We start from the raw sequence: 57,510 nt of genomic DNA on the forward strand, positions 1-57,510 counted from the left end.
AGTGTAAGGAAAAGTTAACTGCTTGTTCTTCAATTAATTGCATTTCGAAACTCTTAACTCTTTGGTTTCAAAAATACATTATCCATGTACAGCAGGTGTCGTCTAAGTTAGATTTGTCAATTTTTATTATACAATAACACCATTTTAGAGAGGTCACACGATGCAGGATTAGTGAAAATGATCTTTCTGGGTCTCATAAACATAACGAAATGCAGCCCTGCTTTTATTCCACTTTAATGGGGTTATTAAAAAGGTACTTTAAACTCTAAATTCTCTTACAAGTTGCATGTGGAGTCACAAATCATGAATCCTTTTGACGAATGGGTTACCTATACATCTACGTCCTGTTATTGTCTATGCCTTCATCGTCCTAGTGGCCAACGTCTTCTGCATACGTCAACTTTCGATTGCTATATTTCCGTTTACCCATTTTTTCCACGACTGGAAAAGTAAATGCTACAAAAGCAGCGAGGATCAGAGAAACGCCTGCCATCCAGAAGGCACCATCATAGACGTCAGTTTTATCACGAATCCACCCTAGGAGATGAGAATTAGAAAAGAAGATTAAACATATGTGGCAATCTTGTGTTATGCTTTTAATGTGCAGTTCACAAGGCATATATAGATACAGTGCTAAAAGAAGATTATTTGAACATAAATAACCAACCTTAATGTTCAAGTTCAACGTATTGTGCGTATAGTGTACATGTTTGATGATGTAGCTTCATAAAAGAGTTAATAGTAATTCAGTGTATACTCGTGCACATTATCACTATCAAAAAATCGAAGCAAACAGTTACTATATAACAACACCATGGGTAATATGATGTCTACTGGTGCCCGAATAACGCCAGACAATAATAATGATCTGAAAGCCAGTCAGGACACTGATGCTTTCAAGGCTAAACTCCCTACACATTATTACTAGGTTTTGTGTTCATACCCCCCCCCCCACACACACACACACACACACACACACACCACTCCTACCCCATCCCACCCCACTAGCTGGTATAACATAGATAGAAATATTTTATTATAACACATAATATTCTCCGGCAAGTATTCTTTCCACAGTCAAAGCAAATCAACGGTAGAATTCCTTTTGCCACTGTAAAAGTACCCTAGGGAAAATAGAAAACGAATATTTCCCTTTGTATGCAAATTGAAGTCACTATATGTCAAACCATGTGATACCATAAGCCAATCACTTAAGGCTGTATGCAATCAATATGTGTTATAAGTTATGTATATCCAATGTCTCATAACACGTTTGAAGTAAAAAAAAATCTTTTCTACCTGCTAAATTCCAATTTTTTGTCCTCATTGGTTTTCCTAATTTCTTGAAAGTTATCATTAAATTGTTTTATTTGATAAATAACAGTGTGAAGAACAAATTTATAAAGTCTTACCAGACAATGGTGCTGTAAGAAGTGCAATTAATCCTTGCACCTGAACACATAATGTTGTTCCATATCCAACCTTTTCTGCACCAAATAAAGATGACACAACTATAGCGATAAAAACAGTGAAGCCCCCAAAAGACATCCCAAAAATGATAATGAAGATGGCTTGACCTGCGAAGACAGATTATTGAAAGTACAAAAGATTTAAACGGGACAATAATCACTATTTAAAAAGCTCAACATTTTCTTAAGTTTTATGTTAAACAGATCTTTGACATACTAGATAAAATACAGAAATGTGGGCATTATTGACATTTGGTAAGTTAAATTACTTTAAATTCTCTGACAAGGGGAATATCATTGAATTCGTAATAAGTTGCATGTATACGAATTGTTATAGCATCATTGCAATTGCAGCGACCGCCTGAAACAAAAAGCACACAATACGGCTGTTGGTGAACAATACGGCTTCACATTTGCAAGGCTCTCGACCAATCAGATTGCGAGATTGCGACAAGTGACTTTTAACATTATGTTCGTAACGAGTGACATGTATAAGAATTTATGTAGTATTAGACAGAGTAGTTTTGGACAGAGAAATGAGTAAATCAGCTAGTTTTTAAGTACCTGTAAAGGTCCTGGTGTATGTACTTATAATAGTTATTGTTCCACAAACAGCCATTGAAGTTCCGTATGGAATGTGGGCTCTCAACCCACGTATATTGCCTATAGCCCCCATGATGGGTATAGCTATAACCTGAGCTAAACCCATGACAGCTGGTATCATAGCACTATATGTACTCGAAATACCACAATCTACAGCACGGCTCACCTAGAAAAAAGGATTAATGGTAAACTTTAATGTCTTCATTTAAAGTTCATAAGTAGCCTTAGATAAGGTATTTGGGACAGATAAGTGTACATTTTTGCAGGCCATGAACATGATGAACAATATTGTTTAGAGCACGTGTGATCAAACACTTCTGATGAGGCATGGTACTCTATATCCTAATTATTGGACGCAACCACCGTTACTAACAAGTTCTGAAAATTCACAATTCCTAATAAAATTTCAATACATCTTTAACTGTTGAAAATCTTTCTTTTTTCATCAACTATCAGTTCATTTGGTAGGTAGATTTGAGTAATTGATGAGAAACTTAAAGCATATATATACATTTTATATATATAAAACTTGGTTAGTCGCAATCTTCTAAGACAGTGCTCTATACCGAAGTGGCAGAGTGCAATAGTTTTGATAGTTCTGGAACTATCAATATGGCAGCTACTTTAGAACGTTTTTGTTATTTGTTCTGTATTCAGTTCTCCCTCTATGTTCTGTAGAAATATCATGTTAAAAAGTAAATGAATCGTTGTTAAAGGCATTTCATGAGTGCTCATTAATTTCCCACTTTGCAATGGTGTCAAAATGAGATAGACTTAGTCATCAAGTTGGCATGTGACTACTTATTCCCAGTAATAAAGGTTATTTGTGTATGAGAATTACCAAAAGATGTAGAAGGGTACATTCCATGTTGTTTATGTTGAGGATTTGAATGTCAGATTTTATTTGAGTAATAAAAAACTTGGAATGATGGCTAACAATGCAATAAAATTTGATTTAAGATACTATTTTCTGGTGGGTTGGTGGTTGGGGTTGGGTGGTACATTAGAATGTGTCGCTGCTGTTACTTTCAACCTTTATTCATGACTGACCAAGAGGAAGTTCGTTGCGTAATCGAATGTAAGAGTGCCTTCACGCTGAATAACTAAACTAAATATGTATATATTCATATTGTTCCTTTGAAATATTAGAAAAGATATTCTTCAGATACTGAATTTATCATCTTTATTTTATGCTACATTGTCCTTTATCCTGTTTTATTTTAGAATTTCGATGAAATAACGTAATCAAATGTAACAGCGGAGAACACATCTATTCATGTTGTTCCGTTGAATTGACATGTAACTCCAACCAAATACCTATACTAGTAGAAACGTAGACAATAAATACGACATAATGGCGTGAGTGAGAGACTAGACAGTAGTTTTGAATAAAAATAATTGGGTCTATTCACTCGAATACATAACTTTGTATAGTAACGATTCAATTGATGCTATGCTATTGATCAAAAATATGTTTATATCAGATGTAAACTGAATGCCTTCAATAAAGGCAAAACTTTAGATTGCTGTTCCTTCACGCCTTGTCGAAAGAAAAATTCTGCGCTACCAGACATGATATTGCATATCCATTAGTTACTACATCAATAAATAACTTATTGTTCATATCCTCTTCTGTAAAAGTTGAGTTTGGTGTATTTTTAACCCGCTGTAACTTTCACTAGAGTCCACCATTTTACGAAAAGTCATATTTGACCATGTCTTTCCACCGGGGTTAATCTTTAGCAGAGGGTGTGTAAATGTGGTGAGTATGAGACGAAGTGACACCCTTGACTTAATTCACCCCCGGTGACCTCTCCCCTGGGGGCTGTGAACAGTCAAAAGTGTCACTTTGTCTCGTACTACCCCTTGACAGAGATGGTAGTTAGGTGGGTCACAGGTATGGTAAAGGTTGGGTAAAGGTGGGTAAATTTGACTTTTCGTATAGCAAACCTCAACTGAATATCTTCTTTCGTGCCAGTAAAATCAATTTAAAGTTGAGTTCAACATTTATAGGTGTCAGTCACTTGTGTTGTCATGACTATTAAATATCAAATTTGATAAATGAATTGAAAAAAAGACTGGTTTAAATGTATGATCCACAACTTTAAGTAATTTTTCTCTTTGTGTTTTAGAACAACAGTTTTTTTTTTTTTTTTTACACATTTCATAAACACATCCACACTTTCACTCAAACATCCTATACATAGTTCATGATAATTTTATTCACACCACAGTAGGGATACAAAAAAATTACAGAGTCAAGAAATTTACAGCATGAAAAGTTTCCGATGTACAAAAAAAGTATTGTTGACAAATAAACAAAGGTCAGTGCAATGGACGGTAAATTGTTCAGTTAAAGTCGTCATAATTAGAGAATTACGGGGGTATATTATGTAAAAATATCTCAAATCATGGGAATATTCATTTATATTTTACAAGTTCAAAAATATTACACAGAGGTTAGGGTAAAAATTCAATAAGTAGTTTCCTTTTCATACAATGTATAAAACTATTCTGTCCATGCGGGATGATGTATTTATCTCAGTACAGGTTGGTTTGGGGTTCAGCTCACAACAGTTTCTGACTCAGAGGATTCCACTTGCTCTGGAAGATGAAAAAAACAGAAATGTTATATTTTGAGGTGTTATCAACAACATCTTCACATATGTAGCCATGATATTTTCCATTTTGTGTTGGGTGAAAAAGTGCTTTACAATAAACTGTGGTCTGTATGCTTTACCATAAATATGCAAGACAAGCTCCAATTACAATCAAAACGGCCATCTTTATGTGTAATTGTACCCCTGCTAGACAAACTGAACTTTGGAAGTAACAGCGCCTTCTATAGTTCATTTTCCAGACAACTGCATTTTAGGAAAGACAGCCTACCCTTTTATGTTTCAATTTTCATGTAGGAGGTCAATTGCATTATATATCGATGGCATTCTCTGGCCAACTTTTTTTCAGTAGTGCAAATGTTACGAATGTGAGAAAACTACAGAGAAAGGGCTGTCATATATTCCTCTGACAAATGATATGAGGGATTATTGTCAACAGATCTTCTCAAGAAATGAGAAGGGAGGCTGTATTGGAATAATCACGTTTGTAAAAACTTACGGTATGGGGGATCCTTTCTGGGTCTAATGATACCCTCTCTTGAAGGTGGTCTAGTTGACAATACTTTTACACCTGGTGCTAAGTATGGGATTTTACCATTGCGACAACGCTCATCATAATCATACGCTGTCAGGATAGGTAGGAATGGTCAAGGCTAACACACTAGTAAAGTTAACAGAATAAAAAGTATATCTTCATATCACTATTTGTTGTTCACTGTTTATCCATAGTTTACTTGCCCTGTTTCTTTCTCTGCCTCTCTTCTCTAAGTCCCCCCCCCCACACACACACACACACACACACTCTCTCTCTCTCTCTCTCTCTCTCTCTCTCTCTCTCTCTCTCTCTCTCTCTCTCTCTCACACACACACACACACACACACACACACACTGTCTTTCAGCTTGTATTTCTGTCTTACTGTTTGTGTCAGTCTGTATGTCTGTATGTCTGTCTATTTGTCTTTGTCTGCCTCTAAATCTCTGAAAGGATATTTGCAGTGATAGGCAGGTAGAGCATCTCTGTTTCCGTAATGATTTCTAGATGATGTGCAATGGATCCCTGTCCATTACCACCTTCCACACCCACAGCAATGCCGTACAACTCAAGTTCCAGAACAGCTTTCATACCAGCTGCAACCTATGAACAAACAATGTAAATTAATAAATTAACAAATATTGAATTTTACTTCATGCCCATATAACTATGTAACCGTAAGTTTTCAGCAGCTATTATTTGGATCAGTACAAATTGTCACATACAGGAGAATTAACAGACAACTTTCACCTTGTGATCTTGAAAATAAGGAGTGGGGAAATTTGTTTTCTCTATGTGTATTAAGGAAAAGAGAGTACTGCATGAATGATTTTGAATGACAAAATACAGTATTTTTGTTAAGGGCAATAAAGCAAGACAAAATCCATGTGAGATCTCCCAAGTATTGTAACAAGATTCCCAACAAAATATCATGTTAAAATCTATGCAATTTTGGTAGTTTTATGAGATTTTCCACTGCCAAAAACTGGAGTTTCTAAATTTTGACCAAGACATCGACAAGAACATGAGGATTATTAACCATTTTTTTTTTAATTGAGACTTGAAAGATTGCCTAAGTCTAAAACACACACAAACTGGCAAACAACAGAAACGTTTATTCAATTTATCCACTATTTCAGGAAAAAATTAGAGACATTGTGATAAGAAAAAACAGAACAAATCTGTGTTAGTTGCAAGGAGAGTCTTATTTTAGGCACTAATTATGCATGTAATAACAACATCCTCATAGTTCAAAACTTACTGGTCCAGGTGTGTATATTACTCGCAGTCCAGTTGATGGTGGTGGTTGCTTGATTTTATACCGACAGCTATCAATACCAACATTCTTTAAATGTACACGGAAGGAATAGGTGCTGCCTTCTTTTAAGTTACCAAAGTCAACCTCACATGGTACAATTTCAAATCCACGCATGTTTGGTACTTTGGGAACACCGCCAGCTACTGATGAAGTATAGACTTTACGACGTACTGGATCCTCAAGCACCATGTACTGAAAATTTATCATTCATATAAAAAGAACTCAATTAATGAAGGAAACAAAATAGTACTTATTCATACTTAGTATACAAATCATTAGTAATTGTTTTTCATTTAAATTTGATTTTGTCTGTAGTAATTGTTAATGTTTTGTTGGTTAGAATATATTCCATCTAGCATAATTATTTGTTTATTTATTTATTTATTTATTTATTTATTTATTTATTTATTTATTTATTCAGTTATTTATTTATTTATTCATTTATTTGGGGGAGGGGGGTCAAAGAGTCAAATTCTACTTTTCTGCATTTGATTGAAATAAGAATAACTAATGAAAGCAAATGTAATGTTCAGCATAATATGCCATTGGGTGAAAACAATAACAGATCAAGGTTTGTTTATTGCTTGCTTTTTTTTCTCAATTTCATTAATATGTATAATGTAATGTATGCTGAGAGTTAAGAATAACAGTGATGATGATAGTCTAATGTGACATATATGTATCAACTCTTTCCATCCCTGACAATATCATTTTCATTTCACTTACCTTTTCATTAGACAAAGCACCAGGTTTTGATCCTAAGATGGCTGCAGGAAGGCGCACTTTGTCAGTTCTTGGCTCTCCAATCACGTTTGTCATCAAACTACGAGTCAAGACCAAATCACTCTGAGCTGAAGGAACTTCATTACCAGCTGGTACTTCACTTCCTGTAACAAATTATGCAAATGTACTGATTAATATGCAAGGATTTATATAAAAACTATGACACAAAACACCTAACTGTGAGTAAATAGTCCTTTTCATATGGCTGGAAACTTTGCTACTACTTTGGACCTTAAGCTCACTCCCTTTACCACTCTTTGAGAAACTTGTGTGGGACCTACAGAGGTATTGCATATCATCTCTATCTATGTATTCCCTAGATTCTACTGAAAAAGAGTGCTGTGTATCAGGGAGATGTACATGTATGACATACAATTTCAAATGGTTTTAAAACTAGAGAGTGCTATACATCGGTAAGTTCTGTCACTCAAATGCATCACTACTACAGTGTGCCACTAGATGGCGCAATGTATTTGTAAGCTCCATCACAAATTTAAGTCATTTCTACAATTTTCCACTTGAGGGCGCTATATATAAGGGAATCTTTCAAACATCCATCATACCTGATTGAGATCTATCTGTTGAAGGTTCTTCAACCTGTTCTGGTATTGTAGATGGGGGATAGTTTGGTATGGAGGTATAGCTAGATGGTGTCTCACTGGGTAAATGAACTCCAGAGTGAGCCCCTTCCATAGCAGTAGGTGTCGGATGAGTTGGTCTTACTGTTCCAGGATTTGATGCTCTAGCTGGGGTTGGATTGGTTGGTCTGATTGGAGTAGGACTTCCTTGGCCTTTGGCCTTGGCTGGTGTCGGGTTGGTTGGACGAAGGTCAGGGGTCATACCAGTGGTTGGTACTCCTAAAATAACACATGTCAAAGTTCAGGAAGTTATACATGTATTAGTGATTTCAAACATTTCATAAACAATTATCAGAAAATAAACTGAACTTCATGAAATTAAAGATCTCATTTCAATCTCCATTCTAGATGTATACTGGGTCTTTCACTTTTGTGCAGTAAGTTTTTTCTCTTTTCATTTTTTAAAGGAAAAGTATAGTCTGACTTATTTCTGCCTGTAGAAGTGTAGTGTACTGAAATGCTGAAATAAGTTTGACTAAACTTTTCATTTATAATTACCCCTTCCCTAAGTATTTACTTCTAATGTGTAATGCGCTCACTATCAATTAAACTAATACTCAAAATATATTCAGTTGTTGAAACAAGCACACAAAATGACACATGTATGTTGGTCACTTATATGTATCACAGATACATAGTGAAATATGCATACAATACCTTGTGGTAGTGGAGATGGGGAGCACTGCTGTACAGATACTGTATTCTTTTGTGGACTGACAGTCTCTGATGTATCACTTTGCTGGGAGGACTCTGCAATTCAAACAAAGAGACACACCATAATGTTCACTATTATTATCTATCTATGACCAAATGAAAGCTGCAACAAATTTTATCTGTCTCCTTGAGAAAGGCAAACAGTGTGAAATCTGGCAGGTATTCAAAACATTTCTGTACTGCAGGAAACCTTTACTAAAATTGTCTTGACAAATGACAATTTTAACAGATTCAACCTTACTGAAGATAACCACATTGACGACACCATATCATTCCAATTCTCAATACCCGTAATAGCATTTTTAATACCTCATGCTAGAGGGTCACCATAGAACAAGAAGGTCGACTTACATTGTATTCTCAAGGATGCCTATAATACTGCATGTGAAGCATGTGGAGTGGAAGTTATGGTGTCGACCAGGAAATGGAATGTTCATTATGTCTATGATGTACCTAGGCAGTAATATTCTATTTGTAGGTACTGAGAATTGTTGGAAAGATAAAAGATTGCATTGTTTGGAGAACTAGGACTGCTTCAAGTGGTTAGCAAACGTTTGACTGGAACAAGGGCTGAAATAATACAGTAACTGCATAGTAGAGGTAACATAGTACGCAGTGATTTCCACTGCAAAGTTGTACAATTAATTCAAATAGTTCTCCATACATTCATTGTTCATTATGTAATTTTTGACATATTGTTCCAAAAATTTCATTTCTCCATAGCCAGACAAATTACTGTCTGTACTGAAAATCTTAGCCATCATTTCATTACCTTAATCTTGGGACCATCACAATAAACGCTCTTTGAAAGTGACTTGCAAACTGAGTACATGTAACTGAATTATGTCATTTGTTAACTTTTTAAATAAAATGATGTTATCGTCTATTCTCATTCTTACCCTGTGGTTGCCCACTTTCAGGACTAATATGTGTTGATGCTGGTGTGCTAGACTGAGACTCTGGTTCTCCCTTTCTGGTTTGTACTGCTAGGGCCTTGGTCAAATTATCCATATCTGGTGCCTGGTTTGTCAACAGGAATCGTTTGCCCCACTCACTTTCAAAGTAAGGAGGTACTTCATGGTTTTTCAAGGCGTTTTTGTTTCTGTTCTCTTGCTCTACTTCTTGTCTGTTGTGAAAGAGGAACAGAAAATGAGCAAGACAGAAAATGAGCAAGAGTGCAAATATGAAACCTTCATCTAGGGAGATACTCTACATGATGTACATGTAAAAATATTGTACATAAATACAATGTATCATGAGTCAAACTTGAATGTAAAGTTACTACTGTGGCAATCAAGGTCTAGGTTAAGAATACAGACACAAACTAAAACTATTGTTGTTTGATGCGGTAGATTACACAAATGGGTGATAGTGGTGCTGCTGTTGTGCAGATATAATCACCCTTTGCAATCAAGATAGTGGAAACCACAGACCCTACATGTAGGGTCTATGTGGAAACACGGGAAGTCCTCGAAAATGTTCACTGCAAAATCATGGATGTCATCACAACACCACCCTACTGTGAGTACAATTAAACCAATGTCCATTCAATAGCTTACATCAACATGTCACAACAATAGTTTTAGTTTGTGTCTATCTTACTGAACTGACAGAGTAGTAAGTTTCCGGTTGAAGACCAAAAATTCACAAAAATTTTCTCATACAGAAACTTTCAAAGTAGGTAGTAATAATTTCCTACCTATCTCTCTCCCAGTCAGCTTCTGTTCGTTTAGGTCTTGGAGGAGGTGGTGTTGGGATGCGAGGAGGAGCTGTAGCGTCTTCATACAGATCTTTTACATTGTCATCCTTCATCACTTCCCTCGTCTTAAATGCCTGCTCATCCTCCACATTTATTGCTGTTCCATCACCTGTTCCATCCCCTTCAGCTTGTTCCCTTAATTTTGCATCAACAGCAGCCTGTAATGACATGATAAGTCAATGACTGGTTTGTCATACTTGGAAGTGGGAAGACAATCAGAGACTAGCACTGCCTACAAAATTTATCAGGTGGTAGAACTCCACTAGGGTAGAACAGTCACATTGTAAAATAAACCTTTGAATGATTATTATATTATTATCATCCTCTATATCATTACAGCATACTTATCACTTTGATTGTCACCAATCATACAATAATATTTCATATTTACATTTTACATTATTATAAATTTCAAATACTCGTTCAAAAGTGTAGGAATAATTACTTTTTAATAAGATTTTAAAAGAACATAAACACTTGCAATTAATTTTACAAGCAAATATCCTAGACTGTTGAACATGAATTTTCCAGAAATTTCAAGTTTCGTTCCCATGAACACAGGTATCATTCGACATGCAAATAAAGTTTTTGTATGATGAGCAAACCTTCCTAATCTGTCTGTTTTAACCAAGAAATAAGATAAAACACTGGTACAAACTACAAAAATGGAGTAGACTATGCACAACTTTGATAAACAGGATTGAGGGATGTTTTAACTAACCTGTAGCTCTAAGTCTGCAGCGTGTATTTTCTCTTCTTCACTTCTTGGATCTTGGACAGCCAGTATATCAGCTTCTTCATCTCTCTTCTTTGCATTTGTTGCGTACGCTTTGAGCCCAGCCAACATTCGCGTTCTTAACTCTTCACTGATTGGTTTATATTTAATCAACTGTCTCAATTCTAAAGTTTTCGGGCACTGAAAGAATGGTCCCCTTACTAATGAACTCGGAACAGAGCCAACTGCAAGTCCTTTCCCCACTTTTGTACCAAACTGCGGCCCGGGCTGTTTGAATTCATACGGTGGCATTGATCTGAAGTCTCTGGATCGTAGATTCTTCGGGATAATATTCTGCTCCCCAAACAGGTTCAGCCATTTCTGAGTGTTTCCTCCGATGTGTGGCTTAAGGATCGTAATACCTGTAACACCCGGATAGTCTGGAAGGGAATCTTTCAAAATGGCAGTTGCTGGATCACCCTCTGCCAACGTTAAATACTCCACAATGTCCGAGTGTCTTAATAACTCTGTGCCAGTCGCATCCTCGTTGATGATGAAAAACCGTGGCGCGTACTGTTGATACGTCACAATCTCAGTTCTTTCTAGCTTCTTCTCTTCCTCTCTCTCATCCTCAGCATACAAGTCCTCTATACTGAAGACCTTATCAACATCAGTCTTTCCATTTGCTCTCACGTTGAACGTATTTCCTTCTGGATCGACAGTCTGAATCAGCGTTGGATGGTTGTGTCGTAACAGATAGATACTCGGCTTCATATCAATCATATTATTATCTGGGCTGGGTAAGTATACAACAGTGCCATCTTTCTCTATGTTCATTTCACCGCCATCCAAGTGTAACACTTTATAGGTTCCATCAGGTTTGGTATCGATGTAAGTGCCATTGCCAAATACAGTACGAGCTACAGTAGTTTCTCTGTTAAAGATCACAGTAGCATATCCCACACATTCAATCTTAACGTACTGTACTCTCTTTGTTCTTGCTGGTCGTTGTTCACCTGATGATACAACAAATAATGATATAGTATTTTAGACTTCAAACTCCTCACTAGCCTGTCTGTATTGAAGGAAAGTCCAGTCAGACTTATTTCTGTCTCCAGTACACTTGTACTGATTACTGCTATCAAATTAAAGGAAAGCCCCAGTCAGAGAGATCAAGTGTGCCCTCTAATGATAGCCAAATTTTGTTGTTGTCAGTCAAAATGATAAAAATTGACATTTCTTGTGAGTCACCACATAGTAAGAGATAGGGGAACACCAAATTTTGGTGCGTCACTAGAAATTGTGTGCTTCAGTCAAATTGGCTTAGAGGGCACACTGAGTCAGACCTATTTCTGTCTTTTGTACACTTGTATGGATTGTTGCTATCAACTTATAAGTTATATACATTTTGGGTTATAATACAGCAAAGAAGCTCTACGACACTTGACATTTGTTTGACTACTTGGGGGGTCTTAATACAAGGATGACATCACAAATATTCTAATTTCTTTTCTTGACACTCTTTGCGTTATTTCAAAATGTTTTGTTGCCGGTGGCACATTCACACTTCCGTTTTACAGTTGTAATCAATGCTGCTTCCAATAGCGACATGCATCACGCGATATAGCAAAAGTATTTATAAGTTCCTGTCATATAAAATACATACCTCATAATATGTACAGATATATTTGTTGTATTCAGTGTTTGCAAACAAAATAATCTTGAGCAATAATGCAACGATGGTCAGATGGTCAACTCAGTCTTCCAAAAGTACTTTTGCTGGATCGCGTTCCATGGCATGAGCTATCATGAATGCAATCGATAACTACCGCAAAACGGAAGTGTGACCTATCTAGAGTGAGTGCGCCACCAGTGGCAACACATTTCAAAAATGGCATGATTGATAAACCTACCTGTTTCATCATCATCTGGACAAGTCTCATCTTCATCAATGTAGAAAGTTGTGATTCTAGTGCCTTCATTGTGGTCAACTATTCTTGTACCATCTGGTCTAGTCACTGTCAGGACCCGGTCTTCACGTGTAAGAACCTCCTGTAAACAGGGTGTTCAATTTTTAGTCAGTCATCAATATATCAGATATTAAATGGCTGAATATATGACGAGGACAAGATGGTTTAGTGGTCATTATATGTCAATTGACTTTATACATAAATATATTTTTGCATTTTTGCACTATTTCATGTCAAATCAAGCATACTATGCAAGGAGGACAAACTGGTTTAGTGGTCATTATAATTTATGTACATTGACTTTGATAAGCACTATTTAATGACTCGAAGGAGGTACACTATGTTATACTATACTATGCTATGTTATACTATACTAGACATTGTACTTTACTATACTATATTATACTATACTATACTATACTATACTATACTATACTATACATGTACAAGCCAGGTTGTACACATTCAAACAGAAAATCTGGCAAAGTTATCGTACACACTTTTTGACAGCTGTAACATTTTACTGTAAACCTGCATATTTTCACGACTAGAAAATTTTGCGATTTTACAGTCTTCATGTAGTTCACAAAGATTAATTTTCACTAATAATCATACTGGTACATTGCATTATGCAGAAATATATATTTTCGCCACTACTTATTTTCGCGTTTTTGTTTTGTAGAGAAATTAGCGAAAATAAATCTTACGCGAACATTTCCAGGTTTACAGTATTTTGTTGTTGTTCAAATCTGTGTACTTACATTCTGTGAAATTACAATCTCATCCCCAGGTCTAAACGGATCAAAAAGATCACTTCAACGTACCTCTTTTGTCATTGGATCTGTAGCAGTGAATGTCATACAAGGCTTCACATTGAATTTACTGCCATCTGCCTTGGTGCCAATTCTTTCTCCAGTGGGAGTGGTGGTCACCCATTCACCAGCCTTCTCATCCAGCATGGGTGTTGGAGAACCTGGTTCTTTTTCTGGGATGGACGGTTGACCCAGCTTACTGGGAGCACCTTTCAGCATACCTATAAACAAAACAGACATGTAATAATTATAATTATCAAAATCAACAGTACTACGGTATTCATCAAGAAGAGAGAGAGGCCATGGTTAGAAAAATAAGATCAAGTAAAAAGATTGAAATATACATATGATAATCAATATCATCAATATAATTCGGCCACTCATAAGACAAGTTGATTGCACTTCAATCCAAAATACACAAGGTTTATATTCAGTTCAGAGTATACATTCAGTATTTTTGTTCAACTTGGCCTGTGCATGGTAAAATGGGTAATAAATGTATTACTAATGAGATGTGGATATAAAACTTACTCTTCTTGCTATGGGTGTCACTTCCCTGTATACTCATGGCACTTCCCAGACGGTTGGGTGAACCATCTCTACTGATAGGCATACCAGTAACAGGACGTATAGGACCTGTACCTGCATTGTAACTCACTGTACCATCGGCAAACAACACCTATGAAATTAAACAAAAACATTAACATCACACATTCACTAAGAATGAATTCAGAATCTATAGAACTCAATACCAGTGACCCTTTTTTAAAATTTGTTTGACTGGGTAGTTGCCAGTGAAAAAAAAAAGAAACGAGAAAAGTATGTGTGGTTATATCATACTTTTAAATGTTTGGTCGACCTTAGAATTGAATTGGGCAATAAATGAAGTGCTGAAGTAAGATAAACACAGAGAATATTTGACACATTAAAAATTCAACTTTCTGCAATAAATAATAATTTTAATAATTTTCGCCAAGTTACACACTTGGGGCACCAAATGAAGAATTGATTCTGAGTAAGAAGAATACTATGAATCATTTGGCTTATTAAGTATTTCAAATTTCATCATCACTTTTGCCAAGATATGCAATTGTTGTGTCACCATCTGATCAGTGACATTAGATTTTCGTATCATTCAGCCATACATCAGTTGATTATTTACACTTCTGCTAACCCCTGCACTGTTTGACTTATACCTAGGAATAAATGACTATCTATGTGATTGTTTACCTGTGTAGATCCATCTAGCATGACTTTGACGACTGTCCCATCACTGTTGATAACACGGGATGCTTCTTGCATTGCTGGGTATTTACGTGTTGATTCACACTCATGTTTACCACTGGTCTTATATGGGTAATGTTGACGTACCAGGACTCCTATGCTATCTTCACCACCCTCACATTTGATGCCTACAGAAATCACAGTAGATTAAATTGTTACCAAGGTATTCACTTAACCCCTGGTTGACATAAATACATGTAGTGCTGGTGTCAAAAAAAAAGAATTTAAAGAAGTTCTTTTCACCATTTTATGTGCTTTATATTGCATTTATGGATCAGGTTGTTAGTTAGAAAATGATTTCTGTGACTTCTGGTAAAAATTGTCAGTAGTTGAACCATTCCTGTATTTTAGCTTATTTTCCATCAAGATTATGGACCCATGGACAGGACAATGGGTATAAAGAAATGGACAGACAGACAGACAGACAGACAGACAGACAGACACACACACACACACACACACAGACAGACAGACAGACAGACAGACACACACAGAGACACACAGACACAGACACACACACACACACACACACAATGAAATACATTGTCAAAGACAAAGATATGTGTACAACATTTATAAAAGGAACTGACCAACAGTGTGTTCTTGGAAGTATCTGACTACAAGTCCATCAGGACAGGCAATATTTAGATGTTGAAAAGGTGGTTTTTCTGGCTCGGCTGGAGTTTGTTCTTCTGCTGGTTTTTCTTCCTCCTGAAAATGAGAGATAACATTGGAATCAAATTCACAACGTGTCTTGTGTTCAGGAATTTGTTTAAAAATTCCTTGTTTCAACCAGTATTTTTCCATCATTGGGCAGATTTATGAGTCTCATTCCTAGATATTACTGCCTATTTTTCAAATTTACTGGCTACTTTTAAAATCAGCTACACCCATGCAGTGACAGACCGATACAATTCTACTTGACCAAGCATCCTCTATCATTAAAACATCCCTTTTCAAAACCGGAATTTAAAAACTGACCTGTTTTTCTTGCTCAGCTTGTTGCTTTTCAAGTTCAAGTTGTTGCTGCTGTTGTTGTTTCTTTCCCTTCTTACCAGAGGAGGCCCTACCTTTACCACCAGGTGAAGGTGGGGGCTGTGGAGTTGGTGAGGGTGGAGGTGGCAACATTATCTCTGGCTCTTTCTCCTCTATATATATACAAAACATTTCAAATATAAATAATATTTTCAACAATTACTTACACAACAATGATACTAACAACAATCAAACATACAAAATATTTTACAAATTATTCCTCACAGTTATTCATTACAATCAACACTAAATATTATTATGGTCTAGTTGAGTCTGTTTCTTCAATTTTATACAACTTTTCATACTGTGTTGTGTTCGTAGTAGAATTGGGATGCATCAAAACCAAATTCTAATTTGATATGGGTTGTTTTGTGACGATACATCCACAATTGTCTTCAATTTCAAATGTAAGTACAGATAAATTTAAAGATATTTTTTACTCAATATTTGAATTTTCCTGATCTTATTAAAGAGATTGTTTTTTATTTGTTCTCTAAAATACTTGCCAAGTGTTTCTAGTTCTCAGGTTAAAAAAGTACCTAGAAATAAAACTAAAGTCTTACATCTGACTCGCAAAGTTTTGTGACATGTGCAGTGCGCCACCTAGTGTCAAGATTATAACTTTACCATGACATAAAGTCAGATCACATACCTGACTTTGTTTTGCCTTGGTTGCCATAGTTACTCATAGAGAGTGTCATTCCATCACTTAGCACAGCAGTAAATGATCCAAATGTAGAGATTGGTTTATTTTTCTTCTTTTCTTCTTTCACTTCTTTGTTTCCTTCGTCGCCATTGACAACGATTGGTATGTCTTCTTTGAGACTACTTCCAACTGCAGCAAAGAAAAAAAGTGTAAAATTTAGACAAAATTAGATTTTTAAAAACTGTACTTTGATCATAAATAAGGCTGAAGTCTTTACCATTTGGGCTCAAATCTCCCATCAAAGTTTCGTAGTTCAAAAACTACTTTCATCACCAAAACAGACAAAATGAGCTCTCCACCATTTGACAACAAATCTCCCATCAAATTTTCAAATCTCCCACCAAAGTGTCATATCTTCCACCAAATTTTGAAAACCCGATCAAATTTTTTTAAATCTCCCACCAAATTTTGAAAACTCTTGTCAAATTTTCAAATCTCCCACCAAATTTTGCAAACTCCCATCAAATTTTCAAAAACTCCCATCAAACTACGAAATTTCTGGCAAAATTTTGAAAACTACCATCAAATTTTCAGATCTTCCACCAAATTTTCAACTCTCCCATCAAATTTTCAAAAACTCCCATCAAACTACCAAATTTCCTATCAAATTTTCAAATCTCCCACCAAATTTCTATTGTTTCCAACTTTTTTTTTGGAAATTTTTTGAAGGCTAAAATCAAACACAAGAAATGTTTCTAAAAGTATCAGTCATATATCCTGAGAGGAGGCACAGAATTGGTGGCAGAGGTGGTAAAAGGGCAAAAAATTGTACAAAAGCGGCAAAAGGCAAAGATGAAAAAAGAGGCAATAGAACAGCAAACTTGGTTGCTCACATCCACCAACTTAAAAAACCCATTACAAAGTATAATGGGTATCAATTAGTTTAGTACACACTTTAAGGTTACCTTCACACTTTATTTTACATGAATTTTTTAAATATTTACGCAACATGATACAATTAACACCAATATACCATTTTAAAATCACAAAAGTATGAAAACCTGTTAGCAATGATGTAACAACATGAAAACAGTTTTATATACATGTAATGTTATTTCCCAATGTTGACAATTTTTGGAGGAAATTAAGATGAAGTTACAAACAACCAAATTTGAGTGCAACTTGACAGATACGTAAAATCTACAATTTTTTAAAAGAGCGAATTTTTCGGTAATACAAGCCAGAGGGTGTAATGAATTTGATGGCATGTCATGAGTACAATGTAACTTGTTAAAGTTGTCAATGAATGGCGTGGGGTTTTTTTAGGAATGAAAGCCAAGTGCTTTGAAGTCTTCAGCAAGGACGAATTAATGCTGTGCCAAGAAATTTTGGAATGAAGTGTACTGTTATGTTTTTGTTGGTATCAATTTGCTGAGCAGTGCTATGTGGTGTGCTGAAACAGTGAATTGAAGAAAAACATGTAAAAATGTGACCAAATTTTGTGAGAACAAATATCAAAGTATACACTACTATGATTGGTTGACTGTGTTAGATATGCAATATTCAAGATGTGTCTGATGTGTATGTATATACCATGCCATCAGTTTCATTTTTCACATAGTACCTTTTCAAGTGGTGAAATATTAAACATCGATATGTCGTCGCGTCAGTGCAGTAAGGTCATATCTGCTATGCAATTGTATAGGCAGATACAACCTTACTGAACTGACATGATGATGTGTTCATAAACCGTTATTTATCACTGCGGTGATTTGTAAATCTTAGATAACTGCAATTCATATTTTCCTATTGAACATTTACATGTTAAAGAGTACTGGAATCATCATCTGATATACATGCATTGCCAAATACAGTTTGTGATTGATGCTACAAATGTTTCTATCTTTTGGATACCAAAAAATGATCAATATTTGGATATTTACTCCACATCATCAGTTTTATTGATAGTCTACAGATTACTTTGATGAAAAATGAATGTATGGCTTTCTGGGTATAGTGCACACAACTTTATCCGTTTACTTTATTCATTAAAGGCAGAGTAGCTGTCACTATTGACTATTGTGGCAGGTGACGTAATCAACTAAACACTTCCTGTACAATTCCCTTTACTTCAGAATCAGAGATAAAGTTCGATGTATTGCAAATGTTACTCTCTACCACAAATGAATTCTTACACTACCTATTATTCAAATTCAGCACCATTTGTGTTTATAACTTTACATTTTGGGTAATATGGTACTTTAAATTAGTATTGAGGTTTCCGTAAAACATATGAGGGGAAATTTATGGATATTTGCTGGCCTCAATTGTTCAAGACTTTGCAGCACTTTTTCAAAGGAGAGTTAACTTAATACACAAGGGTGCTCTGATCAAAGAAATGAGGGCATTGCAGTACATGTACTAGTATATGAAACAGTTAACTGTCAAAATGTGGGTAAATGAACTTTCTGAATTCCTAATTGTCACCACATACACCTACTACAAGTTGTCAATAATTACAACTACTGTGCCTTTAAAGTATCTTGAATATTACACATGGTAATACAATTAACTGTGAGAATGTGTGTTACAGTGAGTTTAGTGTAGATTAGTGACGACCACCCAACTATGGCACACAAATCATCTCGTAAAACATACTGCTCAATGAATCACAATCTGCCTTTTTCTCAGGGCTTTCCACCCTTTGGGCAGGTGGTGCTATGTTGTTGTCATCTGTGTTGGTAACATTTACAGCCTCTATGGAAGTGTTAACTGCATGAACTGAGCCTGGAGGGAAACAAATGTGAATTGCAGAAAACTCTAAGTGGGGTTGTGGATTGAGGGAGAGGGTGGAACAACAGGAGGGGGCAAATTTAAAAACTTGGAGTTTGTTATCAAGGGGGAGGGGGTTAACATTTAAGCTTATCATCAGAGAGTAAAAGTACTGAGGGTGAAAGAATTCGAGGTGACTTTCTTGTCTAGATAATAAGTTGGTTGTGAATGTAAGGGGAGGGGGAGGGGAGTGGGCAGGACTGAGGGTGATCTTAACAATATGTAATAACATCTTCATCTTACATTACGAGGGTTGGAGAGAGTGGAAGTAGTGCACAGTTAACGTTACTTGCTCACATTTATCACAGAAAGAAAAATAGAAATACAGACAGTAGATTCCAGATAATGAATATCTTTGATGTAGAAAGATAAACATGGATGATGAGATTCTGTGTAACAGTGTGAGATAGCTGTGTTGAGGAACATTCTATGAAAGGTATGTCACACAACAATACATATAAATCAAACTTTGATGAAAATGAACAGGGATGAATGAAACACATTGCACAACAAACAAGAACAAATGCACCATCACTTAAAAGTTATGCAGTTGAATCTATTAATGTCAACTTTTCCACCATTATCAAGAAAAGTTTCTTTTTATTTATGGAAACTACAAAATTTACTTTCAGGTTCTTGTTTGTTTCAACTTATACAGTTACGAGTTTCATCGAGAAAAGAACAAATGAAAAACAGAGTGAAGATTTATTAAGACACCAATATATGGTGTTCCACAGTAACAATATCATGAAAGTTGATGAAGCGTGACATGACACAACACAACATAGTATGACATGATACAACATAACACAACAGCACATGACAATACAAGAAAAGCACGACATGATATGATACATCATACGATACAACACAACACAGTATAACAATGCATGTCACAACACAAGAAAGCATGACATGATACAACATCATACGATACAACACAGCACAACACAGTACACAACAGTACATGACACAACACAAGAATGCATAACATGGCCGGTATGATACAACACAACACAACACAGAAAAGTATGACATGACACAATGCAACGCAGCGCAACACAATGCAACGCAACACATAAAAGTAACACACTGAATTATATTACAAAAGGGATATTTGATTTATGAATAAATAAATGAACCCACACCACACAGTATGACTTCGTACAAGTACAATTAACAAATTCTTCCTACCTTCTTTAACTTTGTCTTCTTTCTCTGATTTCTCATCATCAGCTTTCTCTCTAGCGCTATCAAGTTCTTCATCAGGTATGTCTTCCCATTCTGCTATGGCATCTTCTTTGGGTTCCAGGATGTGTATCACAAATGTATGTCCATCTTTCAACACACATGTCTTCACAGAAACTGGACCTGTGTACAAAAAAAAAGTGAACAATTACCTAACCGACGGCAAATTGATTTGTTCATACTATCTAATTTACATTTCAGTTTTCAGAATTTAAAGAACAATGTGACTAAAAAAGATGGTTAAGTGGTTTGTATTTTCTTCACTCAACTGTGTTTGTTACTTTCCTAATTTACATGTACTAGTAAGGAATCCCACCTCAGGCTGTCTTAGCTCCAATGTCACAATTGAGGGTTTCGTGTTTCATTTACAAATTGCATGTTTAGTTAGTTGTGCTGGTTAACATGCAAACCAAGGTCATTATGGTTTCAGGAGGACTCTCGTACACACCCTATAAGTCTCTAACCACTAGGCTCTTTATGGCAGCACTTAACAGACCCCCGCCCACCGCCCACCCCCACCCCCCTTTTACAGATGCACCAGTGGAAAACTGTGCTCTGCCTAGCAAGAATGATAAGTTAGGACAATTTCAGGATAAAAGTTTACATTACAGTTTCAGTTTGAGTTATTTTATAAAAGCTGAGTATGGACATTACAGTATCCTATCAACACTCTTATGTCCTGATATTTGAACTCTAACCTTTGACCTACCTTGAATGAACTCTGTTCTCTCTGTTCTAATCTGACCTCCATCTGAGGGGAAGAGGGTGGATATGACACCAGAAGCATGGATCAAATCATTACCAACATCATAACCAGTAAACTGTCAAAACAAAGGAGGAAAGCAACATGATATAGCAAGTGAGTATTTTGAAAGCTACTGTGTTCACTAGTAAAGTGATATAATTCATCGAAGGGCAAAATTTATTGGTATACATTTCTGGAAGTTGATGTTCTTGCTTTATAATATGTTCCCATTTTTAACGGTACTATGTTCATATCCAGTAATGGTTGGTCCCAACAAAAATCACACAAAATGTACACAAGTGTCCATCCAAAGTAGACTATAAAAATCCAAGCTATATTAGGGAGTCTTACCATATTCTTATAAATAACAAGACTCCCTAGCTTGTGTATCTGTTGTACTTTCATTCTTGTTCAAAACTTACTGTTGTACTGATTAGCTTCTTTACTTACAGATCATGTCATACTTTGAGGAAAACCCTACTGGGAAAGATTTTGTCTGTTTCTTGTGAAACACTATAACTTACGGGAAAGACTTTTTCTGGTTCTTGGGGCTCAGTAATCTCAGGTACACTTTCTAAGGACTTAGACTCCTGCGCCTTTTCTTTATCTTTGTCTTTCTCTTTCTCATCCTTGCCGCCGCGACTACTAGTCCGGGATGATGACCTCTCCTTCTCCTTCCCTTTGCCATCTTTGCCGTCTTTCTCATCTTTTTTCTTAGGGGAAGAAGATCGAGAGCGAGATTTCTTAGTTTCCTTTGCCAATCTCTTCTGTTCCTCCTCTTCCCTGATTTTATCCTGTTCCTCTTTCCATGCTTTCATGGAGTTTGGTCTCATGAAGTTACCACTGTTTGGATCCAGATTCTCATAAGAACGAGATGGGCTAGCACTTTTTTTACCTGTGGAAATGTTTTGTATACTAGACACATTAATAAGGTTTTAACAGATAAAGAACTGTAAATAGTGTTTGAAACTTGTCTTTTTTAGCGTGGAGACTATACCATGATTTATAAATCTATGGGATCACAGATATTCTATAAGTCATATTTCCCCCATGTTAGAATGGAAAATCTAACCAAGATTGTTGAGTTATGCAAATTAGTTCATTAATATGCATGACTTTAAACATAAAACTTGTACATCCTAAATAATAAAGCAAAACTTCAATTTTAAGTTTCCTTGCAATTGAAAGATTCCATGCTATAAAATTTCAAACAATCATGATTGAAAAGACAAGTTTCCAACACTACTTTGCATAAAGAATGTCAGAAGTAAAAACTGAGATGATAGATAAGAATGAGATCACCAACAAGCTTGGTAGTTAGTCAGCAACAGATCAAAAAATAACACTGCAACCATTGAAGGATTAGTGAAAAAACAAGCATACCACCACCAGGCCTGCAACATACAGTACAACGTACAACCATACATCCACACAGTTCTCTTTATGCCATATTACCTGTATTTGTTAATCTAATACTCTCTATCCACATAGTAGTTTAAAACTCAAAATACCTTTTCTGAGTGCATATGCAAATAAAGCTTAACCAACTAATTAATATGCAAACTTTTCACACTTCATAGACCTCTTCAATATCAAGTGTTAAAATCAAATAGTGCTTTTGATGAGCTAAAAAAAGAGAAAATGTTCACAAACAAACTGAGATCTAGCCCCCCCCCCCCCCCCCCCCCAATAATCAACAGAACCTTTTCCCTGTCTGGTTGATGCATAATATATGTTAATGAAGATATACAATCTAATTACTATGCATAACTTGCAATTTCATGACCTATAACTTTATCAATTTGACAAAGACTTTTGAATTTAACAAATATACATTAAAGAGAAAAGGAATTAACCTTTCATAATTGTAAACAAACGAATGCATACAAATTCATTAGCATGTCACATATTCACTATACATGTAATTACATTCCCTACACAAAAAAACTTTAAACATATAGCATTTTCAACTGCATTATGAACCAAAAAATTATGCAAATAAGCTAATAAATATGCACAACTTTACACACACAAAAAATGTTCATCTAAAGTTTGACTGAAAGTTTTTCACTTTTCAAATTCCCTAATAAATACAAATTGGCAGTGATAATGGAAATAAAAACACTAACACAGACACCGAGAATGTAAATCACAACCAAGCATATCGAAACAACATGTGTATCATGCTACAGAATGTCTCTCACACACACACACACACACACAAGGTACACACTATGCAAAAACATAAAACGCTAAACTTGCAATGCACTACACACCAAATCACAACAAATGCAACAATGCAATGTGTTCACTTGTCACCATGAAGTCAATTTTTTTTTACCCTTATAGTGAAAGGATTCTTGAAATGAGAAAAAAAAAATTTAGAATCTACAATGAGATGTAGATGGGAAAAATAAAGATGAAAATTACAATTTCTGAAAATATAAATGTATCTTTACCGAGATGGAGATGGAAATTTTGAAGATGAGAAAAAGTTGAAGGAGGTTTCCATGATGCATTTTTCTTTTTCTTTTTTAAGGAGTTATTGCATCAATGGTTTTGGGTGTCTGCTGACAGAATCTTGCTGTTTGTGTTAATTAATAGTCATAACTAGCACAGTGATACGCTACTTAGTTTACAAACAACAACAAATATATAACAAAATAAATAATTGCTTACAAGCGGGATGGGATGACAACAAAGAACTTTGAAATGAGACTATTTGTCTTATTTTCAAAGTATGGGGTACATTTAATGAGGAGGGAAGGAGAAAGATAGACAGACAGTTGGGTTTATACAAAAGTGAGTGAAGTATTCAAGGAACAAAATGGGTGATGTCGGAAATGATCTTCAATTTCCAGAATCTTGTTTTGATTTTTTGGTTTTTGCTTGTGTGACTCTTACTAATTCATAATAACATGGTTTCCTCTTCTTATCCATTCACAATTTTCAAGATTCAACGTTTATATGCTCTGATTTTGTTCTTTTGCTATTTTTTTTTTTCATTATTTATTACCAATTTTAATCATTTCTATTTGCTTAAGTTTTTTTTCGGCCATTTATCTGGCAAACTTTTTGTATTTTCACTAAATACATGTATTTATACTGTAAAACCACGCATTTTCAAATGTTGGTGAAGAACACTGTGTTTGGTTGATAGCTGATGTAATAAAATATCTTTTCTCATAACTGTGCCTAAACTATTTCACCATGGATATTGTACATTTTGGAATTCACTAACAATTTTATACTCTTAAATTTGAAGAAGTCCCTTGAAAGGAAGACAAGAAAGAAAGGTACAAAAATGGGAAACATGGGTTTATTAAAAAAATGGGATGTCTGTCTGTCTGTCTGTCATTTTCTCTGTATGGTTCTGTCTGTCTGTCTGTCTGTCTGTCTTTTTCTCTGTATGGTTCTGTCTGTCTGTCTCTGTCTTCTGTCTCTGTCTGCCTGCCTGTATGTCTGTCATTTGGTCTGCCTTTCTGTCTGATTGTGTGTGTGTGTGTGTGTGTGTGTGTGTGTGTGTGTGTGTGTGTATGTATGTATGAGTGTGAGTGTGTGTGTGTGAGTGTGAGTGTGAGTGTGAGTGTGTGTATGTATGTATGAGTGTGTGTGTGTGTGTGTGTGTGTGTGAGTGAGTGTGTGTGTGTGTGTGTGTGTGTGTGTGTGTGTGTGTGTGCGTGCATACCTGAGTGTACATGTTCATAGTGTTTTTATGTATAGTTTGGTATTGAGAATGGTCGAGTTCTGAGAAACATGCAAAGCAAAAGACATGCTAATTTAACAAACAAGATAAAAAACCACACAATTGATTAATATCAGTATCAGGGTTATCTATGCAAGAATAATAATATTTATATCAAATTAGTGTCAATTTCAGTTGTTTTTTTGAAAGAAACTTAATAATTTAATACCAGAGTAGAATAAAGATGTAATATAAATTAATTAAGTATAATAAGTTGATTGATTCCTGAAATTAATATTAAACAGTTACATAATTAGCATGCTTAAAAACAATATTGAAGAAATGTTATTTGTATCTAATAGAAGAGAAAGTTAAATTTGTTAATTTTTTTTGTGAATAAAAGTTCAGAAATTTGTAACTATAGGATTAGTCATAGAAACAAGTTTTAGTTTTGCAATTGTGATCATTAAAATTTGCCACTGCTGGTGTTTGAATTATTACACCAAGCTAGGGAGCTACGGGCCATGCACCTGTGCATGCAGATACATTGATTGGTCAAACAGCAACATTCCTAATGCAGCACCCCTTAGACAAGTGAACATTGGTACCTTTGGGTGATTTTGCCCTAGCTTTTTTACCATCTTTCTTAGGGGAATGTGAGCGTGATCGGCTCTTGGAACTTGATGGCCGAGAGTCCACTTCAGTTGGGGGAGGAGGGGTAGCTGCAGCTGCTGCTGCCTCTGCCTCTCTCAGCGCCGTCTGGTACTTATCTTCTTCATCTTTTACCCAGTTCTGGATGGATTCAGCTATATGTTCCAAGTAGTTTCTAGAAATTAGAAATACATGGTTGAGTTATTTCAATTTGATCAGACTCAGTGTTTACCTACAGGGCTCAAAGGTATAGTCGTAGTCCAGGGCACATAGATTACTAAGGTTGTATCTGAACTACCAAAGTTTGAAAGCAATAGTCTGTTAGGCCAATGAATCACTGTAGCTTGAACAGTTCACTTGGCTAAAGCTGACTAGTACCAAACGAAGAAGTTAAATTCAAGCTCTGTGAGACACATTTGCTCTGGGCAATACGTAGTTTAATATCAGTGCCGAGACAATTTTCTAAGATAGTTATAACTTCTGGTATCGTGTAGGAGAGTTATACCTTCTGGTATCATGGTCAAATGCTGTGGTTACATGTATATAATTAATCATTCAAACAAAAAGATTCAATCATTTAAAGATGTGGTTCTGTCTGTCTGTCTGTCTGTCTGTCTCTTTGTCTGTCTGTCTGTCTGTCTGTCTGTCTGTCTGTCTGTCTGTCTGTCTGTCTGTATGTATGTCTGTCTCTCTTTCTGTCCATTTGTCTAAGCCTATGTGTCTGTTGATTTGTCAGCCTGCATGTCTGTCTTACTATTTATTAAGACTAAAGACACTCACCTAAAGCCCACATCTGAATGTACTTGTGCATCCCATGGTTCATAAGTCTTCATATCTGGTCCAATAGGATTGTGCATGACGACCAATAGAGAATGATCTCTTTTGTGATAATAGGTATCCATATATGGATGAAGGTAACGAGCTTCCTCTAACACCTAAAATAAATACAGTATTCATTATTATCTGATTTCTAAACATCAAAACAACAATGATGACAGTGTTAGTAGTATCATTAATATGTCACTCAATCATTCATTAATTCAAGCAATCTACCCACCAACCAACCAAGCAACAAAACAGACATTATTTGATTGATCATTCAATCAATCAATCAATCAATCAAGCAATTAATCAAGCAATCAATACATCAATCAAGCAATACATCAATCTGTCGGTCGGTCTGTCTGTCTGTCTGTCCGTCCGTCTGTCTGTCTGTGTATCAGTATAGCGCCAGAAGAATGTTAAAGTGTCTATATTTGATTTTCATTCATTTATACGTAGCATAAGCATGGAGAGTTTGGTCAACAATGTTTTAGAAATTAGACTTTATGACGTAATTATGTTGGGGAATCAAAATCAACAACTACAATTATAGCGACAGACAAAGCCAAAGTGAAAGTAATGTAAAAATACTGTATTCATTTATCATCCTTTGCACTTCATCCATTATCAAATGGTCAAACAGAACAACATGAATACATTACCTGTAATAAGACGTGAGGTTCAAATCGTTCAGCATAACACCAATCATCCAAGTTCCTCTGTTGTGTTTCAGCCACATCGCTAAAACTGATGGTACTTGATGCCACAGACTGTGATCTATCTACCTGGTCACCATCATCTATACCAGCTGGTTTGCTGACAGGACGTGATCCAGTCTCTGCATTGATGTCATCTTTACTGGCTGGTAACACTGGTTTGCCTTCTTTGTCTTTCTCAAAGTGAACTACATGTGCAGATCAAAAGTGTGGTGTTTATTACTAATGTGTTCATAGGCCACGGTTGTCCTGTTTTTTCCATATCTTATTTTCATTGTGTGTATGTGTGTATGTGTGTGTATGTATGTATGTATGTATGTATTTGTGTGTGTATGTGTGTATGTATGTATTTGTGTGTGTGTGTACATTGTATATGTGTGTATGTATGTATGTGTGTGTGCATACATGTATGCCTATGTATATGTATGTATGCATGCATGAGTATGTGCACACATTCGTGTGTGTGTGTGTGTGTGTGTGTGTGTGTGTGTGCAAGCATGTGTGTATATGTATGCATGCATCATTGCATGCTTGCGTGTGTGCGTGTATATGTATGTATGTACATTGAGTGAGTGCGTACGTGAATGACTGAGTGCATGAGTGAGTGTACATGTATTTGTCTGTCTGTTTATCTGTGTCTGTATGTTTTTGCTTACGTTTAGTTTACAAGATTCATTTGTGTGATTTATTCATTACGTTTACATGCATTTCAACTTTAATCCACTAAGACAGTATAAGGACTTGTTACTTCATGCAAATATTTTATTTTAACAAAACTTTCACACAAAAATTTAATATAGTACAACATATCATGCAACATGCTCATCACTACACACTAAGTATTTAGAAATGTGAAAAAACTACAGAAGTGCACAGTGATGTTACCTGAAATAAAAATGTGTCCATGCAGAAAATATGCAACTATTAAAATGTCCTGGGGTGTGCAACATTCTGTGGTAGTCATTATAAGAACATGCAAAATACTAGTAGATCAGCCAAACATACAGTTGTACAGGGAAAGGTATATGCAAATGCAAACAATGTGAACAAGGTATTATATATAGCTGTTGAATGCTGGGATTACAGTTACATAAAATGCATCTATGAACGGGGTACTATGACAGCATATTTTGGGGTCACAGCATATAAATATGCACCATTTATGAATAAGGTAACATGATGCATTCTGGATCAGACTGGACCATCTTTTTTTTTTACCTTCTTGTCCTGATCAAATGTTAGATATGGCAGTAAGACAGAAGCCCAAGAGAGAGTAAACAGTGAAAGATATAACACAGTATCAAAGATTCTCAATATGTATTTCAAGGCATTGTATTTACTTCATGAAATATAACTTGAGAACAAAGTAATACCTATTTCACACATGTTTGACCAACTAGTATGCGAGTGAAAAATAATTCAGGAAATATGGACCACCATAAATGTAAAGTATCCAATTTTGTGTTCCTCTGTGGTTGGCATTTTGGTACTGTGCAACACAGTTGGTCAAACATGTGACTAAAGGTTGAAATACATCAGAGTTCTCCCCAACATTTGAGGGAATAATCCATGCCATAGTTCTAGAAAACAATATAAATTCATTGACGTAACAATCTACTTTTTTATTATTTTCTGGGGAGAACACTGATACATAGACAGGTAAGAATACATCAATAACTTCTTCACTGCTTTCCCAATGATGAAGTCAACAAATTTGCTATATTTTGAAAAATTTTGTACTAATTTCTGCAAATTTTAGTCAAAGCCATGAGAGATTGTAAAAAGTGTCTCTCCTGGATCAAAAATATGACACAAAATTGCAAAAGTTTATGAAAATTGATAAATTTGTGAAGTAAAAATTTAGTGTCGAACAGTGAAAGAGTTGTTGGTGTACAACACTACAGGGTATACTATACTCTACCTGAACATTGGTCTGAGATTGAGATTGTGATTGGAATATAGACAGGTGAGGTGCAAGATGAACAGACACAGGTCATGGAATGAAAAGGAAAACACAGTGCAATTATATACTCACAACAACAACTTGGTGACAAACAATAATATATCTGACAAACATGTATGATGCACATTTTTGTGACAAAAAATACTATACTATAATGTGAGAGACAGACAAGTGCGTGGATGTCACACATAGCACAGATGCCTGAAATTTGTCTTAATACTTAGATTGGATAGTTTGAGTATTCGAATGACGCTTCAGCCTCCCCACCCCTCATCAGTCCCAACCCCCTCCCAAGAGAACTAAATTCCTATTTCCAGTACCCTTATGTCACTTGCTTAATATCATATGCTGAATTCCCTTCCAAAGAAACCATCTCTTTCATTGATTGCTGACTTGTAATACTATGCTACATGTATGTATATATCTCATTGCATTTGTCATCATTTGCTAGCTGTTTGTGACTTCTACAGACTTACAGCATAGTTTACACAGTTATGATATCATATGACACATTCTACACATTTCAGGTCAGTTTAGAAAACACTAGCTCAATAGTCACTTGGGCTAGTTCAGCCCTGTATGTTAATTAACAAAAGCGGGCTGGCCTTTCTAAGCACTACATCACATGTTAGCAGCTGGACAGTCCAATACCTGGGGCACTAGCCCAATCTCAATAACGGAACACTAGCCAAGTATTAGTATCAGCCTAACACTAGGCTAGCAAATCAGAAAGGCATTTGTAAATTATATTATACTGTTGTGAAATTTGTAGTAACAATGACACCTAATATCAAAATTGTCACTATACACACAGACATGGAAGAAATCTTCCTTGTATGTGCCATAATTTCCATGTACATGTACATGACATCAACACATGAATTTTATATTACAGGATACCATGGCAACTGTCACAACATAGTACATGTACAATGGGTTTGAAATCATTCACTAGGGTAACTAACACTTTATAATAGGGGTGGTAGGGTTGGCATATTTGGGGGTAGATAATGTATGGCAGGGTTGACATTTTAGGGAAATGATTTGATGATATTAGCTATAGTCTGGTTGAAATATTTAGGGAATGCAATGGCTACATATGATTCATTAATGGTAGGGTTGACATATTTGGGGATGAATATTTTATCAATGGTAGGGTTGGCATATTTTAGAGATGGAATGAACATTTATCAAAAGGGATCGGATGTCAGGATACCTTCATCAAAGAAAAGAATGTCATCAAAACTATCAAGATCTGGAAAACAGAAGGCAGAGTCATAAAAAAATGGAAAAGTTAGTGCTGGTACAAAGTGATAGGAAAATGTGTCAAATTAATAATAGGTAATAGTTAGAACTATATAGTGGTGATTACAGTGAGTAGAACAAAAGATTTTGTCATTGTGGGTGATCATTTAATGACTTCCATGCTGTAACAATGGAACCTTGCAGTGTAAGTTTTACAGTGTTAATACATTAATTGCATTTAGTGATTAAAAGACAGGCAACATTGTGAAATAATTGACTTCAATTTGAGTTCTGTAGGTCCATAGGTAGGTTCTGTATATTCACGTACTTATTTTAGAGCCAATTTGTTATTGGCTTAATTTATGCATTTTCAGTTTATTTATTAATATTAATCACCAGTTTTTCAGAATTCACCACTGCAAAGCGTTTCTCACCTTGTATGGTTTGGACACTATAAGTTATGCTGGAGGGAATTTGTTTTACTGAGCAAGTGTAGTCAATGTATGAGCCAATACTTTATGTAAATGAGCTTATAAATATGCAAGATCAGGCACATATCAATCACACATATACTGTGACTGAACTTACACTTCTTATGTAAATGAGCTTATAAATATGCAAGATCAGGCATATAATACATATCAATCACACATATACTGTGACTGAACTTACGCTTCTTATGTAAATGAACTAATAAATATGCAAATTTCAGCATACAGCAACTATATAATGTACTGTAACTGAAAACAATATTTCATTTAATAAACTTAAAATATGAAATAACATGTATAGTGGTGTACTCAATTTTTGGTACACATTCATCATAAAATTTACTGTGTCAGTAAATTTCAACATTTTGTGTTTATTAAATAAGCTAACCTTATTAAAATATGCAAGTTTAGGCATACATCTAAGATACATGCATTCTAAGTGACTTACCGGAACTCTTGATACTACCAGCTGACCCTTGCCTGACACCTTTATTACTGTCAGATGTACGCAATATTCCAGTTCCTGGTCTTGATCCTGGCTGACTGCCAGCCTTTTCAGCTGCATCAGGTGACAGTTGTTGATCTCTGTCCTCTGCACTACCTGGCTTGGCTGATCCTGGTCTGGCTGATCCTGGACGGGCTGACCCTGGCCGCAGAGGAGACTCTGTACAGCAATAGTAGGAAAAAGGTGTTACTTAGTATTTATATTTCACATTGTGTAAGTTTTGCATTTTATTTTAATAGTCAACAGATGTTACTCACAATGTATGAAGGGATTTATGTAAATGATGTAAAGGGAATTTGGCCCACCTGTGCCTCTTCCCATGTATGTATGAGTTGAAGCAGAACACACCATTGGAACTAATATCCCTGAAAATCAAAGTTTTTAAAAACCTCTCCAAACTGTGTCAAATGGAAGCTTATGTTTGACGAGACATCAGCAAAAATAGGTGATTCTCTTCCAAGAAATATTTTGACTTCTGTGAGTCTCATTACTCAGTCAGATAAAGTTGTGATGTCACTAGAGCAAGGATTAAATTCCAGACATACCTTTAGGTAGGTCATCCTGTTCTAGAATCGCCTCAAGAAGTTTGCCACTGCTCACAGATTCTGATCTTGATCCTTGTTCTGATCTCAGCTGTCTCATTTCCTTGAAGTAGGGATAGGGATCATCCCATGGAATAGGTTCATCCTGATCCCCTAGAGTCAATCTTCCAGAATCAGATGTAGACTTCAATTTCAGACTCTCCAACACAAACTGTTTAAAAGCGCGGTTAATCTCCGACTGGGATAAGTTACCACTTGCGCAGTATTGTAGTAATTCTTGCAGGCGGGCAGCACGTTCTTTGATATCGGCTGAAGTTGGTTGGGTGAATTCACGCAAGGCAGCGGATGGAGCATAATCTAGTAATGCACTTTCTGCTTCAACAGGGTTGAATCCATTGATGGGTTGTAAATGATGAAGACGACTAGCTATATCATCACCATGGTGAAACAAGTAAGGTTTCTTGAATTCCATCTCTGCCTTCTTCTCACTGATTTCAAATTCATCTTTGAGTGACTGCAGAGTAAGAACACATGAAAAGAGTTCATTACAGTATACACATTACGAGGATCAGAGTGGATTCTAGGTTGACTTAAGTTGATATAACTGATGAGTGAGACTTTGGGCTGCATTCAGACTGTATTTATCAAATGAGCTACCTATCTCAGGCCTGACTTAACTAACGATCTCTAATGGATGGGCAATTGCTAGGAATAACATCATCAACAGGACTAAGTGTGTTCACACACACAATATAACCTTGCTTAAACATAGTATTGACCAAAACAATCCTCTCACACTACTTGGGACTAAACTAACTTGACTCTAGACAGACTTTAAACTGTTCCCACTTTGTTGGGTAAAGACCACAGCCATCTCTAGTCAGTTCCTCTAGACAGACTTGAACTGTTCACACTTCGTTGAGTAAAGACCACAGCCAAGTCAGTTTAAACTGTCCAGTGTGAACACCTACATATAGCTTACTGTGACTCAACTGTATACTATTTCAAAAGTGTGAAAAGGTTACTCTGGCTCACAACAATGTTTCTATATTTTAGTTTTACCAATGTTGTGTACTCACATCTGCGTCTTCTTTGTTCAGTCCAAGTTTCATAGCCATACCAGATATATGTGTAGCCAAATTATGGTCTAGTCCATCATGACGTGGAGATTTAGGAATCTCACTAGGAAGATCCTTCTCTTCCTCTGTTGCCACAACCTAACAAACATTCAATGGAAATCAATTTAATTCAATTTATACTTTTGTGTTATAAAAAACTAACATATCAATCCACTTATTAAAGGAATCATAGTCCCAAAATGTACTCTACTGGTACACATATACTCAAAAACATTGTGTGTGTTGTTCTTGGCCTTTCGTTTCTTAAGAAACTATACATGACTTGTTATACAATTCTTAGCTATGACTATAAGTATTACTATAAGGCAGCACAATATACGACTTTGAAAATGAGCAAATGACTAGAACGTTGTTGATGAAATTTTCTATCTCAGAATTGGTATACTATTGTGATGACCTAGTACTTGTGAAAGCAATTGCTGTGTTTTGTGTATATGTTAAAAACCTTTAATACTACTTATATACAGTCAATTGCTAATACATTCAGTCCACATATATACTTATTGTGCAACATCATATAACCATTTTTTTGTGACAATTAACAGTAAAACATGCTCCCCTAAGAGGAGTTCTTCCATGAGATGGAAGAAATTGATAAGATTGTTAGACTGACCTGTTCCAGCATACAGTGCATAATAAGTGGAACACTAATACTCTCTAGTGGAACAGAGTTGATCATTTCATTATAATATCTCATATCAGTCTCAGGTGGATGTAACTGCGCTACTGTGGCTTCAGTAGGTGCTGATACTGTCGGTAAAACTCCTGGTGCTGCAGCTGGTGGTGCCATGGATATACCAGACTGGGCTTCAGATACAGCTGTTAGAAATCACAACAAGTATGTTATTGTAAACAATAACCATTAAACTAGATACACTGATGGTGACACTTGATGTGGACAGGAAGGAAGCACTACCATCAATGTATATCAAAATCTACCCTCTCACTCCGGTGCTATGGTTTAATTGCATTGTGTTTCAGGGTTAGGTTGAACCAAATTAGAGAGAAATAGGGGTGGAAGGTTAATGAAACTCAAAGACTCTCAGTCAGGTAGTGCATGACATAAGCAGCGTGTATATTACACTTCTGAAACTTTTGAGCATTATCATTTTATTTCAAATATCTTCAAAACCAAACTTTTTTCTCGCTTTCCTGATCTTGATATTGATAATTTTACTTCAGTGCAGCAGCAAGTACACACAACTTGCACAAATCATGATTTTTGATTCTTGATTTCTTTTCTTTGACGTGCAAAATTTGAGTGCAATGGTTGTTTTTTCTATGTTGTGCAAAACTTCACACAGAGCTTTCAGCACTCTAGGAACTCAAACCATTGCTAGAATGCATGCAGAACTCATGATATGTGAGGGGGAATTGACTCTCAGAGGGTGAAATACAAATCGCAGTGATATCATGAGGGACAGATATAGAGACAACAGTGACATTTTCTAGGGAGAGTAATTATTTCCACGCTGAACGTTAGACTTAACTGATGCCAGAAAGAAGACTATTGCGTCTCTGCACCCCACGGCCTCCTTTATGCATGCATAGTAATCAAAACGGTGGAGTCAGAAAAATAATAATTTGAACTGTTGTGAGGTGTTGTGCATGTCATGTTATGTCCTACTTTGGGATGTTATGGTGTGGTATGTCATGTTATGCCTTGGTTTTGAATGTTATGATGTGATGTGGTGACGTGGTACATGTATGTCATGTTATGTTTTGGTTTTGACTGTTATGGTGTGGTGTGGTGTGGTGTGTGTGGTATGTTATGTTATGTCATATTTTCAGATGTTGTGCTGTGGTATGTCATTTAACGTTTTGGTTTTGAATGTTACTTTGTGATGTGATGTGTTGTGGTATGTTATGTCTTGGTTTTGGGCGTTATGTTGCAAGGTCTTGTGCTATGGTAATGCAAACTGTAACTTAAAAATACAGTTGTATTACATTGTGACATGCTGTGTCATGGTATCTGGTGATATTTTGTGAATGTGGAAAACTATAATATCAGAGTTCATGGTGCCCATTAAATAACCTGTCTCTAATCAAATTTAACACTTATATCTCTTTCTGGTGTTGCATATATTTTTGGGTTTTTTGCAGCTCCTTTGTGGTGATGTGATGTGATGTGATGTGATGTGATGTGATGTGATGTGATGTGATGTGATGTGATGTTATAAAACACTGCACTGCATATTTTGCACAGTGCCTACTACATCACTTATTTGTTGGCTTAAACACTGCTATTCTGTTGTGTTGTGTTGTGTTGTGCTGTGTTGTGTTGAGTTGTGTTGTACTGTGTTGTGTTGTACTGTGTTGTCTTGTGTTGTGTTGTGTTGTGTGTTGTTTAAGTTGGTTTGAGGTGTTGTGCAAGTTTATCAATGTGCTAATCAACAATCTATCCTACAATGCCAGTACACAATACACAGTATAAACAGACTGTAAGATACGTCATGTCACACTGCCCTCAATGGCCAGTGTGTGTAAAAGGGGTTGACCGATGTGTGAGGGCGCCCCGTCATGGCATACCTTACAGACTAAAGTGTAAATTGCTTTTTAGAATATACTTGTACTTGTATGCTTATTTTTTATTGTCACTTTGACTTCATCAGATTGAATAATTATTTATTCTAGGCGAGAAGATATTGACCTGTCTAAACTTGTCTCATCAAATACAAACAAAATTCTTCTCGGCAGTAATAGCACATTCTATATGCTACATGTATGTTATGTACATGTAAATGTATGAATGAATAAATCAATATGACAGAATGAACATCATGAATTAAATATGAAGACATGAATTAAGGCTATGACAATGTGATAATTATGTATTATGAGAAGCATGTAGACTCCTTCCTTTCGACTCTTACTTCTAAGAGGCTAAGCTCTTACAGTTATTCTCATACTTCACTATAGAAAACATGAATAAGATGATCACTAACACCCTACAATTCACAAAATAAATTTTTCATTTTCAGCTTTGAGCTTCAAGTTAATGTGTCAATTTTGACAAAACTGTACATATCTATGATGCAACCATGTACAAGTGATCTCTTACATTATGATTACTGTAATAGTATACACATAATCAACTTTATCTATATGTATGTATATTGCTAAATGTTGATTGAAATGAGATATCTTGTAAACCATCGTGAATATATCATGAGTGACACCTCCCCAAAAACCCTTCAATCATACACAATCTGATAGACTTTGCATATACTTTACCAAACGTTTCTCTTTTCATTTACATTCAAATACATACTATGACTACAAATAATAGTACTACATACATTAATGTAAAACATTATATCCAATCTACATGCATGTTCTAACTATATTTTCCATGCATTAATATACAGCAGGTATGATACACTAGGCATTGAAGGTTACAAACTGTTTCAAGATATACCGGTAGTGTATCCACTACTATACAGTAACAGAGAATTTGCAAAATATGGGGTAGCTTGAAACTGCATTGAAAGGGCATCTTAAAACTCAGTTCTTTGGGTGCAACCTTGGAACGTTATGGAATGGAATTTTAATACTTGATTTTGGGTATCTTGAAACTGCACAGAATGGCACTTCTTTTTGGGTATCTTGAAAAGATATGGAAGGACAGCTTCTTACTTATTTTGGGGTATCTTGAAACAGGCATTTAAAAACTTGTTTTGGGGTATCTTGAAACAGACTGTAGATGCTAGCCATGCTTACATGTCAGCTTTACATATACATGTACTTTACACTATGTTTATCATGCCAGCTTTTAATATGACAGCAAATTTATAAACACTGCTAAACCTGTACTCAATACTGTTAACCATGTAAATGCCATTATTGTGCAAAAAAAAAATCAGCAACCACAGAGAGACACCACTTAGTAGGGGAGGGCAGGCACATGCATTTGTAAGATTGTGAAATGAAAAATCCGTCCACCAAAGTAGATATTAAATAGAATGTGCCCATAAAATATATTTTTTAAACTATAAAACTATGAAGCACTGTGGTTGCAAACGGAATTTCAAAGCAAGTGTAAAGAGCATATCTTGTACATTGAAATATCATATTTGAGGCCTGCAACAGTTACTTAACTTGACATATTACAGACAGGCTAAAATGTGCAAAAAATATGTTGTCTGAAAAGCTACGGTATTAAAAAAGTTTACTGTTGTTTTTTAGTCACAACACACTTACTTTTGTGACCACCACCAAAACTCACTCCTGGTTGTCATAGCAACAATGAAAGAAAAGTTGAGAAAGTATTAGACACATAAAGTAGTAAAAACAAAGAAAAAAAAACTGTCAGTTCAGAGTTGAAAGGTCAAAGTTCAAGAACACACACAGGTAATAATCAAAATTGTTCAGAATAAGAAGTCTACACAATAGGTCTCAAAACAAACACTCTAAATGATTATGAAATCTACAAGCGTCCAAACATTTAAGGCGACAATATCCAGAATCTATATTCAATCTGAAGACGTTACAATGAATGCTTGAAGGAATGGTTTTGGTTGCATATGAATAATATATGATATAATTTTATATATATAATATATTTTTATATAATTATATAATTATATATTTGTAATTCATAAAACTATCCATTTTGAGGTAACGATGTAGTTGTAGCCACATTATCAATGCTCATCTTCAAAAAAGCCGCAGAGTTAAGTTTTTGACTGGATTGAAACAGCCAAATACCACTGTATGTCCAAATTCCATTTTTTACATAATTATGCAGTCCCGGAATGGAAACACTGTGTTTTCATCATGACAATGTATTGTTTTATCATAAAAATTACTACTTTGAAACCTGTGTGTGTTCTACTCCTGAACTGACATGTTAATGAGCTGAAATAAGATCATAGCAAAAAACACATTTAGTACACCAAAATAGAAACAGGAAAGATGAAATCAAGTAAAAAAAAAAACAATATCAAAACCACTTCACCTCTACAAATACAATATTGTATCATGTTGTAATGTGATGTTGACATAAAATCTTAAATATTAGTAACGTGACATCAATATTTCAGATATTCAATGCTACAGTAAAGAATATCTTTTTGTCATTTGATGTTACAAATTATAAGTATTTCTTCTGCCAAATTCTGGTAATTAATGCAATGTGGCAAAATACATATTTTTAGTTTTAAATACGGTGTTGCAAAATACACATTTTTCAGTAATGCTGTGTTGCAAAATACATATTAAAGTCGGTGTTGCAAAATACACATTTTTCAGTAATGCTGTGTTGCAAAATACATATTAAAGTCGGTGTTGCAAAATACACATTTTTGGTATTAAATATTGTGTTGCAAAAAACACATTTTTCAGTAATGCTGTGTTGCAAAATAAACATTTTACGGTAATGCAGTGTGGCAAATACACATTTTTTTTGTGTAAGTGGGTGTTGCAAAATACACACTTTGGGGAATAGTGTTGCAAAAAATTGGCACCATTTATTTGTGGTTCAATGCAAGGACGTGTAAGTGCCTTTGCTTTGCAAATAATTAAATAAAATGTACCATCCAGTATACATGTGGCGCAATATTTTTGTCGTTTGCTATTTTCACCTTTGTAATCCTGAGTACGATAAATAGTCCTTTTCAGTAGTACACAGTCAAAATAATTTATGCGTGATGACGTGGTGGAAGAATGAATTGCATATTTCACATGTATGTTGCATTGATTAGAACAATTTCAACAACAAAATTAGATCAGTTGGATAAGTACAAGATCACATCCAGAATTGGGGACATAATAAAACTGCATCATGAAAATGGGTATCTTGAAACTGAAACTTCAAGAAAGGGTAGGTATTGAGGGATGTTTCAATAGATTTGAACCATTAGGTAGTGTGATGTCAAAACAAAATACTTCATATTAAGAATGATGAACGCGATGACGGAATACAGCATTAAAATGTCATTAGTACAAAAAAGTAAAGGTTTGGAGTAAAAAAATCACACTTCAAGAACTGTCAGTGTCAAATTTTAGAAATAGAGGATAGATATCACAATAAAAGAAATTGATTATACAGGACAAGATACAGAAATGGACTGGGAGAAGTCATATGAGAGATACTAAGAGTAATTCACACTCCACTACAAACAGTCTGGTAGGACGACTTCTAGTCAAACTTTTGCATTTGCCAATTTGTTACCTGGTGGCATATACCGTCCTGATAGGAGATAGCTAGAGACTGGATTTAATTAAAAAGTGCAATGGTTTAATTAATTTGATTTACATGAAATGTGACACACAAATGAAATGAACATTCTGAAATGTGACACACGAAAAGAAAACTTTTCATATGATGAATTGAACACTGTGAATTGTGATAGACAAAATGGCACATCATTAAAATGTGACACACAATGAAATGAAAATTGTGGTGTGCCAAAAACTGATGTATTGTGAAATACAAATCACACCAGGAAATAAAAACTGTGGTGTGCCAAAAAATGATGTATTGTAAAATGTAAATCACACCAGGAAATAAAAACTAGGGTGGGCCAAAAAAATTAAATGCAAAATAAAAACTGTGGTTGACAAAAAGTGATGCATCATTAAAAAATGTGATATAAAAACTGGTGGGCCCCCCAAAAAATGCATCAATAAATGTTATATAAAAACTTTGGTGGGCAAAACAAATAGATGCATCATTATATACAACACACAATGAAATAAAATTGTTCGTGTTGGGCTACAAAGTGATGCACCAATGTTGAAACAAAATCAAAGCAGTTAGAGGCCCATGTCAGATTTAGATTATAATTTGGGTGGGAAAACCAGAGATATAGAAAAATTTGGACTTGAACAAAAGATTAATCCTATCTAATTCTTAGTGTTCCAATAATAAGATAATGCTAATGAGAGAATATGGGATTGAATCATAGGTCTTTAAGTAGTGAAAAAAAGGTAATCAGCAGATCAGATATACAAACTCAATGAGGGGTTAAGTTCCCCCACCTCCCACCCCCACCCCCATCCCTACCCTAAGCTGATGTGGATTAAGTATCCTGGCTTTAAAAAAATCAAAACATGAAAAATGATCACAACATTTTTGAGGGAGTAGACATCACCATGAAAAGGGTAAGATAACTAAACTTTGGAGATAACTTTACGATACGGTAATTTTCAAATGTCATGAATCGTGAACATTTTCTTCACAAAGCAGTATGTATTTTATCACGTATAACAAGAAAAATTAAGACTTTGCGTAAATTTTGTAAACAAAACGAAAAATAGCATTATTACAGTCAAAACTGACAATGCATAAAAATGAATCAACCAGACTAGACCATCTTGTTTACGGAAGATACACCATCCATTTATGGACCATTCCATTTGATAAGTAGGGATACCAGACTTACCTGTAGGGGCCATTTGTGGGGATCCTGAAGCAATAGGGACGTGGATCAACTTCATGTTGTCCAAGTAATTATGGTATTGTCTCTTGGCATCTAACAGATCATACATCATGACTGCTATGTCTTCAAACAAGGCTGTACCAAACTCAGTCTGTGCAAATCAAGGACAGAATGGCAAAGTTGTAAACAGACTAGAAATACATGTAAATTCCTATATTGTAAATGAAGTTGACTAGGGTAATAAGTAAGATAATTTGGATGACTAAATTGCACCACACTTGAACAGTACTTACAATAATTTACAGTACTCCTGGTGAATGCTATGTAGAGTATGTCATATTCCCATCACAAGAAAGATAAAAGTTTGTATATGTTGACCACTAGGGGGCGCTATTTGACTGCTGATTTTGGCCAGAAGTGTTGCTAGAATCATTCAGTAATGTGTAATATACTTTGAAAATCATCAAATGATGATCCTTTCCAAACATATAGTAAACATAAGTATAATTGTTCTTGGTTGTGAAAAAAACACATTAACTTCGCAAACCATAACCATTACCAAATATAACACAAGTTTTTTCTTCTTTGTTTTAAAACTAGTATAATTATTTAAATATATTTGAATGTTTTAGGGAACTTAGAGTACCACACATATTTACAGTTACATAAGATAAATCTCATTTCTTGTACCTTTTTCTCATTGTCTTCCAGATTTTCTGGGATAATAGAGTCTTTGACAGTGTAACTAAGCCTTGCAACATCATGTAGTTTGGAACCAGCTTGGGCCTTGCGTAGCAGTAATTCATGGATCTCCCAAAATTTCTCCAACTCTTGCTTAGCTTTCTCAATCCTGGCTTTTTCTGCTTCTTCCTCTGTAAACAGCAAGTCAAACATTGTATTTATAATCCAGGATTTATATATATGAAGTCACTTGACAAATAATCATTACACCATACGCAAACAAAGATATTGTCATTGAACAGAAAATATGGACTATATACCCTGGTCATTATATGTCACAACAAACCATGTCTATGGTTTTGTGGTGCTCGAAATATAAGTCAAAACATTCTAAATCCCCATTATTTTCCCCAATTTTTTGTTGCTTGAAGAGGTATAATTCTATTATTACCCAATATTTCTCTTCATTCAGCTGTAGAATACTCGTGACCTAAGTATTTGTCACTACTCGTAGTGACAAAGCTCCTTAGGTCACTCATTATTTTTCCTTGGTTGAATGAAGAAAAATATTGGGGATACCTAAACATACCACATGCAAGTCAAACTGTTCATATTTAAACCAAATATATGGGATCTATTTTGTGGTTGTTCTACACTGCAGCACATGAGTTTACATGATATGTTCTATGGTACTCAAAATAAATTCAAAACATTGATACTACAGCTATCATTATCCTAAAGCTTGGTCAGATATAATTATATTACCCCCCCCCCCCCCCCCCCCCCCCCCATATAATGTTTTATTCAGTCAGGAAACACTTGTGACATATGGCTCTTGGAGTTGTTATTTTTAGACTGATGAGTGGTAGTGGCTAGTTGAAAGTCCTGGGTCAGCACTGTACGGCACCAACTGGTGTAGGCAGAATACTGAACAAACTGGCATTGAAAGTTTTGCCAATTTTACCAGATTTCCCCCTCTGTTACCAGGGGTTCCCAGACCCTAACAAAATAAACTGTGAAAAAAAAACCTGATTAAGATTGTAAAAAGTCTTTGTTGTATTTATACCTTCATTAGGTGGTAATTCTAGATCCAGTTTATCTTCCTGCACTTCCTCGTCTTCTTCCTCCTTCTTTTCAAACCTGGAATAATCCTCAGATTCCACCTTGATGATAGAGTTGATACATATACCTAAATCTGCTAGGAGAGCTAGCAACTCAGCTTGTGGAAATCCAGTGATGATAATGTAATGCTGTGGTCCATCATCAGGTTCATCATCTATATATGAAGGATGAAAAGCTGTTAGATTGGAACCCAACACACACACACATATATACCAACACTCACATACCCACACACACACACACACACATGCATGCATGCACGCACGCATGCACACACACACACACACACACACATAAATGTATGTATACATACATACATGCATACATACACAAACACACACACACATACATACATACATACATACATACATACATACATACATACATACATACATACATACATACACACACATACATACATACATACATACATACATACACACACACACATACATACATACATACACACACAGACACACACACACACACAACTTTGTTTTTATAGTGAAAGAAATGATACTGCTCAGCAGAAAGTTTGTGTCACTTTGTGAACTTTGTAAGATATGTTATTTTTGCTTTCTCATTTCGTCAAATTTGATATGCAAGGCAAAGGTTTCATTATATACACCCTTTAAAACAATGAGGCATTGTTGTGACATGACTCTAACCTTGTGAAAACACAACAATAGTACTGATATATGTGTAGGTATCTCAATTCTCGGTACCTGCAATAGCATCTTACCTCATGCTAGAGAGTCAAAATAGAACAAGACGATTGACTTACATGTATTTTCACGCACACATGTTATACATGTGTAGTGCATACAGCAAAAGTTATGGTGTCGACCAAGAAATTATATAGTCATTATTTTTATGTCAAACCTAGGTGGTAGAATTCTATTGCTGGTACCGAGAATTCTTCAGTCTAGCTGTCACAGAGTTTTTCAACACTGTCAAATATATTTACTTAAAATCAGAGGCCATTTTGGGTATCAGTACACATATTTTAGACTCTAAAGACTATTTTACCAAACCTACCAATATACTTATTTTCTTCATCTTCTTCTCCACGTTTCTTTAGTTTTGTTCCTTGTTTTGGGGCTGGAGGTTCTGGTGTTTTCTTTCCCTTTCCTTTAGTTGGTGACTTGCTCCGTGGTCTTTTCTCTTTCCCTTTGCCATCTTTGCCTTTTCCTTTACCATCAGCAGCCTACAACCATGAAGTCAACATATTTTAGATTTTCTAAATCACATGACTAACAGTCATCTCCCAATGAGACGAAAGTACTGGATTTCATCAACCAATCAGCAATGATTTTACAATATTTAGATATGTCAAAGCTGATGCAATTGGTTGTGTTATTCAATCTGAAAACTCTCCATTGATTGGTTCAGATAGAAAGTGAAATGATTTTGCAATAAGTTGTTCAATTCCAGTGCTTCATTCTCAAAGGGAACACAGACTGTAGTGTATAAACTATTTCATCTATAAAAATTAGTAAAAATCACAACACTTATTATTACAAAACACCATTGTCTAAGTGTTGTTACAGTGTAACACAAGTGTTTATGATGGCAGTATGTTTCACTGTGTCAAGTGACAAAAGTATGGCTGCAAAACAAAACAAAACAGGTCGGGAGTTGGGGGAGGGTGTAGTTTTAGTCAATCAGGTTGTCCAAACGCCAATGAGGTTAATGATGCACAAAGGTTATGAAATGAATTTTCTCTTCTTTGGTTTTTTTTTGTGACGAAAGAAACTCTAGATCAATAACAACTTTGCGTGTGAGGGATTGGGAGTGACTTAGTTGCTGTAAGGAGAAGGGATATTACAATCATTCAGTGCAGGATTTTATGTTGTTTTTGAAAACAAGGAATATGTAAAGTGTTGTATTTGGAATAAGGCAAATATGTTTTATTGTATAATATAAATGTTACTGGTTAAAAGGTACATTGGAGGGAAAAGAATACAAATTGTTCAAATAATATGGCAAGGGAAAAGATACAATTTTTTAGTTCTTTTTTTTTTCATTTTTCTTTGGATGTGGGTACAAAGGAGGGTAATTTTTTTTTAATTATTGAAATAAGAAAACTGTACCGGTAATTTTTTTTGGAATTTCATATGTGGGATATGACCTGGGTTGCAAACTGAGTATATTGTGGGGTATTAAAATTTTCCCACACAACATAATTTGATAAACTGAGAGCTGTCAGTCTTGTCCACTCAATGATAGAGGGCGCTGTTTATAATGTGCATTGCTGTTTGTCACCAACACACTCTGCTCATAAACACTTTGTTTTTTTGTCTGTGTAACATAACGTTACTTACAGTACTTAGGTCATCTCTATCCTGAAAGAAATCATACTACACAGAAAATATTACTAAACTAGGACAAAAACTGGTTAGTAGAAAAAAAACAACAACAAACGCCAATATCAGATTAGTTCAACAAACTATTAGGGATCAGTGATTATTACAAAGATATTCCTTCAGAAGTCAAAATTATGGGAAATATTTTCATTGTGGTTCAAAAACCATAATCTATTTACATTGCAGTTCAAAAACCATTATCTCTGTCTTGCAAAACAAATCATTTAACAGTTAGATGTTATTCCCCAATATTTTTCTTCTTTCAGCCAAGGAAAATACGAGTGACCTAAAGGGTCTTTATCACTAAGTATTTTCTGGCTGAATGAAGAAAAATACTGGAGAATAACATAATTTTACCAGCGCCAGTAATATCACAGAAAAATCAGGGAAAGTAATGGCAATTTTGACTGTTTTGTGTCATATTTCGAACACAGCAGAACCAGTGACGTAAACATGTGTAATTGTCATGACATAGACGCGCATTGCCATATTGTAGAATGACCAGAGTATATATTCCATATTTTTTGTTCAACTTGACTCATGCATGGTATAAAACATGTTGTGAATATGTTAAAAATTATCAAGTATGCCCTCTTCTTCCCTGTAATAGTTTGAATTGCAAGAATGATTTGAAATGGCATAACCATCCATACACCATGTATAACTGTTTTGAATATTAGCATATAGTTCAGGCTGAAAGATTCCTCGTTGTTGGCACTGTGGTACTAATACATATCCTGCCCTGGGAGTGAATAAAAGACCACTCACATTGACAAATCTAAGAAGGAACCCACACGTGTGAATCTTTCTGAATACTTTCACAATGAATATACTGCCAAGCATCAGGAATGTCTCTGGCAAATCACTGATGCCTATTTCTATATATATATTTTAAGGTAATAGTATTCAGAATATGTTTATCTGGTAGTTTTATACTACAACTAATGCATCATGTACGGCTTTTTGTTTGTTTTATTTGAATTCTGTGCATCACAAAGCATTGTTGCAAATTTTTTGATAAAAACATTACTCCCATACTAAGGTGTGGGAAACCAGGTAAAACTGACATACATGTAGTTTGCCATATATTATATTATAATTGTGGCAGGGAAAGTTGGTTTTAAAAGAAATTGAGAATGCAGGTAGATTTTATCATCTTTAATACTGTGGCTGCTCTTAAAAAAAGTATTACAGAATTTATCATACATACATATTTTATCATATACATGTATGTATATAAACTTGTATTTTATATGGATAGCACTTTTTTAGTATGAGCAAATAATTGAGAAAAAGAATTGTCATAAGTAGAAGATTTTCTACACCTGTTCTACCATTTCTAGTATCAATTCAACTAAGTCATGGTAATGCTTCAAATTGCTCCCTTCACAGATTAAAAGGAAGCAATTAAAAACATGACCACAGTGACAAATCTCTCAGTCAAAATATTGAAAATCTTCCCATGCATAGAATTCAAATAAACAATGATCCAAAAAGCCTTACTTGATACAGTGGTGATTTGGTATCAATAAATACACGTCATCGAAATCGAAATACAACCTATATAGAAATGCAATTCTATAACTCAAAACAGTGGTGGACACCAGAAAAAAAATCAAATCTTACATGCAGAGGTGAGGTACACTGTAAATTAAACAGGAGAAAAAGATAAAAAATAAAGTTGCCGTAGAAATTAACAAATAACTCCTAGATTTGGAATATTAACAGGCATGGATTACAAATCAGTAACGTTTTTTTTTTTTTAAATTAAAATTAAATTAAAAAAAGGCAAGAGAAAAGATACCTTACTGAAAGTACCACTGTTCTTGGTATTGGGCTAAAAATAGGGGGTTTAAAGTCAGAGCAGATCAGATGTGAAACATTAATGCACCAGTACACACATATATAGCAATGTTACAGAAAGGCACTTGCTCTAACTGTATGTATACACAAGTACATATATAGCAATGTTATATAGCAAGACTCTTGTGTTAAATATATGTGAAAAGCAAATACAAGCATATAATATCAATGATACTGAAACTTCGGAAAGACAACTGCATTAAGTGTATGCTGCCAAAAGCACAAATATAGCAATATTTTGAATAGTCTAGCTGTTAGACCCTTACGTTAACCTGCTTACTATACTTAACTGAAGCTCGCCACTGAGGGTGCTAGCTAGATATCTGTTGTGGTCAAAAGCACAAGTTACAAAGACAAGCACATGCACTTATGTTATTTAAAGCGTATACAAAAAGCACATATTGAGCAAAAATACCAAGATAGTTCAAGCATACAAATACAATGAATCTGATAGTCTTAGACAGTTGTCTGCATAGGTATATGTGCCATAAGTATTACAAAAGCATTTAGTTTACTGAGATATCTGTATCAAGTGTACTATGTGTCATGTCCGACATAGATGAAAATATTTGTCATTGAAGTTACATATCAGTCATTTCAACACAGAAGTATACAGAACTGACTTGAGTTTCAAATATATTGTTATCTTTTAACATTCAAGTATTAATTAGCCTGGAATCCATGCGGATTGGTTTTTTTTACATTTGTCGACTGGAAAGATGAATGTAAAAAATTCAATCTGCATGGATTCCAGGCTACTTCACATTTGATCAGAAGTCCGAAGAGACATATACAGATACATGTACTTTTGCCATTATCCCATATCACAAACTTTTTTTTTACTTTGGTCACTTGTTTTGGTATGACAGCTTGCCATTATTACCATTAAAATGACCAGTAGAAAATCTGGCAAATAATACATAGCATTATACTTTATGGCACACCTACATGTAGTACTAGTAGACACATGGACACACAACCTTATAATGCATGCAGAATATGTAACTTTTTAAAGTAACGTGTAAGCTTAGAACATGCTACCAAACAAGACATGCAGTTCTACAAAGAGAGAAGAAGCCAGGGGTGTGTAGCCTAGAGTTCAAAGAATTGAAAGTAAAGTTTAGAATAAGCTATAGTTATCAATGTTTAGCTATATCTTAAACAGAGTTGACATTTTTGTCTGACTTTACATATGTGCTGGATTTATTAAAGACATGGTCCTACTTTACCAAATTAAAATGAGCATTTCAGCATAGCTGTTAGTGGAAATATCACAAAGTATTTAGCAAGGCAGAAGTAGTGTTTTAGTTCAACACCAAGTCTAAACATTCAAATGTAACAAAAAAACATGTCAATTTGTAAAACCCACAATTGTTACAATGTAATATAAATAAAAAACTAATGTAGATTTAAGGTTAATTTCTATCAACTATCTTTGCAAATGTTTACAGCAACTCACTTTCTTTTCGTCATCACGTCGTTTCAGATCCCTAGTTTTGATATCTAACAGTTTCCATTTCAACAGTTTGGCCAGCAGTGGCAAGGGTACGACGCCTTCCTCATCCAGATGTTTCTTGACTACTTCGCAGATTTCAAAGAACTGGGGAATGTCTTTGGGCCGCTTAGCTTTTGGATTCCCAAGCTCTTTGACCTGAAGGGAAATAAGTTATAAATAAGTATCCATTCATTGCATGATACAAATCTAGGAGTCCCATTCCTAACCCTAACCCCCCCTAGCTTGAATACAAAGGTGTATCTCCAGTCAATCCACTCGTCTACATTCTACCCTAACCCCCTAACTTGAACACAAATGTGTATCTATTTTACAGTCAGTCCATAGTTCTGTATTCTTGCTAACAGGGTTTAATACTTCAGCAAGTCCACAACTTTCATTGTTCTAAATGTTTGCCTTATGAAAACAGAACATACAATGTAAACAAGTATCTCTAATGATAGTAGACTCTCTCACAGTCCTCGAAGCTTCGCATAAATAGCTAAAAGTTGGGTTGTTTTGTATGTATCTACTGCATAATTGTACTCGTATACTAGTATCCCAGTATCCCTGTACTGTGCGCCCTCATCGATCACATAGGGCTAACCTTTTGTTGATGTGTTATGCGAAGCCTGAGAACAGTCCTCGGGCATCGTTTAACACATCAACAAAGCCATATGTGATCGATGAGGGCGCACAGTACAGGGATACTAGTACTAGGATACTAGTATACAAGTATAATTATGCAGTAAATACCGATACATACAAAACAACCCAAGTTTTAGCCATTTATGCAAAGCTCCAAGGACTGTGAGAGAGTCTATAATGATAGTAGAGACTGGGGACATATTGAAAAGATAACATTGCAATAGATTATGTTAAATTTTGTAATACTCAATTTATTATACTGTAAACCTTGATATTTTCACCTCTAGAAAATTTTATTTACAGTCGTCATCAAGAAATCAAATGCAAGTTTTTATTAACTATCAAACTGAGTCATTGTGTTCATGTACAAAAAGGCATTTTCGTAAGTATTTTCATTTTTCATTTTTGTTGTCCAGCAAAGTAAGCAAGAATAAGTCTTTAGTGAAAATTGTTTACAGGTATAACATAAGAATAATGACTAACATCATGATGGAGTGGGGGGGGGGGGGGGGGGTAAGGTTAGTTTTTGTAAAACACAGTAACATTATACACGCAAATATATACCAAAATATCATTTACAAAAACTCAAATTTTACCTCCACAGCACCTTCATGTACTTTTTCAATCCTTTCAAATAGGAAATCCACATATAATATTCTTTCCTTAAGAAAAGAAAAAAATACTTTTTTTTCTGTTGATAGTTCTTGTCTTCTAATAAACAATAAAACTTACCTCTTCATAAAGTTGCTCTTTATCTATAATGCTAAATAACTTTCTAAGACCCGCTGCCACCGTAGATGCAAGTATGTTAGTATGAGAATTATCATCTAACTGTTGACCAACCACCAGAGATATGCTAGCTTTCCATGTTTCCTGTGTCAAAAAAGTGTGAAATTTAATTAATGTGTATTCTCAAAAAAAAGTGTCTACGTCATTCACTCTGCTGTTGTCTGAAATATGAGTCAAAACAGTTAATTGCTATTACTTTCCCTAATTTTTTTTCATATTACTGGTAATGGTATAATTATAATTATTCCCAATATTTGTTTTCATCCCGCTTGAAAATACTCATGACATATTGGGTGTCGTTACTCATCTAGTGAATCATAGTGACAAAGGTCCCTCAGGTCACCCATAGTTTCCTTGGCTGTACTACCTAACTGTCATCTTGTCTTTTTTGAGATCAGCTTGTTAAATAATTCTATTTTTGCATACATTTTTTTTTCTGTCTGTTTAGCTATGGGATTTTTTGAATGTTGTTGCATTCTATCTCTTTTTCCCCATGAAATCCAGTTTAAATAATACTAATTATGAGTTGCAGATAAAGATGTAGAGTGGACATACTGCAAAAATGAATTAAAATTATTTTAAAACTTTTAATTATAGTTGCTGCTCAAATTATGAATTTAAGGTTGTAACAGTGGTATACATTACTGATGCGAAAAATAAATGTCAAAATCAGTGACGTTCCAAATTAATATTCTAGGTGTCTACTGTGTATGACTATGAATGCAATAATATTAATAATGATGCTGTGAGCTTTAAATTGCTTCAATTTCAACTTACAGCTATAGCAGATAACACCTAGTACAGACATTGGAAATATTTCATAGTCGTTATGTTACTACCCGATTTACGATTTGCATTGCAAAAAAATATAGAGTAACTAACAGCTAAATGATTCAAAGGTGTTGGTGAGCAATAACAAATTAATGATGTGAACTGAATGTATTGAGCAGTAACGGTACATGTAGTCGGTAACGTTATCGTTAATTTTAAATAACATTGCATCAATAATTTAAAACAAGGGAATATTGTGGATAATACAGTTATTTTTTATATCTTATTCGTATGATGGATTTGGACGTAGGAGTAATATACATTGCCTCAGAGGGGCAAACCATCATGATATGGAAAATGACTCCAATGTTGTTATAAATCTGAAGTGACGTGAAAACGAAAACTTTCGGGACTCACCTCCTCGAAAGCGGTTGTCAGGAGCCCGGTTTCCCAGCGCGACACGCCTGCAGATCCGCCACTCTTGGCCCGCTTAGGAGGCATTTTAGTTATTTACACTTGCCACCAGCAACTTTCCGTTAAACTAAATATCTGTGCAGATTTTCAGCAATTTCTGTCACAACACAACACGGTTATTCGCCATGTTTTGTGTTCAGGTTGCTAAGCTCACTAGTTAAGTTGTTTGCCGTTTCTTACCTCAAGGTACGCAAGGCTAGGCCGATGAGGGCGCTACAATCTGATGAAATGTTGAAGCTTCCGACGGTGATCACACACATCGCGTATCGCGTAAAACTACTAATATTCAATCATGAAGCGTATCAAATTTATTATCTTTATTTATGTAAATGAAATAGTTGGACAATTTTTCATATTTTTTTTCAATTCATATTCATACCTCTAACGATATGTACATGTATTATGCGAGTCCACACATTTCTTCGGACTAGACTCGACTATTCTTATTGATACATGAACTTTTCGGTCATATACACACTTTTGATGTTACAACAAGTACGGGTTGGTTACTTTGTTGTTGCCATGACAACAATCTAAGCACCATATTGTCGATAATTAACACATATGAATACTGCGATGGAGATGGTGGAAATCGATTTTTAAATCACGGAAATTTGTAGTCCATGTGCGATGAAAGGTAAAAATTTTAGCTGAATCGAGCGAAAGGCCTGCAAATTACGTATACTGAGTGTTTATTGTCATTTGGGTGTTTTTTAAGGCTTGAAAAGAGGGACAGAGAAAGACCTTGAGTGAACCCTTGTGTTATTGTATAGTGATGGGTACAAAAAACGTATCTAGGTATACCCCCACGAGTATCTGTTTATTTGCTGGTTTATTTAATTATTTTATTTGTCCCTATACTTGTCGTTCGTTTGCTTGTTCATTTGTCATTTATTTGATAGTTTATTTATTTATTTATATATTTGTTTGTTTTGTTTTGTTTTGTTTGTCACACGGTTCCTGGGTGCCCTGTGTTCCAGGTTGATAATAGTCTATATTCCAGGGTGATAATATTCTATGCAAAACAAAGACGTTATTAGGTATTTACGAATATTCAAAAAATACTTTTACCGGTGTTTGCATCGAAAGTTTATTACAAATTAAGCAACAATACACAATAATTGTTTTTGTTTACAAACATATAAAGAATTTCAAAATTACCGTCGTTTTGCTAAAATCTACTGATAATAAAACCAAACAGGTTTACATCGTGACATTCCGCCCTCAACGGCAGGAGGGGTTGGCCAATGTGTGAGGGCGCCCCGTCTCCAGACTACTGGCTTTGTCGTCTGGTCCCCTGCCTCCTTTCTGCCGCTGCTGGCGCTACACTCACGAAAGTCGTGAGTGTAGCGCCAGCAGCGGTAGAAAGGAGGCAGGGGACCAGACTAAGAGCTTAGCTGCAATCATTGCTGCAATTATTGTTACAGGGTTTGCATCCAGTTGCACTACTTTTGAGTGCAAACCCGGGAATGATAAAATAAACTAAAATTAGAATAAAATTAACATTTACATATACATATATATTTGCCAGAAGTCAAAAATAAAATAAAATGTTGACATATCAAGTGAGGAAAAGAAATAAAAATAACTTTAAACTCCTGGCTGGACCACAACAAATGGTTTGTTCAAACTAGACAGTCGGTTTGTGGCCCAAGGAAAACATATACAGTAATATATATATATATATATATATATATATATATATATATATATATATATATATATATATATATATATATATATATATATATATATATATATATATATATATATATATATATATATATATATATATATATAGTTTTGGTAGTACTGGAACTCTTTCTTGGTTGTAACTCGGAGTTTCACGCATACGTTGCGATCATCAGACAACTACTCTGTTGTCTGATGATCGCACTATGCGTGAAACTCCGAGTTACAACCAAGAAAGAGTTCCAGTACTACCAAAACTATTACGCTCTGCCACTGCGGTATAGAGCACTGTCTTAGCAGATTGATACTCACCGAGTTATATATATATATATATATATATATATATATATATATATATATATATATATATATATATATATATATATATATATATATATATATATATATATAATATATATATATATATATATATATATATAAAACAAAAGTTAATAATAATAATTATAACAAAAAAAACAAAGAAAACAAAAAAACATAAACTTAAAGTTTAAATCAGTCACTGTTATTATTATAAACAAGTCTTTTGTTTACTTCTCTACTTTAATTCATTTTAGCAGTACGTTTACTGTGTTTCTGTAATTAGATGTAATTCCCTGTACTTTTCCTCGTTCAGCCAAGGAAAATAGGAGTGATGACCTAAAGGGTCTTTGACAACCCACCCGAGCCCTTAGGTCACGGGTATTTTCTGGCTGAATGTTGGCAAGTAACATTATTATACCAGCGCCAGTAATATATCAAAGACAAATCGGGAAAATTAATGGTAATTTTAAACTTTTTGATTAATATTTAGAACAAAGCAGAACCAGTGACGTAAAGGGGTGTTGTCGAGACATAGATGCACGTTGCTATGCAACAAACTAAATAAGTGCCATGGCAAAGCTTAAACACACACGGCAAATTAAAAACTGGCGGCGGAAGTACACACCTGGGAGGCGCCGGGAAATAAAATTTGTCCCATATAATTCATGGCAATCCAGAATCGCATGAAGTTGGCATGTGATTATTAAGGGAAGGGACTCCAAACACCATCAATATTAAATAAGTGTATGACATTGCTGACATCGCATTCCACAAGCTTGGGTGTTGCATTATTGAAACATACATGGATAAAATATCACTTTTGACACGTTTAAGAGATGATATATTCATGCTATATTCCGTGGCACACAAACTGAACTTAATATTCTGAATGAAAAGATAAATGAAATGCGGCCAACATTTAAATTTGGTCAGCTCAGAAACGGAAGTGGTATATCTTGATCTGATGATTTACAAAGGGGATAGGTTCAAATAATAAACCAATATAACTAATTGTTTAGTTTCATTGCAAGTGTTCCGATCACTACTCGGTCATTTCAAACACAAATACGTGTATAATAGAAAAACAGACACACATACACACAATATTTTAGACCCCCGCGCGTAAAATCTTGTTACCATAGTTCCCCATCACTTTACGTATGTCCCCCGACCTTTAAAAAAACACTGTTCGTTAATCGTTGTCACTGGAGCCACTGTCACAGTATGGCGTAGAATGCCTGCCAATATTCGAAAATACAATACTGCAATGACTATATGCAATACTGCAATGACTATATGCAATACTGCAATGACTATATGCAATACTACAATGACTATATGCAATACTGCAATGACTATATGCGATATGACTACATGAGATGACTATATGCGATATGACTACATGAGGTGACAACATGCGATATGACGACATGCGATGTGACTACATGAGATGACTACATGCGATATGACTACATGAGATGACTACATGCGATATGACTACATGAGGTGACTACATGCGATGTGACTACATGAGATGACTACATGCGATATGACTACATGAGATGACTACATGCGATATGACTACATGAGATGACTACATGAGATGACTGTATGCAATACTGCGATGATGACATGATATGCAGCGATTTTGTAATGACGTTATGCCATTCGTAGATTATTCAATACGCATAATACGAGTATTAATATGAAACAGGCTAGGGAGTACTCCTCAGCATGTTGCACGTGGTAAGAGGTGGACCATTTGATATCCGGGGGGGGGAGGGCTTGGAAGATTTTGGGGGAAAAAAGATGCCAAATGGATTTGCTTGAAAAAAAAATCCGGATATGAGAGGGTTATGGAAAAAAAAGATGGACCACTGCTGCTAGAAAAAAAATGTCTTGGCAGGGAAATGATGCACAGGTTCGAGTATACTGTTCAAATTGCTCGTACCTCTCCAACCAGGACACTTGTCAAATCATGACAAACAGTTTCAAACACATGTCAGGGACCAGTCAGTTTCGTTAGCCTGTGGTAAATTTGTTCTTGTCTCTGTTTCTTTCATAAATGGTTTAAATATTACTTCATGTAAGGGTTCAAACATCACTATACATAAAAAATATACATATAATACATGTATTACCTAGCTACAACACTAGTTACAGAACATGCCATGTAAGTGTTTGGCTGTTTCACAATCAGTGCTTCACTTATCTTACACTTTGGGGCAAAAGTGAACTTGAAGGTTTTGTAATGGTAACCTTCATACTATTGGATAGTTTATAAAAGAACTTAATCTAAATTGTTCTAGTCTCTTCAGTATGAATTTGTCAAAAGGGATGCTATACTTCCTATTTCAGACACTACATGTATCGACACCACAACTCAAATTCAAGTTTATATTGTACACTAGGTATGACCTCCTAAAGTGCTCTAACACATCAGTAACTTTACTATAAATGCAATATCAATGACCCTATACCAATGTTACAGGCCCACTTTTATAACATGGAAAACTTAAATGTAAAAAGTTATATTTACTTTAGCTTTTCGATGTTTGGCAATATATATCTCAGAGGCTATGAATAACCTAAAAATCGCCTAAATAGAAACAAAAAACTGCAGATCTGGCGGGGGGGGGGCCTTGGACTCCATCACCCCAGAGGCCACTCATTCGTTAAACCAACAATAAGATTCACCAAAATTGGTAAAAAAAAAACTTGAAAAGCTTCTAGGGGAGATCCCCTAGGACCCCCCCCCCCCCATAAGAGGTAGACATGTCCAAGCCTCAAATCAAAGTTCTTCCCTCCACCTCTTACTGTCAAGATGGCATGAAATTTTATTTCAAAAATGTTTCAACCATGTGTAGTTGCTTTTTACATGTTAGAGCTGTCTTGTAAAGCTTGCAAATTATTGTCTGAAAGTGTCCGAGAACCCCCCGTAAGAGGTAGACATGTTCCAGTCTCAAATCAAAGTTCTTTCCTCCAACTCTTACTGTCAAGATGCTATGAAACTTTATTTCAAAAATGTTTCAACCTCACAGAGTTGCTTTTTACATATTAGAGCTGTCTTGTAAAATTTGTAAATTATTGTCTGAAAGTGTCTGTGAATAGCCTAAACATTGCCTTTAGAAGTAAAAATCATCCAGGCCGTTTTCTAGGGGGAGACCGGCTAGAACCCCCCCCCCCCGGCCCCCATTCACAGACACTCGCACAAGAGGTGGACATATCCCAGTCTCAAAGCTCTTCCCTCTACAACTTACTGTCAGATGCTATGAAACTTTATTCGGGGGGGGGGGGGGGGGGGTCAGTGACTTTTTGTCGGCCCAATGGAAAAAAAACACTGACACCCCCCCCCCATCCCCCAATCTGGAGAAACTGACCGGTCTATCTGAATGTTTGAGCTCACCAATCAAGTTTCCGATTTGTATTTTCAGTGTGTCACCATACCATGGCATACTTATTTAATTGAAAATCAAACATGTATGAAATATGAAGTTTTTTAAATACAATATGTGTGTGATAGAACAGCATCTTTTTACTCTCTCTATTACCGTGTGCCAAAACCAAACAGAAAATTGTGGCAACAAATGTAGGTGTTCAACATTGACGTAAACAAAATCCGGATATCTCAAAGAAGCAAAGAAAAAAAAAGTTGCCAGCATAGGAAAAGGAGAAAAAAATAATTCTCAGGCAAGCAGGTGGGAAAAAAAATAATGACTCTCCACCAATCTTCCAAGCCCCCCAGGATATCGAATGGTCTACCCCTTATGCATATTGAATAATCTACGAATGGCATAACGTCATTACAAAATCGCCGCATATCATGTCATCATCTCGCATCGCAGTATTGCATGTAGTCATCTAATGTAGTCATATCGCATGTAGTCATCTCATGTAGTCACATCGCATGTAGTCACCTCATGTAGTCATATCGCATGTAGTCATCTCATGTAGTCATATCGCATGTAGTCACCTCATGTAGTCATATCGCATGTAGTCATCTCATGTAGTCATGTGTGTCATTTAGATTTATTGTCATGTGTGCATCATTCGCCTTGTGTGTGCGTCATTTATAGTCACGAGCACAGGGCACGTATTATTGCTTAGATTGCCGCCCTGGATCGCCGTTTTCTTAGGAAAATATCGTACGAATCCTGCTGCTACAAATGTGTCAATCTCTAAAGTAGCGGAAATGTTTTTTCCTTACTTACAGGTAGGAATATCTAGTCAAAAGGTTGTTATATCTAGTCTGTAGACCAGGAAAACAACAATCTAAGAAATATTACACGCCCCTGTGGTCATACGTGCATTACTTGCCTTATGTGTGTCATTTATTTCCATACGCTAGTCATTTGCCATAAGATGTGTGTCATTTGCTCTTACGCATACATAATTAATTTTGTGTGTCACTTACGTTAGACTGTAAGA

The 57,510-nt window shown here is 35.3% G+C and overlaps 2 protein-coding genes across 6 annotated transcripts; both read right to left on the bottom strand.

The window, feature by feature from the left end:
- Positions 1–370: 370 nt before the first annotated feature.
- On the bottom strand, positions 371–2,193 carry LOC144433155 (monocarboxylate transporter 3-like). The gene is made up of 3 exons (XM_078121465.1): positions 2,034–2,193; positions 1,413–1,577; positions 371–537 (listed from the first exon to the last, which is right to left on the bottom strand). The coding sequence occupies exons 1-3, from the start codon at positions 2,191–2,193 to the stop codon at positions 371–373; spliced, it is 492 nt and encodes a 163-aa protein (XP_077977591.1).
- A 2,065-nt stretch (positions 2,194–4,258) lies between these two features.
- LOC144453898 (sperm-associated antigen 17-like) lies at positions 4,259–51,231 on the bottom strand. Of its 5 annotated transcripts, none has more exons than XM_078145249.1 (37): positions 51,013–51,231; positions 49,768–49,908; positions 48,355–48,546; positions 43,705–43,873; positions 42,611–42,820; positions 41,554–41,735; positions 40,867–41,014; positions 37,682–37,708; positions 34,095–34,300; positions 33,422–33,559; positions 32,346–32,856; positions 31,744–31,959; positions 29,518–29,529; positions 27,543–27,784; positions 26,839–26,993; positions 26,046–26,233; positions 22,247–22,617; positions 21,687–21,798; positions 20,924–21,100; positions 19,556–19,684; positions 16,904–17,086; positions 16,198–16,364; positions 15,807–15,927; positions 15,163–15,344; positions 14,464–14,611; positions 13,945–14,153; positions 13,064–13,202; positions 11,157–12,166; positions 10,376–10,593; positions 9,576–9,802; positions 8,620–8,712; positions 7,888–8,181; positions 7,268–7,428; positions 6,485–6,733; positions 5,682–5,826; positions 5,190–5,327; positions 4,259–4,676 (listed from the first exon to the last, which is right to left on the bottom strand). In XM_078145249.1, exons 1-37 carry the CDS (start codon positions 51,094–51,096, stop codon positions 4,636–4,638), a joined length of 7,335 nt encoding a protein of 2,444 aa, XP_078001375.1. In that variant the 5' UTR covers positions 51,097–51,231; the 3' UTR covers positions 4,259–4,635. The 5 variants fall into 5 exon arrangements, with proteins under 5 accessions (XP_078001375.1, XP_078001371.1, XP_078001374.1 ...); XM_078145245.1 differs by having other exon boundaries at positions 26,016–26,233; XM_078145248.1 differs by lacking the exon at positions 37,682–37,708 and having other exon boundaries at positions 26,016–26,233.
- Positions 51,232–57,510: the final 6,279 nt, after the last annotated feature.

This window comes from Glandiceps talaboti, chromosome 3 (assembly GCF_964340395.1).
Source record: "Glandiceps talaboti chromosome 3, keGlaTala1.1, whole genome shotgun sequence".
NCBI lineage: Eukaryota > Metazoa > Hemichordata > Enteropneusta > Spengelidae > Glandiceps > Glandiceps talaboti.

What these genes read in the sequence shown, in the direction of transcription:
- LOC144433155 (XM_078121465.1), bottom strand. Translation starts at nt 2,193, where the DNA reads ATGATACCAGCTGTCATGGGTTTAGCTCAGGTTATAGCTATACCCATC. An exon ending in ATACACCAGGACCTTTACAG is followed by an intron (nt 1,578 to 2,033) that starts GTACTTAAAAAC and finishes CTGTCTTCGCAG; the next exon opens with GTCAAGCCATCTTCATTATC. An exon ending in TCTTACAGCACCATTGTCTG is followed by an intron (nt 538 to 1,412) that starts GTAAGACTTTAT and finishes CTCATCTCCTAG; the next exon opens with GGTGGATTCGTGATAAAACT.
- LOC144453898 (XM_078145245.1), bottom strand. Translation starts at nt 51,096, where the DNA reads ATGCCTCCTAAGCGGGCCAAGAGTGGCGGATCTGCAGGCGTGTCGCGC. An exon ending in AACCTCACGTCTTATTACAG is followed by an intron (nt 26,994 to 27,542) that starts GTAATGTATTCA and finishes TATTTATTTTAG; the next exon opens with GTGTTAGAGGAAGCTCGTTA. An exon ending in AAGCTGAGCAAGAAAAACAG is followed by an intron (nt 15,928 to 16,197) that starts GTCAGTTTTTAA and finishes TCTCATTTTCAG; the next exon opens with GAGGAAGAAAAACCAGCAGA.